Source organism: Leiobunum rupestre, chromosome 2 (assembly GCF_980474605.1).
Source record: "Leiobunum rupestre chromosome 2, qqLeiRupe1.1.hap1, whole genome shotgun sequence".
Classification (NCBI taxonomy): domain Eukaryota; kingdom Metazoa; phylum Arthropoda; class Arachnida; order Opiliones; family Sclerosomatidae; genus Leiobunum; species Leiobunum rupestre.
Genome location: NC_143385.1, coordinates 48,391,213 through 48,463,301, shown reverse-complemented (window position 1 = coordinate 48,463,301; position 72,089 = coordinate 48,391,213). Strand labels below are relative to the sequence as shown.

Here is a 72,089-nt window from a genome sequence, read left to right as displayed (position 1 = left end):
TCTGAGCTCGATATATCTGTAGCTCTATGCAATAAAATCACACACCAGGCCTTTGAAATGTCTTCGCGCGCCTGGGATGATTTATACGGCCACTGGGAACAAATAAATGATCCCCAACGGTTGCCCTTTCGATCACCGTTCCCGCTATCTGATGCGCTAGTGACCGCCGCCATGTCTGACCAAAAAGAATTAACCTTGCAAAGTACGATATCCGAAGCGTCGGTCGTAATCAAAGCGCCGGAAACTCGAGAATTGGACAGACTCAAATATTTCATTAATTCGCACATTCAACTCCTTAAAGTGAACCAAAAACTCTTTGAATTAATGGGTTACGTTATAACCGATAATTATCGTAAAATTTACGAAATATTGTATAAAGAACCATGTGCACCCAACAATTTATTTCTATCGGATGAACATGAAAGGTATGATACCGTTGTCCGCTACGCGTCCAATTACGTAACAGCATTTAAAATTATTGACGATTTTAAAGAAACAGTGGCCAACCAAAATATGTTTTGTGTATTTAACTTTTACAATTTGTTTAATATGGTATCTACCAACCACAAATATATTAAAAATAAATTGTTTTATCTTTAAACGTTTTCATCCGCTTAATGTACTGTAACTTTGAATGTATAAATAAAACCTTATAATTTGTATACACTCTGCTCTTTTTTTTCCAAAACACTTTTACCGATGACCGCCCGCTATTTTACGCTACCCTTAGGGGCCCGAAAGTGTTTGTCGGCGAAAACCAACCAACTCGAAAGACAGGGGGGTGACATTCACTATGACGGGTAGGCTGTTTGCATAACATCGTGTAACCGCCATAGGGGGGCAGATAACCTATTGACCTATAATGGGTTAGCACCTGGGTTTTATGGGTTATAACCATAGACATAATAAAGAAATAGACACCTTACGCGGAGTTTGATTTGCCAAAAATATAGGGGAGCGATAACTAGCAGACAACCGGTATTTGTTCCGTATTCCTGTGGTACCACGTTTAAGCGACGCCTGCCGATTAGGCGAGAAAATACAAAATCATCACGTGACACGTCACACATGTTCGTGTTTGTAATCTTTTAGGTACTCTGACGTGATTCGCGAATTTTTTGGCTGTGAGAATTTAAAATAAGGTAAATTTTTATTATAATTTTTAAATAAGTCAATTAATTCTTTCAAAACCCAAATAAAAAGCAGCAGATGATCTTATAATTGAAGGATTTTGAAATAACGTTTTAGCGCGCGACACTACAGCTACATGTCTTGGGCACACAGCCTTCTGTGCGTGCTTTTTTGACCATAACATGTAGAGGTATTTTCACGAGCAAAATTAATTTTAAAAGCCGTCAATTAAAAACAAAAAATTCTATTTGCGAAATGATATTTTGTCAAAGGCTTAAGTAACTATCCGGTTTGTTGTGGTTATGGCTTGTTATGGGAATATTCTGAGATTCTAAATTGTAAACAAAAGTAAATGGAATTTTGATGAAAAGGATGATTCTACCTTGGATTAATAATGATTCTACTAAAGGTATGTAGCTATTGTCCTTGAAATAAAATTAGCTTTGACAATTTAAGTCTGATGGCTTGACCCTTCATTTCTAGATTTTTGTCCTTCGCTAATTTGTGGAGTTTGAGCTTGCAATATAAATTAATAACTTTCTTAATGATGATGTTCGATTCAAACTTCAGGATCAAACATGTTCGTGGTGATCTGGTAAGAGGTCCATGCCAACAATATTTCGTAATACAGCAAGTTCTAACAAGACTACATTTCTTTTATAGAGAGAGGAATATCTCTTCATAACAACTAAACAAAATTGGCTAAAAACCAAGGAGATCTTACTCAAATTATAATAACATAATTAAACCTACACGAAATGATCCTTGGTCAAAATTTAAAGGTGAGAAGTTAGCATCACCGGTTTTTTCTATTTCACTTTCAACTGGATGTAATTTCTTTAAATTAAATAAAAAAATTATTTAGACTTTTGTTACTTGTTTTAATTCTATGGAAACCAAACCAGAGTTGGAATGGCTTTTGGTGTGACCCACCTTTTGCCATTTACAATTTGTATATCCCGTTCTAAAAAGTGATCATTACAAATTAAATCATGATTGAATGTGTCGCGATTTACAGCAATTGTCCATTGAGAAAGTCTTGTAGGTTTCGTTATAAAAAGATTTTAAATAAGAATGAATATTCATCGAAATAATATGATAATTTAATCCTACTTATGGAATGAAACCTTTTCCGGTATTGTTTTACTTGTTATTGCAATGCGTAAAAACACTAAAATTAACCTTTTTTTACCAAATATAAACAAGATTTTTAGTAGAAAACACTTTTTCTATAACTTTTTAATAAAAAAAATCACCAAAACGAATTATGAAACATGTTAGCTAACATAAAAGTACTACCCGTTTATCAAATTCACCCCTAAAGTTTTTGCGTCTGATTTTAAACCGGATAAATATTCCTAAGCGTTAGGTACTACATGGCCTAGGCCAAGCGCTCACTACTCCTCGTAACGTCTCTGTCCTGGCTCCCACAAGCCTTTGCTTCGTAACGGAGACAATGCCTTGTGGAAGGCAGGACGGATACGAAACAGAGAGCCAGTGGGCGGGTAGTCCAAAGCGCCACTTAAGTTTAGTGGCGCTTTATAAGTAGGATTGAACTATCATATTATTTCAATGAATATTCATTCTTATTTAAAATCTTTTTATAACTATAGGTTTCCCTTATCTAAACCTACAATACTTTCTCAATGGACAATTGCTGTAAATCGCGACACATTCAAATCATGATTTAATTTGTAATGATCACTTTTTAGAACGGGATATACAAATTGTAAATGGCAAAAGGTGGGTCACACCAAAAGCCATTCCAACTCTGGTTTGGTTTCCATAGAATTAAAACAAGTAAAAATAGTCAAAATAATTTTTTTATTTAATTTAAAGAAATTACATCCAGTTGAAAGTGAAATAGAAAAAACCGGTGATGCTAACTTCTCACCTTTAAATTTTGACCAAGGATCATTTCGTGTAGGTTTAATTATGTTATTATAATTTGAGTAAGATCTCCTTGGTTTTTAGCCAATTTTGTTTAGTTGTTATGAAGAGATATTCCTCTCTCTATAAAAGAAATGTAGTCTTGTTAGAACTTGCTGTATTACGAAATATTGTTGGCATGGACATCTTACCAGATCACCACGAACATGTTTGATCCTGAAGTTTGAATCGAACATCATCATTAAGAAAGTTATTAATTTATATTGCAAGCTCAAACTCCACAAATTAGCGAAGGACAAAAATCTAGAAATGAAGGGTCAAGCCATCAGACTTAAATTGTCAAAGCTAATTTTATTTCAAGGACAATAGCTACATACCTTTAGTAGAATCATTATTAATCCAAGGTAGAATCATCCTTTTCATCAAAATTCCATTTACTTTTGTTTACAATTTAGAATCTCAGAATATTCCCATAACAAGCCATAACCACAACAAACCGGATAGTTACTTAAGCCTTTGACAAAATATCATTTCGCAAATAGAATTTTTTGTTTTTAATTATAAGATCATCTGCTGCTTTTTATTTGGGTTTTGAAAGAATTAATTGACTTATTTAAAAATTATAATAAAAATTTACCTTATTTTAAATTCTCACAGCCAAAAAATTCGCGAACACGTCAGAGTACCTAAAAGATTACAAACACGAACATGTGTGACGTGTCACGTGATGATTTTGTATTTTCTCGCCTAATCGACAGGCGTCGCTTAAACGTGGTACCACAGGAATACGGAACAAATACCGGTTGTCTGCTAGTTATCGCTCCCGTATTTACCCCCGTAGAATCTTGGGTCTATTTCTTTATTATGTCTATGGTTATAACCCGGGTTTTATGGGTTATAACATCGTAAATCATCTAACCTTTTGACCTAAATTGGGTTACCACCTAGGGTAACATCGTAAATCAACCTCGTAAAACAGCTAACCTTTTGACCCGCCGAAAATGTACGCAAAATGGGGGCCCCTACAGGGGCCCGTTCCACCCTATTTAACGGTTTATAGCTGTTTGCATAACATCGTTGTCCATACCGGCATAGGGGCAGATAACCTATTGACCCACAATGGGGGGTTACCACCTAGGTTTTATGAGGTGGTATAACATCGTAAATCATCTAACCTATTGATCTAACCTTTTGACCCGCCGAAAATGTACGCAAAATGGGGGCCCCTACAGGGGCCCGTTTCACCCCCGTTTCCCCCGCCCGCAGGTGCCCCCTTATCGGTAGACACACTCACTTATCTCTGATTTATATATCTCGATGTGGAACTAAAAAGTAAGTAACTAATGGTACAGTGCATTTTAAGTCGGGATGACGTGGTTTCCGAGTCGGTTCTCAGGTCGACTAAATGGCGGTAAAGAGTCGACGGTTCGTAGTCGGCCGACCCTTTTAACCCTGGTACATTTCAACCCACAATCCAAAGGTCGGCCGACCTTAGTGTTTATTACCTTTTGCCGACGTCGGCCCGACTCTAATTTGCTACAGGGGCTGATGTTTGGCGGTCTCGTTCCTCTGGAGATCTGCCCTGTATTGTACGGTGCCTCCCTGTGCGCTCTAAAGAAAAAGGACAGCGGCGTTCGGCCAATCACAGTTGGTCATACTATTCGTCGTATGGTCGCTAAAATGGCCTGCTCGCATATTGCTCCCACGCCTGGTCCTTCTCTACGTCCAACTCGTTAACCACCCACATCTCAATTCTACAGTTTTACTGAAAATCGATTTCCTCAACGCTTTAATATGATACGTCGTGATCGTCTTATCGGCTGCGTCCTAAAGGAAATTCCCGATCTCTATCCATTTTTGCGGCAATGTTATAAGGATCTGTCTTATCTCGCGTATGACGAATCTTTAATCTCTTTGGAACGTGGTGTTCAGCAAGGCTACCCGTTGGGTCCGGCACTATTAGGCCTTCTCGTCCACAAATGAATGTGTGAGGATTAAAGAGCATATGAATTGTGTAAAAGAGGGCAATAGGGAGAACGGGATAGCCGAACACATGTGGAGTTCTGGCGACGGACACACCATCAAGTGGGAAGAAGCGAGAGTGTTGGAAAAAGAAAAAAATTGGTTCAGAACTTCAGACGGACCTTCAAAGAAAGCATTTTTATTGCTGACAGAGGGAGTATGAACCTTGACGGAGGAAAGGTGAAAGTGAGTAATTGGGGCAGTTTTAAAAGGTTTTTAGGCCATAAAAAGGGAAGAGCTCGTTCAACAAAAATAACTGTACGCTGATTTTGCTATCTGTTTGTGTATTGGGATTTTTCGCCATTTCTATCTGGGTTGAAAAGGAGCGAGTGGGCTCGAAAAGCTTCCCCAATATTCTTTTTTAATAAAAGTTTATTTTAAACCATGAAGTATCTGTCTCTATAGTATATTACTTACTATTTACTAGTTTAAATTAACCATGGTTAAATTTTGCGTTTATGATTGACCTTTTTTTGTTTAGTGTTATCATGCATGTATTCATTTCAACCATGAATATCGAACTATATCATTAATTCATGACCCTTTCTACCATCTGGGGCTGAGATGGGCGGTGCCTTTCTGCGTTTTATATAATCACTGGAGCCAATCAGGAGACAGACATTTGTCGTTGACTCGACCCACAAAACGCTTCCGGGATTACGCTTTTGAAAGTTATTGCAAAAAATATCTCTTAAAATCTAAAGACGTATCTGTACCTTCCTAAGTCCCAACTCCCCCCTCCCAATAAATTACCTTTAAACTGCTTTGATAAAAGCATTTTTAATTAATTTTTAAATATAAGTGACATGTTTTTTAACTCATTTGAGACTTTAAATATCTCCATTACTTAAGTGGACTTTCACGAACTGTATGGTTATCTACCAATCCTGTTAAGAATAGTATGAAATATTCCGTTAACCATTGATACATTTATATGTGAAAAGGTGCTACATGTATGATATTTAAAAAAAAATACAAATGGTATAACGGCAAGGATTCTGGACCAAAAATCGATTAACCAACATTTTATTCATAATGTATTCTTTATATTACTGTACACTTACAAAAATATAAATTTGTTTAAAATTAAACTAACCAGGCTAATATGAAATAATTTCAAATTGAATACAAAATGTCGCATAATTTACTCAAAAATTCAAGTCGTTATTCAGAACGAAAATAAAAACCACATTTGCATAGTAAAAATGAAATAACATTTATTAAAATGCTAGTCACGACTAGTTTCGCTACCGTTCGGTAGCATCATCAGGTGTGTGAATGAGAGCGAAACCCGGTTACAATTTCCAAACGAAATAAACTTTATTAAAGCGGTAGGGAAAGATAGACGGTACAACGAAACTTTAATAAACCGTACTCTATCCAAAGTTAAAAGTAGACACTTAATAAATATAAATACCAACATCCCGTATAATAAAAATAAAACAACCTACACTGTTATCCCTTTCATAAAAAATGTTTCGGAAAAATTAGGCAATATATTAAGTAACCAAAAAATCAAACCAGTCTTTAAACCATGCAATAAAATAAGCAACACACTAGCCCCCAAAAAAGATAAGATCCCAATTACCGAAAATTATGGTGTTTATAAAATTTGCTGTTCCTGTGAAGGCTTATATATTGGCCAAACTAAACGCAATTTTAAATTCAGGCTTAATGAACATAAAAACGATGTAAAAAATAATAAAACCTATTCTTCTGCCCTCGCCGAACACATAAAAAATAACCCTAATCATTCCATATTATTTGATGAAAGTAAAATATTATGTAAAATTGACAATTACGTTAAACTTAATCTCAGAGAATCCTTGGAAATTTTAGACCATAAAAAAACAAATGTAATCTTTAACCGTGACGAAGGTCCAAATAATTTTTTGGCAACCATTTGGAAATTGTAACCGGGTTTCGCTCTCATTCACACACCTGATGATGCTACCAAACGGTAGCGAAACTAGTCGTGACTAGCATTTTAATAAATGTTATTTCATTTTTACTATGCAAATGTGGTTTTTATTTTCGTTCTGTATTTTAATGCATAGGGTTAGCTATACCTTCTCAATTCAATGTATATATTTAATTAGTCTTAGATTACAATTTTTATTGCATTCGCTTAGAGGAAATTAAAAAAGAATGAGAGATTATTTTCCAATAAAACATTCTCTGAATCACATATATTTCAATAAATTCGTTCTGGAGTTTAAATTTGAATTTCAAACGAACTCAAGATTTTGTAAAATCAATAAATGAAAATTCGAAGTCTCTGCCTTCTCCCACTTTAGGCCCAAGTCATCGAGCGACTTTTAATGCCTTTAAGCAGGTGGTCGGCTCGCAATGCGTAGGAGGGTGGTGGCCAGTCCTTCATGCCACGTGAGCCAACAGCTTCCTACACTCACTATTACCGTCAGCCTCAACAAGTTTTTATAGAAAGGGGAAACCAAGAAACTATGTAGAAAACCATTCTAACCAGTGGGGAGATAACTTCCAAACTCCACTCGGAAGAAGTGGTTCCGAGTTTTCACACTGCAAATTTTTAATTCACTCTCAGATCACATTCGAACATTAAAAGATCGTTTACGGTGTACCAAGAGTGATCTTAAAGTGATATTAATGTGATCTTAAATAGTTCATAGGCGATCTCCAAATTTTCTCGAGTGATCTATATTCAAAGTAAAGCGTTCTTATATAGTCTTAGCAGGAATGAGATCGCTAGACGTTTACAGATCACTTTTCCTTTTTCATCTAGACAGTTTTTTTACATATGGAGATCACTTAAATTTCAATTTTATTTCGGTACACTTTAAAAGATAAAATTTCAATTACTTTATAGGTTATTTCTATTTTTACTACTATTCTTGAATACCTGCGTCCCAAACATTTCTGTGATTCTACTTTCCCATTGTAAATTTTTTCAATAATATTTTTCAATCAAAATTTGACATTTCTAATTAAGTAGTTCAGAATGCGACATTGCATTATTGAAATCATTTAAAATTAATTGTTATTGTATTTTACTATGATCGTTTTTCTATTTTGAATATAAACATTTCAATTAAAATAATGTTAAATAATGTTACTATATTTTTCACTTTGTTCTTGGGAATAATATTTTAGTATCTCACCTTCAGATTAGAACAATAACATCGTAACTTTTATTTTGTATCGATATTCAATTTCAATTTTACAGTAAGAAACTGTATACTAAATAGTAAAACCAGGAAACTATAGAGGTATACACTTGGAATTCAGCGCATCCATAGGTGTCGACACTCAACGTTAAATCGTGCAGCTGAACGCGCGTCTACTTTACCTCTCCATAACAAAGAATATACTCCTATTATATACCACGGCCAACTTTGATCACGCGCTGTTCGCGCTACTACGGCCAACACATTCGTCGAAATTCCGCGAGCAAGGATTTTCCCCCTATAAACTGTACTATAATGTGTAGGAGTTCAGCGCCACGCTCGGTGGTTATATTGTCCCCAATGTAAAAACTATACTAAAAATAATAATCCACTAGGGGCGCTGACGTCATACACATCTTTTGCTCATAGGTTAACACAGGAACGTCAACGAATGAGATGGCCGCTGTAGCGCGAGAGATCAAAGTTGGCCGTGTATATACTTTATATTCTTTGTCCAGAAGTAATTTATTTGTCCATGGTTTAGTTGGTCCATTGAATGCGTTAACAGTTTTTTGGCTCAATTTTGTTCATCGTAGACTCGTAGTTACTATACTTTTTATTCTCACAATGGCAGTTTCAAAAAGTTGGTATTTGTTATATATGAGTCTGTAATTTACGTGGATGTTTGAAGTATTAGACAGTATTGAGTATACTTAGTTTATCTTTAATAATTCTGGGCTAGGCTTTTTATGTACCACGGCGAGCTAGCCCTAACCCGGCCAACCTAATTTCTGTTGCTATAGTTTTGACTAGTATCTGGTACGTTTTAATAAGAGTAATGTTTAGTTAGTAAATAGCTTGGCTTTTTCCTTTTGTTTTAAAATGACTGAGAATAATCAAAAATATTCTTGTGAAATGTGCAATTTTACAACGAAATTCATCCATACATTAAACGAACATGTTATCAAACTTCATAAGAACGAAAGCTTGTTTAGCATTTCTTGTAGAGTGTGCCCTTATTTAGAGTGTGCCCTTATAAAACTAACAGCTACGATGCATTTAAGGTACATTGTCGTGGCCATCAGCCAGGCTGCTTACGTAATGTAGACAATCTAGAAAATGAAATGCCTGAAAATGAAGAAATGGAAGTTAATGGAAATATTTTTAGTGATGGTTCTGTAGACAGTCCCCCTAATAGCCCTAATCCAATCCCACTGATTGATGATGATTTAAATTGTGATCTCAAGAAAAAAAATAAGAATGTGGAGCTCATTACGTAAGAGATCCCAAAGTTTGCAATCGAAATGTTTGCGCGCAGATTGGTATGGAAATGACAGCAAAATATCCCTGTCTGCAAGCACCAGGAAAAAAAACATGGGTAATTTTTTATTACATTTCTTCCCCCTTTTTCAATATTCCGTAAAAAGGCTCAATTGGTTTTAGACTCAGTTTATCTCTGCCTTAAGTTTGAGTATAAGAAAGGAACGAAACAAAGCATTTGGTGAAAAGACATCTAAAGACCCTAAAGGCTTGCTAAAGGCTTTTTAAAAATAGCGAGTGTTGCTGTAAGTGACAATTTATCACAGCCTGGTACATCTACTGGACCACATTCTCAAAAGAGGGATGTAAAAAACAGGTGAGTGAAATGGTCCTAATCGTAGAAATTGTTTAGTTTAGAAAGTTATCATTTTGAAAAAGATTAGGGATGCGCAAATACCATTTTGGGGTACCAAATTGAATATCAAGATACCCTACACATTGGGTAATTACCTGACTTGCATCAAAATTTAGGTGGGAAAGCTATGCAGGGTTCGGACATGGCCTGTAAAACCTGGAAATGTCAGGGAAAATGAAAATGGGTCAAAAAGTCCAGGAATTTAAAACTAAGCCCTAAAAGTCAGGTTTTCAATTTGGCAGATTCTATGAAACTTCAATATACATTGCATATGAGTCCTAGTTGTGGCTTGGAACTAACTAATTCCGTATGCTTGTAGCAATATTCTAGATTTTGTGTATGTAACGTAAAATTCAGAGTACAAAATGCCTACACTCTTAAAACAGGTCAAAATTGACAAAAAAGGATTATTTTTGTAACCCAACGCTGGGTCATTATTTAGGGTTGTTTTAATTTCAACCCAGAAATGGGTAAAACTTACAACCCCAAGTTGGGTTATAGAAAAACTGAAATTTTGTTGTTATTCGTAACCCAAAACTGTGTTAATACCCAAAACAACACATTTTGGGTTACAATAATAACTAAATTTGGGCTTTTTTATTTAACACAAACAACCCATTTTTGGTTACAATAATTACTCAATTTGGGATCTTTTTAAATTTTAAAATGTAATATCCCAAACAATAAGTCCAATCAATTTTGGTTGCCTTACAAAACAAAATTCTGAAGAAATTCATTGTTCAAATTCCTATTATTTTATATTAGACTAATTTCTCTAACCTGAGATGTGTACACTGTACAGAGACTGATAGTTATTTTTAATTATATTTAATGGCAATATCTCATCCATTTGCATATCAGCTGCATAATGTCACTTGTTTCGTGAACAATTAATATTCGTATATTGACAATTTAAATTTTTTTATACTGTTCCTTAATTACATTCCACTGTTTTAAAGAAGCCTTACTTTTCACAGAGTGGCTAACAACTTTTAAATAATTAAGAAAACAACTCCTGAAAATTATATTTTTTTTTAAATCTTAAGAAGTCAGGTGGAAGCTCAAATTTACAGTATTTGATATTCTAATAATTGAATTTTCTTTAACTTATTTTAAAATTTACACCAAAATGTAATATTCAAGAATGGTTTTCTTAGGACATTTTTTAATAGCTTAGCCACTTTGAGAAGAGAAAATGTTTTTTTTTATATAAATATTCGACCTTGATTACATATCTCACTATTATAAGAAACATTTGCTCTTCTCAAAGTAGCTAAGATCTATTAAAAAAATGCCCTAAGAAAACCATTCTTGAATATTACATTTTGGTGTAAATTTTAAAAAGTCAGTTAAGAAATTTTCAATTAGTACAATATCAAATACTGTAAATTTGAACTTCCAATTTAATTTTTTTACTTGACAAATATTAAATATCTTCACGAAACAAGTGGCATTACCCTTACCAAAAAATAAGTTGGCTAAAAACCACTTAGGACAACTTGTATTTCAACTTGGTTTTCAGTTTGTATTTGGGACAAATGCCTACTTAAAAATAACTTAAATCCTCTTTATTAATAAACTTATTTCCAACTAAACCAGAATCAACATTTACATTTAACTACTTAAAACCAACTAAAATCCTACTAGGGAAACATCTAAAAACCAACTTAAAAATATTATGTAATTTCCTGACTACTAAAAACCAACTTATTATAAACTTAGCAAAAGCAGCATTTTCCTACCAACTGAAAAACAACTTATTACCCCTTTAATAGAAACTTGAAATATGCTGACAACTTGAGCCTCCTTAATACCAACTCAATATCAACTAATAATGTGTATACAAACTAAATACAAACTGAAATCCAACTTATTTTTTGGTAAGAGTATGCAGCTGATAGGCAATTGGAGGAGATAATAATAATAATAATATGGTTTTATTAAGGGATATCACCTTCAGCAAAGCTGATTTTCAAGGGGCTCCCGGTTAAAATATACAAAAACTGTAGATAATAAGACATAATTAAAAACAATAAATTAGTAAAGTCCTATATTATATGCAGATTAAAAATCAGATAACGTATTATTATTTATGACAAATAAGGGATTTTACTATGGAATAAAATTATTATTTGAAAATGTGCACGCAGTTTTAGGCGGTTTTAAAGTGCAAGATTATTTTAAATTAATCCATAATTCCATAGTAGTTTTTCATGTGTGACACGATAGCACTGGACATAAGCTAAATGATTAAGAGAAATCCATCGGGAAAATGCCTTCCATTTTTGAGGCTCGGTTAATAACTTTCGTTCATTTACTTCTAACTATATTTAATGGCAACTTCTTATCAATTTGCATATCAGCTGCATAATGTAACTTGTTCCATGAAGACATTTAATATTTGTATAATTGACAAATCAAAATTTGTAATAATCAATCTTGATTAAATCCCACTGTCATGCAGAAGCTTTACTGTGATATCTATTAAAAAATGGCCTAAGAAAAAAATTAATGAATATTATATTTAGGTGTATATTTTAAAAAGTCAGTTAAAAATTTAAATTTGGAAGCTCAAATTTTTAGTATTTGATATTTTTAAAAGTTTTTATCTGAGTTTTTAAAATTTACACCAAAATGTAATATTTAGGATTGATTTTCTTAGGAAATTTATAAATTGTACAAAGATTAACAATAAATATCTTCACGAAACAAGTTACATTAAGCAGCTGATATGCAAATTGATGAGAAGTTGCCATTACAATGTTTAAAATCAGTCTGTACACCTGGAAAAAATTACCATGCAAGATAAATTAGTACAATATCTAATAATGGGAATTTGAGCTTCCTTTTTTAAATTTTTGACCATACTTGAAATTTTTTAATAATTTTCCATGGTAATTTAGTCAGTCTGTGAAGAAGAGTAAGGATTCTTTATAACAGAGGAATGTAATGAACGTAGAATATTACAAAATTAAATTGTCAATGTACGAAAATTAAATATCTTCACGAAATAAGTGACACTATGCAGCTGATATGCTAATGGATGGAAAGTGGCCATGAAATATAGTCTAAAATATCTCAATCAGTCTGTGTACACCTCTAAAACATTATCGTGTTAGATGTCATTTTTTGAAAGATCTTAGACACTTTGCTAAGAACAGTAAGGTTTCTTTAACAGTGGAATGCCTTACTTTTCTTCATAAAATTCAGGTCAAAATAAAATAAAATTGGAAGCTAAAATTATTATTAATTGATATTGTACTAATTTATCTAGTATAATGATGTTTCAGAGATTTACTCAAACTCATTGAGCTATTTTTAACTATTTACTTGCAACTTCTCATCCATTTGCATATTAGCTGCATAGTGTCACTTGTTTCGTGAAGGTATTTAAAATTCGTATATTGACAATTTATTTTTTTAATATTCTTCCTTGAGTACATTCCACTGTTATAAAGAAGGCTTACTCTTCGTCATGGAGTGGCTAAGATGCAGTTAAAAAATAACATGGAAAAATTATTTTCTAAATATTACATTTTGGTGTAAATTTGTACAGAAATGTATAATTGAATGCTCAAATTCCCATTATTAGGTATTGTACTATTTTATCTCACATGATATTTTTTGTGAGGCATACAGGTTGAGTTTTTTTACGCTCTATGTAATGGAAACTTCTCATCCATTTGCATATCAGCTGCATAATGTAACTTGTTTCATGAAGACATTTTTTAATATGCTACCTTGATTACATTCCACTGTTATTAAGAAGATTTACTCTTCTCAGAGTGACTTAAATCTATTAAAAATGTCCTAAGAAAACCAATCCTGAATATTACCATAAGTGGATCATTCTCTCTAAGTATACAAATTCCGGGTCTCGGTCAGGTATCTTACTTGTTAGTCTGAGAGAATGATCCACTTATGATATTACATATTGGTGTAAATTTTAAAAAGTCACAAAAGCTTTTAAAATACTATAATATCAAATAGTAAAAATTTTAAGTTTCCAATTTTTAATTGTATGAGAGTGGAATATAATCAAGGTTGAATATTATAAATTTTTGGTTGTCAATGTATGAATATTTATTGTCTTGAAAAGATCTTTTATTTTTATATTGATGGTGGGTTTGACTATGTCAGCTTGGGAAAAGTCAAGAAAATATTTTGTAACCCAGTTTTGGGTTGAAAGAACAGGTAACCAAAAATTCGTTTATAACAACCCAGAATGGGTTTAAAACATTAACCAAATTTTGTGTTGGATTTTTTGACCCAGTGTTTTTACCCATAAAAAAATGTAAAAAAAAACTAACCCAAAACAGTCACTTTTAACCATTTTTTGGTTAAAACAAATAACGCAAAAAATTTGGCCCAAGTAGTTTTAAGAGTGTATACTATACAACTTAAGATAATGTTATAGAATTTAATTTTTTTTAGTCTATCGAATTTTGTATTATAAAATTAAATAACTCAAGATAGGTCTGTTTGAAGTTAGTTTATTTTTATATTAATCATAATTATTTCTAATTTAGCTATTCAAGAGAAAATTTCAATGGAGATATTTTAACTATTGAAAAATACGAAGAAGCAATTAGTGACTTAAAAAAAGAGTACCAAAAACCCAGAGTTGATTGGGGTTCAATTCGAGCTACGACAAACATTTCAGAATCGCTCTGCATTCTTATAAAAAATTAAACACCTTGATATGGTTGAACTTTTGAAACATTATCCTTGCTTTGAACATTCAAAAGCTGTATGCGCTCACATTAAATTATGGTTTGTTTATTCCTACATTTAAGATAAATCTCTAAATAAAATAACTTTTTTGCATACTTAGCTTATATAGTGATTGAACTTCAGTTAACCTTGGGATTTCCATTTATACCACACATTATTGGCTAATTTGGACAGGTTTGTTCATGTGATAGTTGATTTATCAAAATCGGACCCCACTTCAAAGGTATGTTTTATATGGTATAATTGTAATATAATAATTATTGCGGTTATGACAATTAAATATCATCTCATATATATTTAGCTGCAGCGAAAACGCTTTGAAGCTTGGCGTGTGTTTGAAAAGAAAATTCAAGTTACCAATACTAAAGGAGTAAAGTCTGAAACTATAATAAAAGAAGTATCGGTAAGTTAGTTTTGTAATCTTTCTCACTGAACAACAATCAAATAATGCATGGTTGCTTTTTACCTAAATATTCTATACGATATCTTAAAACTATTTCACAATTTGCCGCGAAGCGTTAATTGATCTTCCTATATAATGTTTTTCACACGCATGTTGAAGTATTTTAATTAAATTACAAAAATAATTAGGGTTCATTAAAAATAAATTCCAAAAATTATTAAGTTGTAGTATTATTATTAATTACACTGCTAAGTTAAATTTAATCTTACTGGAAATAAATAGAACTATTATTTTTTTGACAAATAATAGTTTCATGTGTGTTTGTTTAAAAAGTGTTATGCCAAATATTAATTATTGCAATATATAATACAACCAGAATTTTTCGAAGATACCTTGGAAAAATTAAAACCAGGTCATGTTATGACTAGAATATCTTTCCGTGACTGCTCACCTGAAAATGCTACCATCCTTGGGTTAGGAAGTGTTGTTCCACTTGGAGAACAAAATATAGATTTGGTGAACATATTAATCGCCTATTATTATTCGTTTGAAATTGATTACCCCAAGCAGTATGTACAGGCGATGGGTATTTTAGTGAAATTTGTTCTTGGACACTAATTTTATAAATAAGGCACTAAAGCTGTTAAAATGTCAATGGAAATCAATAAAATTTGGAAATAAACTTTTATAACTTTGCTCCATTAAAGTTTCTTTAAATGCATGCTTTTCTATACAGCTGAGGAGAATACATACGTCTAGTGTACTCTTTGCGTTCTTATGTGATCCCCACTTCCTAATGTATTGTGTACCATTTGCGTTCTTTTGTGTACTAGCGATCTAAAATTGAGACAAATATGATCTCTTAGTGCACGTACAGATCACTTAACATTGATCACATAAGAATCGTAAATGTTCACATAGGGATCGTAAACGATCATTTTCTGAACACATGGGAACGTTATTGGATCACTTTGGATACATGTGATCTTAGAGTGTAATAGTGATCTAAAATTGGGACAGATATTGGTGATCTACAAGTGATTTATTGTGATCTTGATGTGAATTTAGAATTTGCAGTGCACCCAGTGCCACAAGCTGGGATCGAACCCGGCTCGTCTGGCACTAAATATAAATAAATGCATTGTTGATTAAACCTAGGAGCAACAAACACAGTTCCTTACACAAGGAGAACGCAACCCGTCAAAAGTCGTGCATTTTCTTGTGTACAGTTTTCATTGGTTAAACGCTTTAGCCCCTGCTGTCGTCGGAATTGGAAAATTCGGAAATTGTCTTCCCCTTTCCGTAAAACGTTCAGCGTAAAGACTCGCCCAATGAAATTTGTACATAACAACGCGTTAGCGTGTTTAAAAGCTAGCTAAGTTCTCCTTGTAAGGGGTGCTATGTTTGTTTGAATTGTTTCTCCTAGTAACCTCAAATCATCGTAAACGTCCATCGCCATTAAATTTTTTAATAATCAGAAAACAGTGACGGCGATCCCGAGGGGGATCTGGGGCTCGAGGCCCACAGGGAAAAACAAATGAGGGCAGAGCCCCCAGAGAAATAAAATTGAGGAAAAATAGCAATCAGGGAAAAAATTATAATCTCACTGCCTTTATTTGCGCCCAAATTCAGACTTTTAACAGAAGCTATTTTGAAATTGCAGATGCGAGTAGCTTTAAGGTGATATAACTGTAAAATTGATTTCGATAGATTCGTCCAAACAGAAAATCGCCCCGTCGTGTACCCTGTTTTACCTAAAATAACTTCGTAAAGTATGTGGCCAAGAAAGGCTTAATGATCTAGCCATGCAGACAGATATTTTTCTAAAGATTTCGACTTAACTTTTATTATCAATATAGTCCATGACGGATGAGATATTAGAAAGAACACTTTTAAAAGAAAATATAAATTTAGAGCTTTACATTTTCTTGCTTAAGTTTTAAGTATATGCATTTTCTGATAAAAAAAATAATGGTCCAAGCCCCACAGAAATGTTTTCCGATCGCCGCCGCTGTCTGAAAAGCCTAAGAGATCAATCTTAATTCAAACATATTTAAATGAACTTGGAGTCTGGGTGCAGTTCCAACTGGTCGTGGAGCCCTCACGGGAAGACCGCCGTTCACTATGACGCATAAGTTTTCGTCGGAAGTCGGGATCAAATTGAAGTATGAATCTGGTAGGATATGTTTGATGAAGATCTGAGTAGGGGCGTTGGTAAAAGGTTGAAAGGTTGCCTGCGAAAATATTTTCTTTCTTCTTATCTTGACAGTTAGGACGTGGTCTGATTCCACTGATCGTATGACTATACCATTCGCATGATTCTCAATACGAAATGTTTGCGATTTCAAATACGTTACAACGTTTACGACCGCATCCCCGTGGTCATTTTCTAAATACATTCCAGTATCAAAGTTGTATATCAGATATAAATCTTCGTTGGGGTCGTTACCCCTCGACAGAGAAACGTCTTTTGCACTTTGAAATGGATTGAGAGGACCCTTAAATGAAATAATTTGCCGGTAGTCCCCTTGAGTGCAAACGGATCCTTGTACTTCTCGAGTTGGTTCGTCGTATTCCAAACAGTGGCCGTCATAAGTCACCACGGTGTATGGTCCAAGAGGCGATGGTGGGTTTGACAAATTTGACGTGGAGTCTAAGGTATCCGCATCCAATTTCAAAGTGACGTGGCTTCTGACCACATTGTCAGCAACCAGCAACGACAAAGACAGAATCAACTGAAAAAAGAAAGGCACAACTTGAGCTCTATGCAACTGAAAATATTTCCGAAGGTTGAGTTACTGGTTTCAGATAGCGTTACGGAATGGAAACGGAAAGTAACTAGACCATAGAGCTAGACACACTCTATAACGAGAAAACGAACACTCATTCTGTGTTTCATGCTTCATAAACCCACACGACGTGTAGGATAGGAATGGATTCCCGAACACTGAGTTACTGTTGCTTATTCATTTTCATTTTTCCTTTTTGGACCAAACTTATTTCGTTACCGCATTATTTTTATAGCAACGATAGAAAAGCACTAATAATTATACCTCAATGATATGCTAAAAGCTTAATGATCTTTTACGCTTTCTAATTGCAAAAACAGCAAAGGACAATTGTTTTCAGTGGTTCTTGACTATTTTGTTTTCGCCGGCTTCAACTAAGTAAGTGAAACCAGAAAACTATGTATACTACTTGGAATGACTAAGGAAGATTCAGTATTCTACTAAGAATCATATATGGACGCCCTTATGATTCTCATGGTTTGGAGTAATTAAAGCAACAGCTAGACGGCTCTACCATTGCGACCTGTATTAAGATAAGGCCCTTGTTATTAGAGATGGCAATGAATCTATCCGTTTTTTCAAAGAAACGACTTAACTGGAGAGCGTGGTGCCATCTATTAATGGCAAATGAAGCTAAAATTCAAAGTATCGTTCGATAACGTCGTCAGAGAGCCATTGTACAGTATTATATTTAGACAACTTATACTCTACTTAGTGGACATTAACCTAAATTTTATATCCCATATAACATATATTGTAAACAATTCCTATAATTTAAATTATTTACAAACGCGAGGGATTCTTTTAAGTCCCGCCTTTTGGGTCAAAATGTGGCTTAATCATCTTATTTTGATTTCGACGCTAGCGACATCTGTTGAAAAAAGAGCTACTTCACGTCGAGTCGACACTTGCTTTAATATAGGAACGTTTCTGGCTACTGAATTTCTTTAGAAATCGCGAAAACTCTTTTCAGCGGCGTAGGAAGGTTCTAGAAGTTGGAGGGGGCAAAGAGAAACCAAAAAGGGTCTGGATAATGGTTTTGAATTTTTAATGGAGTGTAGCTTCTCCGAATGCACGTGTACATTTTACTACTATGTAAATTGGCGGGAAAAAACTGAAATTTAAACACAGTTGAGGGTCTATAAGTTTTTTATGCTTTTAAAATTAGAATTTGAGCCCTTTGAAGATTTCAATTCACCAAAAAGTTGGAGGGGCAATAACATTTGTTGCCGCTCCCAGCAAAATTCTAGGGAGGGGCATTGCCCTCCTTGCCCCCCTGGCTCCTACGCCCCTGACTCTTTTACTACCCCTCTAACGACAGAAATTGACGTAACAGCGACTGCGCAATTGTAAAAGAATCACAAGTAGTACATGCTCAAGGTTCGTAGAGAATATGTACAATATTGTACATGCTAACCCTGTTTTTACCTCTCCGAGGGTACTTTGTACCCTGGAGGGGTATTACAATCACCGTGTCTGTTTGTGGGTCTGTCCGGGCTGCGAATGCGTTCGCATTTTCGGGGCAAAGGGTTATCACTGCGTACCCAGTTTCTTAGAATCAGGGAAAAGGTTTTTCCAAAAACGCCCTCTTTTTCTCATTGGGTGTAGTATAATTTTTTAACCAGCAGGGAATCGAACCCGAGGCCTCTTGCACGACAGGTGAGCGTTCTACCGCAGAACCACGGAAACAGTTACGCTTCACTGAACTCTTCCGAGCAGAGGTATATTTTGGCTTGCCAACTTGTTTAGTCAAGTAATGAATGGGAAGAAGTGTGTTATACGTTTTAAAGACCGAGAAAAGAGCTAATTTTATCCCCTCTCATCTTGTACTTATTTTTGTTTTTTTTTTGACGAGTGACAACTTATTTGACAGCTCTGACATATTGATATTCTATTCAAAAACAGTCCACGCTTTCACTCCTCAAGAAATTGACAATTTCAGTTTTTCGGGGGTCAAAATTCACGGACGAGAAAATCTCTCTTCTCGACCTTTAAGGGAGCTGAAACGAATTGTAATCGGTATCTTCCTATTGGGCCGAATCCCATTCGACCGAATTCCCATTAGACCGAATTCCGCCAATGTTTTTGATGAAATTATCCCAAAGGCGGTTTTTTTATTTTTAAAATTTAGTGGAAATAGTTAGGCTTAGCAAAGGAAATGTGGTGGTAGTGGGCAAATGAGTTGACCATTTAAAAAATTGCCTGGTTAGGTTAGGTAACACTGCATGTTGTTCTGACAGAGGCTGAAACGGATAAAACCGAAACCTAAACCCGGAGAAGTGCGGGTTTTTCAGTCGAATGGGACAATCCCATTAGACCGAATCCTAAATCCCAAAAGTTCGACTTTTCGGTCGAATGGGATTGGGTCTACATAAGAGATTGTCGTAATGTAAACTCCACGCTGACTGGTCAATTAATCCCTATTTACAGCCAATATTCGGTGAGTTTTCGCAAAGACAAGACAAAATGTTTGAAATTCGTAGAAACAAACAGTTTTAGAAAACGAATTATATTTACGAGAAAAGAGTGGAGCGTCTCCATTGTTGACTCTAGCTTCAGCTGCGACGAGTTATTTTAGAAAATATTTGAGAGTTGCTTTCGTCTGCAAAGGTCTTGTGAATACTACTCATTGACCGACTTTTATACTTTTTGAAAAATGCGTATCTACTTTGGGAAGAGGTAATCTAATATAGTTTTGATTTTCTTTAATTTACCGATATCAAACCCTTCTACTTACAAAAAGTCATCTGCTTTGATTATATTTCAATTTGTCTTTGCCATTTCTGAGAATTGTTTTGGAAATTATCAATATCATAGGATATGTTTATGTCTCCTTTTTTAATTTTTATCGTTTTTTTTAATGTATAACTTTTCTGTGAAAATAACAAAGCAGGCCAATGTCTTACTTAAATCTTTGATAAAAACATACAGCCATGGAATCGAATTTTAACTGTTAATTCTTAGAAACTCCGGTTTTAATTAACGCCAAACCATCTGACGACTTTTAAGAGGAATTCTGCTCTGATAATACTTAAATTCAATTTAGTATATTATCTATTTTATTTCTTAGTACCAAGCATGTTTTTGGCTAATAGATTTTGACATTCTCACTTATATAAAAAATTTATTTAATACAATATTAAAAAAACACAGATTTTTGGTATATTTATGCTTAACCATTTGAGTATTAATTTGAGTATTAATATATTTTGAGTTGAACGTCATAATGAACAACTTAAAATTTAAATTGCTTCAATCGAAAATGGACTGTTTGAGGTCATGAAAAAACTAACTGGTACTTTTAAAAATTCAGAAATTCGTATTGTAATTATATATCTAAGGAAACTCTTTAATTTGTAAATTTCAATACTGGTCATGTTTTCGCAGTTTTTAAATAAGTATTTTATCACGTGCTGTAGGGCGTACTGAAAAATGTAGAAATTGAGTTGCTTCGATTGAAAATGGCCTATTTTTCAAAACTTAAAAATTTGTTAAATTTTGTTGAAATTTGTTAAATTTTGTTGAAATTTGTTAAATTTTGTTGAAATTTGTTAAATTTTGTTGAAATTTACATATTCCTTTACCAATAATTATTTTATATTTAATTTGTTTTAAAAACATGGTCTGCTCGTGCAATTTAAGACACCATGTATGCCACTTCTTATGTTTCAGCATTCATCAACATTTTTTTAAAATAAATTCAAAGGTTCAGAAACTAGAGGTGTATAAATACCATTTTTTGAGGATCGAATCGAATATCAAATATTTTTTCCGAGGCACGTCAAATACGAAATCGAATATTTATAACGTCAAATAATTTGGTCGAATATTTTGGGGCCAAAATTTAAGCGAGTTTTGATCGATTAAATACCAAATAGTATTTGGAATATGAAATAATTGAACGTATTTGGTTTACAAATAACCAAATAGTTTGCATAATTGTCAAAAAATAATTGGAATCACGGCAGTATTTGTAAATATGTCCAAAAAAAGTTTAAAAAATAATTGAAATCATGGGTCGTTTTACTTGCAAATAGCAAAATAAGAAAATAATTTAATTTGGCCCTTTGGCTAAAAAATATGGACTTCTTAACCGTAATGTACAGTAATATAGTATTGTTTTTAGTCTTATCAGAAGTTTATAATAAACCCCTTCGGGGGAAGTATTCAACTTCCCATTGAGCCCATGTTATTTTAATGATACATCATTCCGCGACAGTTCAAAAGCCACGCGTCACTTCGGTCGCTATTCATTCGTTCTTAAAATCATGACGTTTTTTAAAATAAAAGTAGTACCAGAGGTCGACATTGGAGGATTTTTTTCCTAAAAATAAAATGGCGGGAATCTACCGAGTTGGCAGTGGTGTTAATAAGGAAACACGATGTAATTTTTATATAAAAGATAATTTAAATAAGTCATTTCAGACTCGTGAATCAACAATTAGGAAATCAGTTAGTGGCAAGCGAACTAAAAAATAGAAGAACCTATACATCAACCAAAAGGGATTAATTATTGTCAGAGCCAATTAAGACCTAAACACAATCATGATTTACTAAACACTAACATAAGCCAGCCACTCTTAGCAACTTTACAGGTAAGAATAAATTATAATAGGGAATCTTATACATTACTTCATTGGGTGTATTCTAATGCTTGGTTTATTTATAGTTCCTTATTTGCTGGTAGTGTATGCACTGGGTTTTAACTAATGAGTCAGTAATGATGACATGGTGAATTGGTTCATTGTATCAAAGATCTTTAACTATCAACCAGCGTTTATACCAATTCATCTACTGAAAAAAACCTTTCATCAGGTAGACTAGGAGTTGCGATAAAAGATGTATTGCAATCGTCAAGTTTATTTGGCATGCATCAAGAGCTTACCGAGCCAATTTGATGTAGTACCGTAAGTGTTTTTCAGTTAACTTTACACGCTTATATCATTTTCTACCATTTATACCTTGACTAGGCTACGTTAATGCCAGAAAATTAGGTAGAACAACAACTTATATCAAAAAGCAGGACCATTGTTTTACGTGTGGTCAATATATTTAGCTATAAATTGTTTTAGACAATTACCAATTTTTGTACACTCGTGAAATTGCTGTTTTCTTATTTATTTATTTTATAACTATATTTATTTTAATTGCTGTCAGCTAAGTTTTGAAATAAATATTTTCCCAAAAACCATATATGGCTCATTTTCTAACAGAGAATTCTTTTCGGAAAATGTTGGCTTATAATTGTAATTCATCTTATTTTCATTCGTTATTTTATTGGTATACAAAACATATTATAAAAATATATTTTTAAAATAACAAAACAATTAATCTGAGTAATGAATGCAATAATAAGAGTAAGAAAATTATATAATCAGAAGAAACTAATTTTAATGCACTATTTTATGGCTTTAAAAAAGATTTTGGATAACCTCTCATTCTTCAGAAACTGATTTGCTTTCCCATCGTGGCTATATTATATAAATATATTTTAATATATTAACGGATTTAACTATAAAAATTATAAAACCTAATAATATAATTAGAGTAAGGAAATTATTAATTAGAAGAGCCAGGATTTCATCGTCAAAATGCAAGCCAACCATAACCACGTGATAGTTTTTTGCGTCAAAAATGGAGCTCTCCCATTGGTCCGTGACTTGGGTAAAAAATTCGTAAAAATAACAGCGTCGCCGATTAACAGGAATCGCTAAAACGTCTCTGCACCGCGATTTCGATTGCGAGGATCGCAAAATAAACAGCTCGCTAAAATTAACAGGAATCGCGAAACGTTTCTGCACCGGGCCCTTTAAAGCTTTTTATTTTTTATGCAATTCCAGAATAGTAGTTCCTTGAACATCAATATTAAACATGAACGTTTGGCTTTTACAGATAAATCATCTAAACATTCCATAAAGTTCTCTATATTTTTTGGTTCCTCCATAATCTTGAATAAAAAAAATATCTCATTTAGTATTAAAAAAATTCTACAAAATCGCAATAACATACCTTAAAAAGTTACTGCAACCAAAAAACCCCGCCAACCCTCACTGTACTTCCTTACTAACGAGGAGAAGACCCGAGGTGGTTCTCACCGATTTGGTTCAAAGTTGGATGATTGTTAGACCTAGATGTAACATGAAACCCGTTAAAGGGAAAAGTTACGCTGGGCTTCCGTTTTGCCATGGCAACCAAAAATGTTTTTGACAACATAAAATGAGAAAAAGTCTATGAAAAATAACATGCGAAAATTACAAATTCTAAAAACTCCAATAATTAAAAACAAAATATTTAAAAAAAAATTGGAAATTTTACATTTTTGGATTACTTTGGACAAATAGGGGGGAATAAAAACCATTTAGGGTGATCTCGAGCTAATTTGAATAAATAGGTCGAAATTTTAAATATAATACAAAATATTTGTAAAACCTATGCCGTGATAACTGCCATATATTTTCGCCGATAAATCTTAAAATTTCTTAATTACATTATCTGAACGATGTAAACAGATTTTTAGATTTCGATAGAAAAACGACGCCATTTTATAAAATGGCGGATACAAATATAAATCATGGTGCAATAAGTTAGGTAATTTATATCCGATTAACTTAAGATTTTACGTTACATTATCTGCCCGAATGAATTTGTACTATAGATTTTTATAGTAATCCGACACCATTTTGGAAAATGGCGGATATCAATAAAACTCATCGTGCTATAAGTTCCGTAAATATTCGTCGATTAATAAGAAATTTTCTACGTTTCATTATCTGCCCGAGTTAATTAGACCTATGGGTTTTTCAATAATAATCTGACGCCATTTTACAAAATGGCAGATATCAATATCTCATAATGCGATAACTGCCGAAATTATTTGTCCAATTACTTGAAATTTTCTACTTTACATTACCTCTTAAAGATAATCCTATTAATTTTAATAAAATTCGAGGCCATTTTGGAAAATGGCGGATGTCATATAAGTTCCGTAATTATTCGACGATAAATCAGAATTTTTCTGTTTCATTAAATGATCGAATAAAAAAGTCCTTTCTATTTTGAAAGAATTCCGAAGCCATTTTGCAAAATGGCGCATGTCTGAGAAGTTCCGTAATTATTCGTCAACTATTCTGAAATTTTCTATTTCTGACCGAGTAAATTAGTCCTATTTCTTTTGAGAGAAATAGTCCGTTTTTCAAAATAACGCACATCAATGTAACCCTTGGTGCGATAAATTCTGTATTGTTATTGTTAAAAAAATTATAGGAAACTTCATATAAAATGGGTAAATTTTAATACATTTCGGCAAAATCCAATAATATTGGGTAAGTTCTTATATCATTGGATTAATAGAAAATAATTATGGTTAAATATATCATTTAGGCATAATTTGGGTAAATTGAAATATTATTAAATTAGTTCAATTGGCATTGTAGAATTATTGGTAATTCGGGAAATTATTGGTAAAGCAGAAAATGGTTGTAATTCCGGAAATTTTGGGTAATTTGGAAAATTATTAATAATTTGGGAAATAATTTGTAATTTGGAAAATTATTAGTTATTTGGGAAATAATTGGTAATTTGGGAAATATTTTGTTATTCTGGAAATTATTGGTAATTCTTGAAACTAATAGTAATTCTTGAAACTAATGGTAATTCTGGAAATTATTGGTAACTCGGGAAATTATTGGTAACTCGGGAAATTATTGGTAACTCGGGAAATTATTGGTAACTCGGGAAATTATTGGTAACTCGGGAAATTATTGGTAACTCGGGAAATTATTGGTAACTCGGGAAATTATTATCGCATTATGAGATATTGGTATCTGCCATTTTGTAAAATGGCGTCATATTTCTATCACAGTGTAAGGGGCTTATTTATTCGATCAGATAATGTAATGTAGAAAATTTCACGTAAATCAACATATAATTTCGGCAGTTATCGCATCATAAGGAATATTTATATCCACCATATTTCAAAATGGCTTCGGATTATTATTGGAAAACCCATAGGTCTAATTAACTCGGGCAGATAATGAAACGTAGAAAATTTCTGATTAATCGACGAATATTTACGGAACTTATCGCACGATGAGTTTTATTGATATCCGCCATTTTCCAAAATGGTGTCGGATTTCTATAAAAATCTATAGTACGAATTCATTCGGGCAGATAATGTAACGTAGAAAATCTTATTTTAATTGAATACAAATTACCTAACTTATTGCACCATGATTTATATTTGTATCCGCCATTTTATAAAATGGCGTCGTTTTTTATCGAAATCTAAAAATCTGTATACATCGTTCAAATAATGTAATGTAGCAATTTTAAGATTTATCGGCGAAAATATATGGCAGTTATCATGGCATAAGTTTTACAAATATTTTGTATTATACCTAAAATTTCGACCTATTTATTCAAATTAGCTCGAGCTCACCCTAAATGGTTTTTATTCCCCCCTATTTGTCCAAAGTAATCCAAAAATGTAAAATTTACAATTTTAGAATTTGTAATTTTCGCATGTTATTTTTCATAGACTTTTTCTCATTTTATGTTGTCAAAAACATTTTTGGTTGCCATGGCAAAACGGAAGCCCAGCGTAACTTTTCCCTTTAACGGGTTTCATGTTACATCTAGGTCTAACAATCCTCCAACTTTGAACCAAATCGGTGAGAACCACCTCGGGTCTTCTCCTCGTAAGTCTAGTTTATTAAAGCGGACGAGGGAATGGATAACGGCGGCAAACGCTATTTGCGTAGGATTATAACCAACCGCGAGTAGGCTCTGTTTGTATTCCGCCACGTGTAAGCAAAACCCCTGAAGTGCCGCGGAATGATGTATCACAAATAAAGTGAAGTTGAATACTTCCCCCGAAGGGGTTTATTATAAACTTCTGGTTTTATTTTTTTATGCAAAAAAATTCCAAAACCGAAAACAGTGCCGGCCAATATTCTAGCCAATAGGTGCTAGAATAAACGATTTGGGTACATTTGTTCGAAATTCATTCGTCCGAACGGTGGTACAAATGTCCGAATGATCATTTGTCCGAATGCCGGAAAACAGGATCGTATGTCCGAAAACGTATTTCATTTGCCAGAAAAATTTATCACAACTTTTGTTGGTGATTTAGTCGTTCAATTTATGTTAACTTTACTGGCGAATTTCATTGGTTCGAATAATTGTTTGTCCGTTTTTTCGAACATTAGGAATTGGTTGGGTTTTTTTTTAAATATTGTTAATATAAGAAAATAGTAACATTATCGTGAACCTAACCTAACCTAAAATATCCACAACATTCAACGCAATTCCAACTTACTATATCGACCAAAGGAAAAATGAACATAATATACAATATATAGATATAGCAGCAATTAAGAAAAAAAAACTTGAACAAACAACGATATTTACAATGTAGTTTTTTATTTTTTAATCTTGCACCAAAAAAATCCGGACCAAAAAAAAACAGCCTTAAGAAATACTTATTTAGCGACCGAATTCGGACAAGTGATGCTACCGATTTGGACGAATGAAACAAACAAGTTGTCCAATTCGAACAATTGAAACATTTGTTATTTCGGCGGTTCGGACGAATGAATGTCATAAATAAGGCCTAGTTCTCAATTTTCGTTACTTTCTCATTGATGGCCTTGAAACTCAACAAATTATAAAAAGACCCTCGGCTATTCGACCAGTCTCAAACTATTTGAAAATACCAAATTCTTTTTCCTTCCCTTTTCGAATATTCGACTATTTGATCGAAAAAAAAACAATATTCACAAACATTTCCAAGCGCTATTTGGTTTGGTATTCGATCAAATTATTTAATCTCACCAAATATTTGTTTAAGTAATCCCTTTTCTAGGAGTTTAAGACGTTAAGCGTACACACTAAATACCAACAGACGTGATAAAGAAAGAATTAAATTTTTGTTAAAGCTGCAAAGGGACCGATATCAACAGAAAATCTGGTAGCCCTGTTAAAAATATTATAAAACGTTGGCGGCGTGCCGAGAAAGCATCGGCGGCCAAAAACGATCGGCGTCGGGATCTATGTCGTAACCCAGTCTTCCTGCAATTTGGCGTAATAAGTATTTCACTTTTAATGCGTTTTAAAAACATAAATATCATGGGTTTATTATGTTTTAATTTAAAATTGTGTATAATCAAAGCGTTAAGGAGTTTGAAACGTTTAATGCATATGAATTTTCATAAAAGAACTATTACGTCGCGCCTGAATTTCTGAAGTTATATTTTTTGTAAGTTTAAAATAAACTTAATTTTTCCTATATTTATTTTTAACCTTTCGAAACTAAATAATTATACATTTTTAATTTACAACTTATGTTCAGACGATGAACTACTTAATTATTCAATTAGCTTATGTTAATAGTTTCTCTAAATGTAAATATTCGCGAAGGGAGAAAAAACCCTTTTCAAATCAGTTTGTTTATTTTTTGTGTATAATCTTTAACGTTTTACTATGTTTTTTAAACTGATTACCATTGATTCATTTTCGGCGATACGCTTTTTACGTTGAAATCGAATGTTTTTTAGTCTACACAGAGTTAACTTCGTGTATGAAAAATAAATTATTAATCAGAGTTCATCTGTTTTCGGATACTTGCCACCTGAATTAATGGCATTGAAAGTTGCTAGCTGACTTAGGCCTTTGGTGGTGCCACGGGTTTTAGCCTAGCTGATTATTAATAAAACGTCCGCACCCCAGCCAACTACACCTGAATATAATATTCTAATTCATGTCAACGGGAGGAAGAAAACAATTTAGTAAAACATAACTGTAGGTTTTTACTTTTCAAATTAAACCTACCTGAGTATTTAATATTTTTAACTTCCTCTAACTTAAGGTAGCTGTCGTGACACAAGATATGTCTTTAGAATGATCGATAATTACAATTTCAATATAATATTCATTGTTAGTGTCCTATTTGAGAAACAAACTAAGTTTTAATTGTATTAGGAGTAAATAGTCTTTCTTCTATAGCTTTATAGACGACATTAATCCCTCGTACAGGTAATGTCATAACGCGAGGGTATCGTTGGCAAAAGACGACCTCGATTGCAACTATTTTTTTAGGTATAAGGAAGCTACAAAATGTGAAGCTTCAGCTGTTTAAACAGGGACAATAATGAATAATTGGTATACAAAAATAGACTTGGTACTTCTGATTATAAACATTTAATATTCTAAATATTCTGAATGGCTAAGTAGAAATAGAGCAAAATGTTTATTCCAGCAAATCACAAAAATCCTTTTTTAACTAAAAGTTATGATAATTATACTTAATATTATTAGCGGAATTATCTTCAAATTAATTGATATCGGAGTAAAACACTTTTTCGAAATCAAATATAAATTTAAATATTATCACAGCAGAGTCCCTCCTATAAAGTCGGAAGGTTGTTTGGTGTAATATAAATCGACAGTTAATATCAACTTACAGGATCCAAAAAGATCGAATGCATTTCTCAGACACTGATACCTTTTTATTATTTGAACATTTTAGAAACCCTTTACATTATTTCCAATCCTAAATTAGAAAAAATACCCTTATGATAATTTTGTATGAAAAGGGAAATTATAAAAAGTTACATCGATGTACAGAAACAATTTCTTTGAAGTTGATAATTTCCAAAAGATAAATTTAAATATTATCAAAGAAGATTTCTTTCGAAAAATGTATGGGCTCATTACTGTCAAATGAATCTGTAGTTTTCTTAGAAACGACATATTATACTAGATTATAGTATCAGAGTAGATATTGCGTCGATGGCATTTCTTGCAAGCATAAAAGCTGGTCTATGAATGGCACATGAGACAAACTCTCAAATATTTTATGGCGTAACGCGTCGGAGCTCAAACTAGAAACAACAATGAGGAAGCTCAACTCTTGCTTCGTAAGTACAATGCGCTTTATATCATATTTTTTTTTTGGAATTTGAAACATATGTAAAGTACTTCAGATAATTAAATCGGGAATGGGCAATTTTAACTTTGCTTTCTTGATTTAGGGAATATATGGGAAACGGGATATATGTTTGGAAATGTATGTTTTAGTAAACATTTAGCTCGGGAATGTTCAGAAAATTAAATAATTGACTATCTAAGTGTTTAATTTTAAAGAGTTCGGTGGCCACGAATGATAGGCAGTATTTATACCGGCCACCTGAATTAATGGCTTTAAAAGTAGCTTGATGACTTAGGCCTAAGGTGGTGCCTTGGGTATTTGCCTAGCTGATTATTATTATTATTTTTATTATTATTGAAATGGAATTAAAATTTATTGGAAGACGTGGTTTAATAGTTTTCATTAATTGGTAATAGCGATTTAGTTTACAAAAGTTATATTTTTCAATGCTTCTTCGACAATTTTTAGGTATTTATATCTTTGTCGTTGCTGGTGGCTGAGAATGTGGTGAGGAGCCATGTCGTGTTGAAATTGGTGGCGGATGACTCGGAGTCCACATTAGCACATTCAAAATCGGTATCGCTTGATGGTTCATATAATGCGGTTACATTTGACGGACACTGTTTGCAATACGACGAATCGACTCGCAAAGTGCAAGGAGGCAATTGCACCGCAGGGGACCTAAGGCAACAGTTTTCATTTAAGCCTTTCAATCAACTTCAAAGAGCCAAAGACGTTTCGCTGTCTACTAGCCAAACCGGCGACAACCAATTATATTGGTTTTCCAACGCTCGGAACCAAATGCTTTTAGATAGCGCTGGCGATAAAGCTACCATGAACTATCCATTTAATGTCAGATCACACATGTTTTATGTTGACAACTACCCGGAAGGATTCGTCATACGATCAGCCGTTTCAAACAACGTTCTAACGATTCATGGAACCGACTCTGGAGAACTTGTACAGGCCACGTTTGTGCCTTTTACTAAAGCTTCAACTCAGTTCTTCACTAAAGATCTTCTACTGAGGGAAGATTTTCAATTAATCCCGACCCTCTATCAAAAATTATGCCTAGTAATGAATGAAGGTGCTACCCGTTTTGCTATAGTTGGAACAGCTCCCACAGACAATCATCGTTGCATTCCGTTTCGACAAAAACCTGTGCCATTAAATTAAAGTCTTAGCTTTTATTAACCAATTTCCATATTTAGTAGCGATTGGGATTGTAATCTACGATGATTAAAGATTAAAATTTAAATGTTATTAAATTATCCAAAATGTACGATTTACTTTATAAATAAAAAGTAAATACTATTTATTTAATTGCATTTTTCATTTTAATTAATTTATTAATTTTATATAATAGGTCGTTTGAAAGAAAAATTTAAACTCTAGAACGACATTAATTAAAGATAATTTGAATAGCTTCGGTGAAATAATTATCGCCTATGTTTCGAGACGTCGGACTTGACAAATGTTTATTATTATTATTAACATAATATGTAATATAATCACTCATAAGTACGCTTTAAAAGCATTAACTTTAATGAGACCTTGTTCGCGGGATATACCGTTAATGACGTCACTTACAACGCCGTGACGAAAAACGCGTCATCAACTTTACTGATTGGAAACGGATGTTAGTGAAGAATTCTTCGGGCGCTACTAACTTGAACAATCTATTGTTTAGCTCGTGCCTCGAGCTCAAGTCATTTCGTTCCCATGGTAACCTTTCCATAGCGCAAGGATTATAAGCATTTTTGAATTTTTGGGTCCCCTTATTATATGTTCTTTGTAAAACAAGAACTCATTGCAATATTTTATGTGGCAACGTTATACATAGACATTCTTATGAGTGATTATGTAATGTTAACGCGAATAAGCGGCGAATAATAATAATAATTATTAGTTTTCTTTTCTGTCTTTTGTAAACCTGGTATCGAGAAAGACGTTTTTCTGGTTGAATGAAATTGTCAGTTAGGACATCGTAAGAGCCGATTACCGTTGATCCTCAGTAACTGACGACTCTCATCTTTTCAATTACCGCGCGCTTATCTCTAATCTCAATTCTGTAGTTGAAACCTTTAACTAAAATTTTTTTGAATTGATTTAACTATTACCAGCAGAAATCCATACCTCTACTTGGAATGCTTATCCTGGTGTATCGCGTATGGTAAGATCAGTCAGACGGCTTTGGCCCCGCCTACGAGAGAAAAAATCCCCTATTAATAAATCAAAAAAATTCAAATAAAATTAAAAAATAAAATTAAAATAAATGTTCAAATTCAAATTCAAATATTTTTTATTCACTTTTGGTGTCATATTCGGATATTCGAGGACCAAGTCTTCGTGCAACTTATAGCCCTCATTTATAAAAAAATATATACAAGAGAGAAACTCCAGTTAAAGGGGAATAAAATAAAAAAAAAACAAAGTTAAGATTAATACAATTAAAAACAAAGAAAAAAATTAAAAAGAAAGAAAAAAATTATAAAGAAGTCTAAAGATTATGAAATAATTAAAATAAAATTTTTTAACAGAAAAAGTTGCAATTAAATGTCATTACTAATATAAGCAAAGACAATTTCAATTATGATCGAAAATCAGCATTTTTTATATATTTTTTTAAATGCCGTATAAGTATGAAGGTTTTTTAGGCTATCAAACATAATATTATAGCATTTTACCCTGAAGTAAAACAATGAGTTTATCTTTTTAGAACTTATCGGACGTTGTTTGATATTTTAACGGTTTTTTATTCCGACGATTATTGACCAGATAAGAAATGTTGTTTTTTAAATAAATATAAATCATTAATTGAATTAATAAGTGTTCGTTTGAATTTGTTAACAGTTTCACGTAATAAACTCTCATTTTAAATTACATCTCGTCTCTGTCTTATTAATGGTCTTAAGTGGTTCTGAACCAGTATGCATTTACTATCAACCTTTTAAATCGGTCCGTCGAGTTTTTGTCTAACCAACCATCAGCAAGTTGGTCCTCAACAGACGTTCTAACGACAACTGAACTTAAAAAAACTGAATGATCCGTGGAACATATACAACTATAATTGAACCACTAGAAATTACGCAAAGAAATGTAATATATTTCAATAAAAACAGTTACAATTTTTACAATGAAACAATTATATATACATCTAAGCTAAAAACGGCACATTTGCCTGATTTTATGCTGGGAGAACGATTATTGAGTGCAATAATCTTTCTACCAGCATAAACACAATATTTTTTACTTAAGCGATAATAGTTTAGTTTTAATTCATCCATTGCTAGAATCATCCTCACTAATTAATAGGAGTAAGAGATTTCTTCGAAATCGAAAAGATAAATTTAAATATTATCACAGCAGAGTTCTTTTAAAATAAAAAAAACTGTTTTGAAGTATCGACTATTAATATGAGATTACATGTCTAGCTTAGATACTGTGTATCGAGTACATTTCTAATAAGTGAACTAAACATTTTAGAGGTCCTATACATGGTTTCCACCCCAACCCTAATAACTTAAAAGTGATATAATTAAAATATATGATAAGCACTAAAAAAGAAACATCGACATTCTAAGAAATTGGTAATTCCCAAAACACTGCTTAGAATTCACCAAGATTAAATTTTAATATAATTAAAGCAGATTTATTTTTGTAAATCTGAAGAGTTGTTTACTTTAAATTTAAAATTAATTTGCTAGGAAACCAATGATATTATTTTACTTTATCAAAGTAAATACCGCGTGCATTACTTTAAAGTATAAAAACTTGTGAAGGAATTCCAATATGAAAAGTTTTTTCTAGTTAATCATTAGCTATTTCCCGAAAACTTTATCTTGATATTTTTGTAGCCAGTCAGGATAAGATTAAAAAGGTGTTATAATAAATTAATAAAAGAAATAGTAAATTAGGCCGCAGAATTTTAGCTTAAAATTTTTTAATAGTCTTAAAGTCACAACAGTTACGTTAACAAGTATGCTCTACAACTTTCTTCCTGAAAATTTTCGTATATCGCCTACCGGTAAAAACATACATTTTTGAAAAACATGCAAATCTTTTTAATTTTTTTGAATTTTAGAAAATTGATTGTACCTGACTTTATACGTATAGCCTAATAATTTCCAAACTCTACCTTTAATACTTTTTTCTAAAAACATTCTTTCTGGACAAAAAAGGTCCTTATTTGTAAGAATTTCTTGGGATTAAATTTTAACTCAAAAACAAAATTCAAGTATAAAATTTTCAGATATTTTTTTATTTAAATATACAATTTTCTTTTAGAGAGTGCAATAACAATTGAGATTAATCTTTTTAAAAGAAATTGAAGAATTATGATTTGAAAGAAAATTTTAACTCAAAAACTAAATTATACAAATAATTAAGATAATTTTCTATAAGCGAATCAATTGAGTTTTATTTATCAAAAATTAAATCAAGATTCATGAATTTTGTAAATTCTAATGCTTTTGGATAAAAAAAGCTAAATCTTTTAGATAAAGACGTTTTCTCCATATAAATTTACAAAAACTATTTGCTTCGATTATCGGTGCACCACCTCGCCAGAATATATTTTAACTAAAAGTGACAATAATCATATTTAATATGAACTATCCATTCGCATAACCTCCACGTTCACTTGATACTACTTCAATAAAACCCTTCTTCGAAATAAAACCGATAAATTTAAATGTTATCACTTGAGCTTTCCTCTTAAAAGTCGGAATATTGTTCGGTATAAATTAAAACTAGCGTTTCTACGAAAAAGACGGTTAATATTAGATTACATGACCAATTGACCTACCGTATCGAATGCATTTCTCAGAAGTATTGGTGATACAATTGAATCTTTTTTCATAAATATGATATTTTAGAATAATATTCTTTCTAACCCTAGAGTATGAAACTGATAATTGCCAAAACCTTTCTTAGAATTCACAAAGATTGATATGAAAATTGTCGAAGCAGATTTCGTTTCTCAAAATCGTAAGGGTTACTGTAAAATAAATCTGTATTTTCCAAGAAACAACAAATCATACTAGATTACAGTATCAGATATACAGAGTAGATACAGAATCGTATAAAAGCTGGTTAACAAACTGCATAATGGTAAAAAGACGTTTGCAGACGAAACCTGCCCAGATAATACCTCGTCAGAGCTCAAACTAGAACCAACTATGAAGAACCTCAACTCGTTTTTGGTAAATATTATGCTTTTTTACGATATTGTTTTGAGAAATTGTAACATTTTGTCGGGTAATTTAGACTTAAAGATTTTTTCTCTAGTGTTTAACTTTTGCAGGTTTTTATGTATCAATAAAAAATGCAATAACCGTATTAAAATCTAAACCTAAAAACTACCTATCAAATCAAAACCTCTTTTAATTTAAGCTAAGCTTCATTTATTTGAAACCTCTATTTTAAGTTAAATTTCAATACTTAAGTATTTGAAACCTCTATTTTAAGTTCAATTTCAATACTTTAGTATTTGAAACCTCTATTTTAAGTTCAATTTCAATTCTTTAGTATTTAAACCTCTAATTTAAGTAAAATTTCAATACTTTAGTATTTCAAACCTTTATTTTAAGTAAAATATCAATACTAGGGTATTTGAAACCTCTATTTCAAGTAAATATCAATGTTAGGCTATTTAAAACCTCTATTTTAAGTTAAATATCAAGGTTAGGGTATTTAAAACCTCTATTTTAAGTTCAACATCAATTCTAGAGTATTTGAAACCTCTATTTATTGTTAGCCTCAATACAGGAGTACTAATTTATAAACCAAAAAGCAGACCCGCACATGGTTAGTCATTTCGCTTTTCTGTTTATTCGAAGTCACAAAATCCACTCCAACGTTTCAGGTAGAACACGCAGTGTGGCGCCACTTAATAGAGACAGTGTATTGTCGGTAGACAATCTCTAGATTATTTGTAGCCATTCTGGAGACCTCAATTCTTAGGCGTGTCAGATTTATATTTCTTTGCCAAATCTTTTCTTTTACCATTAGTGCATAATATTGTTAAATAAGGGTGACACTTTGTATTCTTCACATGCAAACGTTTTACTGAGAGCTATTCACAAGACATTACGAGCTTCGTCACCGTTCTGCGTCCGCTTCCTCCCGCGTCACACGTAGCCTTTAACAGCGCCTCGCTAGGGGGATATTTTCTTCTTGTTATGACGTCATTCCGTTACTAGCTCTCCGTAAAATAATCCCCAAAGTGACACACTTATGAACACTTTTATAGACTTATGTTTTTACTCAATGAAGTTGATTAAATAATTTCAAAGTTTAGTAGTGTTTGAGATTCATGTTAATATAACAAATTAAAATGATAAAAGTAATTTAGGGGTCACAAGTCAAAAGATTCAATGGTCGTGCCTTGATTTATTTCAGATGATTCTGTCTCTATCGTTGCTTGTTGCTGAGAAGGTGGTGAGGAGCCATGTCGTGTTGAAATTGGCGGCGGAAGAGTCCACAGTATGTTTGACAAAATCACCATCACTTGATGGACCATATAACGTGGTTAATTTCGACGGTTCCTGTTTGGAGTACAACGAAATAGGTCGAGAAGTACACGGAGCCGTTTGCACTCCGGGGGACCTAAGGCAACAGTTTTCATTGAAGCGTCTTCCTTTACCTCCACCTCCACCTCCACCTCCAACTCCAACTCCAACTCCAACTCCAACTCCAATTCCAACACCAACAATCATTCCAATCCACGAGAGTTTAAATTATATTTTTAACGTTGGTACCCAAATGTTCTTAGACAATGTCGACGGGAGGCCCGTGATAAATGTTCCCACTGGTGCAGATTCTCAGAAGTTTGTAGTGGATTCTTATGAGAAGGGTTTAGTCATACGGTCATACGTTTCGGACTTTGTTTTATCCGCCAATGGAAGCGCGGAGGAAGAATTTACAACAGCTTCTTTTGAGCCTTTCAACTCTGATTCTTCCCAGTTTTTCGAAAAACACGTAATCCCAAATGGAAATTTCAACTTAATCCCGACTTTCAACGAACAATTATACTTGACAGTGAAGGGAAATGAAGTCGTCGCCTTAGCTCCAGTTGGAACTGCTTCCAAACTAGTTCCTCACTTCAATCAGTTTCAAATTATACCTGTCCCAGTAGTATAGGCCTTGTAATATTTAGTTCATTTATTATTTGTAAGAGTTTCTTTGAAATGAAAAACGAAACTCAAATATACCTCATTAATATAATTTTGAATTTCAATGGCAAATAATCACACGGTTTTTCATTTTGTTAGATTTAAGTTTCTTGAGTCTAATTGAAGATTTGTAAAAATTTACTTTTAATTTTGAGTAACACGCGACATATTTTAGATTCAATTTCTACAAATTGTTTAATTTAAAAGAAATTTAATTTTTAGTAAAGATTACATAACAAAGACAATAATAGGTTTGTAAATTTAATTGGTCGTGCTGAAAATAAATATTTATGGAAATTAATAAAATGGTAATTTTTGTTAAAAATAAAGATTTTTATTCTAAATGATCATATTTAAAAAACCGTTGTTGTTCTAAATAGTCAGATTTATTGATAAATTAGATTAATAATCACATAACAATATTGCATTCGAAATGATAAATTGTATTAATAATCTCATAACAATATTGCCTTCGAATTGATCTATTGTATTAATAATCACATAACAATATTGCATTCGAATTGATAAATTGTATTAATAATCATATAACAATATTACATTCGAATTGATAAATTGTATTAATAATCACATAACAATATTACATTCGAATTGATAAATTGTATTAATAATCACATAACAATATTGCATTCGAAACCTTTAACAGTTCCTGGCAACATATTCATTTTTTCACTTAGTTCGACTTTATATAGGACTTTATTCGAATAAAATATCAGTTATATAACTAGGTAATAATTAAATAATTAAACAAATAATTAAATAATTAAACAAATAATTAAATAATTAAACAAATAATTAAATAATTAAACAAATAATTAAATAATTAAACAAATAATTAAATAATTAAACAAATAATTAAATAATTAAACAAATAATTAAATAATTAAACAAATAATTAAATAATTAAACAAATAATTAAATAATTAAACAAATAATTAAATAATTAAACAAATAATTAAATAATTAAACAAATAATTAAATAATTAAACAAATAATTAAATAATTAAACAAATAATTAAATAATTAAACAAATAATTAAATAATTAAACAAATAATTAAATAATTAAACAAATAATTAAATAATTAAACAAATAATTAAATAATTAAACAAATAATTAAATAATTAAACAAATAATTAAATAATTAAACAAATAATTAAATAATTAAACAAATAATTAAATAATTAAACAAATAATTAAATAATTAAACAAATAATTAAATAATTAAACAAATAATTAAATAATTAAACAAATAATTAAATAATTAAACAAATAATTAAATAATTAAACAAATAATTAAATAATTAAACAAATAATTAAATAATTAAACAAATAATTAAATAATTAAACAAATAATTAAATAATTAAACAAATAATTAAATAATTATTTCTCAAAAGTAGGGTAGCATATGTTTTTGTGAAATAGGAAATGTTTTATGGTAAGCATAACTCGTAAATACTCTTTTTTCAAAATATTTTTCAAATAATATCTGATAAATATTTTTTAATACGTTTTGTGCATTGAATCGTTAATAAATTCGGTTGGTTAGTCACCAGATTAGCCTGCCTAGTTTAAGAAGGCCACTGCAATCCGTACTCCAGCCAAACCAAGTCAACTATGATCGACGTTCCCTCTGTAGAGGTACATGTAACTTATTTCGTTATAGCTGCCTGTCATATTTCAAAAAGGCAAAAACTGGGAGTCGGCGCAAAAATATTCCGTTATTCCTTAAGCTTAGTTTCCATCTAAAAGCAACAAACACAAGGAAAACGCAGCTAGCCTTTAAACACGCTAACGCAGAGTTGTGTAGAAATTTCATCCTGAAGAACCTTTACGCTGCACTTTTTACGGAAAGGGGGAAGACAATTTCCGAATTTCCCCCTTCCGACGGCAGCAGACGCTGAAGCGTCTAACCAATGAAAAATGTACACAAGAAAATGCACGACTTTTGACGGGTTGCCTTCTTCTTGTGTGGGCAGTGCTGTGTTTGTTGCTCCTAGGTTTATCCATTAGCACGCCTAATAATGTATTTTTCTTTACGCGCATAAAAATCTTTGAAATTGAAATTCTCGCCATTAATAATGCTGGTGAAATGGTGAATTACTTGGGATAACGATTTACTTAATTTAATGTTAACCGGAAAATATTAATAAAAATAATTGATATTACGTGCTATTAATAAGTACAAAGTAGATTTTCACCATTTATCATTTATGGCTAAGTTGACCTTTTTTTGTTTAGTGTTATCATGCATGTATTCATTTCAACCATGAATATCGAACTATATCATTAATTCATTACCCTTTCTACCATCTGGGGCTGAGATGGGCGGTGCCTTTCTGCGTTTTATATAATCACTGGAGCCAATCAGGAGACAGACATTTGTCGTTGACTCGACCCACAAAACGCTTCCGGGATTACGCGATTTAACCGGTGAAGAAAATGACTCCTGATGCTTAGAAAAATACCTCTACTACTACAAAATCAATCGATAACCATAAATAAAGGAATTTGTTATTCATATTCTTACCTATTTTCGTTCAATCAAAAAGATGTGTATTAAAATTTTAGAAACTAAATTTAACGCTAAGCCTCGGCACAGAAAGTTAGTCAAGTTTCAAAACGTTGCCCTTCGATACCATTTTTGAGCGGCGGCGCGTGACCGACGTCATGAAAGCTAGACCCCTCCCATCCTAGCGACTGAGATCAGACTACCTAATGCAGTTCGATATTCATGGTTGAAATGAATACATTCATGGTGTTATTCAATTATTTTACCAATGACCCTTTGACCTTTAACATTCTACCCTCGTAGGTAATGCCTTGTTGAACAAGTCTGATTCGTCATTTGCTACATTTGACGTTGTAGATTTTGAGTTACACGTACTTAACAAATGCCACCCATTTTCCAAGATGGTGGACAATCTTACCAGTTGTGGCTCCTTTCTGGAATATTTTAATATTGATCATTTGAAAGCTGCCTATAAGCAACATCCGTTACATAAAATTTTTGATGAGTGGGGATAATATTGAAATGTTATAATTTTTCTTCAAACTTGATGATCAGAACCTAGGTTCGTAAACTCGCTTTATGTAAATATATTTTTATTATAAAAAAAATTTAGTCATGAAGTATCCTGTCATTTTTAGCATACAATTTAATAAAAATTAACTTATATAGCCATGACTTTAAAAAATTATTATTTTAAAAGAAATGATTATTACAAGTGTTTAATATGGGCATTTGCATTTTTTAAAAGGAAAAAGGGAAATAATTGAGACGTGCCCCCTTCAAACCACGACACTGAACTTATTTAAAGGGATAAAATTAAATGAAAAGAAACTAAAAACGGTTTTAAAATTCACAATTTATTTATTTAAAAAATCCTACGTTTCGGGGGAACTGTTCCTCCTTCTTCAGGGATAAAATTAAATTAAATTAAATTAAATTAAATTTTTTTAGTGTCATATTTTTTAAATAAAACGCTAATAATTATATTTCATATTATCGATTGCTATATGCATCTTCGTGTAGCTTGATATTGGAATTAAACATTTCTTCGAAATAACAAAGATAAATTTAATTAGTATCTCAAAGGTATAAAAGTTTGGCAAGGCCTTCTATATCTCTCACGGACCGGATAGTGCTCAAAATTGTGATCTTTTGAAGCCTATTCTACATCTGATTTTGATACCTGCTTTTAAATCTTAATTTCGATATCTGATAAGAAATTAGATCTGATCTGATCCACTAGCTTTTAAATATCCGTTAGTTATAACTGATAGACATTGGAAGCTGTTTTTTTTTGTGAGAAAACAAGTAAGGCGAGGAAGCTGTTTTCCAAAAGATAACTGAACAGACAACTGTTTTAATACATTTTTTATAAAAGTGGTTTTTAACTACGACAAGTGTTTTTTTTTGTGAGAACAAACTCATGGTGTCGGCAACTACGGCAGGTGTAAAAAAATAATACCAGGTTTATAAGTGGTCGATAAATTGCCGAAAAATGTAGAGGTCAAGGTCGATTGACTGAACCCTATTACAACCATATTCAAGAACTCACCTGATAGTGCCACAGATACTCGGATAGCAAATCTGATTAATAAAAAAAAAATTATAACAGATTCTACTTTCAAATTGAATAGGAAATCTGATCTGCGCAGATAATGGCGTCAAAACTCCGAATACGATATCTGAACTAAAAGTCGTTTGATGGCTTAGGCCTAAGGTGGTGCCTTGGGTATTAGCCTAGCTGATTATTAAATCAGATATACGATTTCGGTTTAAAGCACTACTCACGGAACGTAAGCAGGCGAAAGGCACCCTCAATATTACTCGTCGGAGATCAAACTAGAGTCAACAATGAAGAAGCTTAACACAATTTTGTAAATATAAGGTTCTTTATTTTTCGACATCACAAATTATTTATTGCATTTAAAAACTAATTTTAAAAATGTAATTTACAAACAACTCAAAGCGGAAAGAAGAGAATCGACGTGTGTTCGAAAAATGCAAAAATAAAATTTTTAAAAGTTGGACCACCTGACGTTATGCGCACTAGTTTGGGAACCATCGGACAATTTTAAATGCTTCATTAATCCGATCAAAGCAGTATTCTGAGCGCACCAACGGATTCCTCAATTACTTTCAATATAATTACATGGAAATCGGCCTAGAACTCCGATTTTTTACCGGGGTTCTTGGGGGTCCATGTGGTATACATCAAAATGTTACGTGTAGCAAAATTTTAACATTTAAACCAAATTAATGCGTATTTCATTTTTTTAAACACAGAAAAAAGTGCTCAAAATTTAATTACATGTAGGATCCGCTGAGCCATGGTGGCGTGACAGGTCAAGCGTATCAACAGCCTACTACAACGGTAGTCTCACAGAATGCCCTACGCCTGCGTCCAGAAACCCGGACAGGTGACAAATCCAGCATGGGTAGGGTAGTAGTATCCTACCACTGATGGTCTCACCCTCGACGCAAGCCATTCATCCCGACAAAAGGTGCAACAATGGGGCGACCACTTCGCGCACAGCTGTGGGATAGAGAGTGGATGCTATAGCAACTCCAGCCGACACCCTACCTACGTAGGTAGAGAGCCATACCCTTCAGAAAGAGCTCCTAAAGGGGGACGACGGGCACACAGCGGTCCACATAACCCGGCACAGCTGGCACCGGAGATCCCGGTGTGCTTCAAAAGGCCGTGGAACAGGACCACCGTGCCCTCATCCAGAGACCCGCCGCTCCACAGCAGCCTACCCAATCTTCCTAGGTGGCCAGTTTGCCCGATCCGAAGCTCAGTTACCAGCCCACACCTGACTGAAGTCGGAGGTGGAGATAGGACGATTTGATCAGAGCTATCATCTCCTAGTGAGCCACCGCCCTTATGGGTTACAAGAGCCAGACCCCGACTCCCCAGTAAAGCCACCAGTTATTGCACACTCCGACGCATTAAGGGCCAATCCATATGGTCAGTTGAGAACAGTAAAGCGTGTGAGCAAACGCTTTCAAATATTCATGAAAGGCGTTCTTAAATTTTTCAATTTGTTTCGGCTTTCGGATCAAAGCCCAAAATTACTGTTCTAATAATACCAAATTTGATTCCCAAACACGGGCTGAAAAGGAATAATGCAATTTTGTTTATCTAGTCGTTCATCCTACAAATCTCAGCGGGTTACTCATTTATTTGACGTTCCTCAATTTTTATTTTATTCTATCTGGGATAAAAGTATTTATTAGCAAAGGTTTGTTTGAAGTTTCTCGAATGGTACTTTGTATTTCTACCTCAGAGACTAGTTACGGAAAAAATAAATATTTGATTTGTAATATTGAAAAGTGTCAAAGACATTTTCTTGATACGGCAATATTTAATTAGTTTTACCTACCTGGCAAATATACTTTAACTGCCAACTGGCTCTTGCATTTCAAAGACTTCCGAGCGATATTAAAGAATTTAAATGTGGTTATAAAATAAATAAATAAATGATCAGCAAGGCTAATACCCAAAGGCACCACCCTAGGCCCAAGTCATCTAGCGACTTTTATTGCCTTTTAACGTGTAATAATTACACTGCTAAAACAATTCGTTCAGAAGACGTTCAACATAGAACAATCTGTTCAAAAATGAACGATAGCGTTCTAAAGGTATGTAACCGAGAACGGTGTGTTCAAGATATTTTATTTCGTTCAAATAAGAACGAATGCTCTTTCGCCCTCTAGAGGAAGGCTTGTAAACTACACAATAGAATAGATTCGTTCCAATAGCTAGGAGATCGTTCCCCTTAGAACAGGTTTTACACACAATCCTATGTGGATTTCTTTGTATTGGTTTGTTGTCCATGTACTAACATATAAGAGTGACACTTTCAACGTATGACCAAAAGTAACAAATAAGTGTGACACTATTTTGCGGAAAACTTCGTATGGCCAAAAGTAACAAACAAGATTAACATCCATAAAGTAATAAATGAGTGGTTTAGAGTGCGCTTTGTTATAGGTAGTTTTTTCGTACATAATTATGTTGTTTTAAGTTAGTGTACTGGTTGATTAAACTATTACTCGTAGTAATTTATTTACAGGGTGAGTTGGAACATGTTGTTATGAAGTTGTTTTTGTAGTTGTATATACAGTGTGTTTGGAAATTTACAGAAGATTAAATTTCATTGTTCTTCACTAGCGACTCAAATGGCGTTAGGTCTGTAACGCTGCTTTTCAGAAACTACTCCACCAATTGAAAATAAACTTCACACTAATAACGATATAAATAACCTCCGTGTCCTAACGAATGGGAAAACGAAAAAGGGTCGTGAAAGGTCCGAATTTATAGGACACGCACCGTTTTTTTTAAGTATATTTTTATTTGATTGGCAAGGTAGACGAAATACGTTCGGAAATGTAATTGCCCAAGTTCCAGAATTAAAATTTACAGAAAATATTTCGTATTATGCGGCAATTTGGTTCGACGTTTTCAGCAATAAATTATAAAATCTTATGTTATCAGTTCTCGGCCTCTCGGCTGAGAATAGAATGTAATATCTTTTGCGCTATGAAAAGGTTTATTTGTTTTAAAAAGAGCAAAGTGCTACATCCTTTCAAATGACAAAATTGTTACAATTAACTAAAAGAAAAAATATACATTTCATTGAGGTTTAACTTTTCAATGGTCATGCCTAACTTTTTCTTTGTCGTGGCTGCTGGCTGATAATAAGGTGAGGGAACATGTCACCTTGAAATTGGTGGTGGAAAACGTAGACTCTACATAAAATTCTACAAAATCCAACTCTTTTGAAGGACCACATAATGGTGTTACTTTTAATGGGGCCTGTTTGCCATACGACCAAACAGCTAGTCAAGTACTGCAAGAAACCGTTTTCAATCCAGGAGACCACAGGCAACAAATTTCATTTATAATTTATCCATTTCAACGTCGAAAGGTTCTTCTATGTCAAGGAAAAATACCCGCGATGAGCAGTTTTGTAATTGTTACAACGTTGACAGGGCCGGCGGATAATGTGGGTATGGTGGGTAAAAGTACCCACCAGTGAAATTCCGGGTGGGTATTTTATATTTTTAATAACAATTTAAGTTTTGCGAAAATATTTTAAAACTTTGATTCAATTTCAACCTAATTCCTAGTAGCTTACTTAATTAACTTTAATTACTTTTTTAATTGAGCCTTCCATACGCACGCGGACTCCATTAACAAATTATTGTGTTGCCCAATGAGCCAAAGGGATTCATTTAAAACAAATATATAATTTTGGTACAATTACATAAAAAAGACAGTAAGTATTGCATGTTTATTAACAATCATTATATAAACATTTAATAATTACGCATATGTCATCTAATTATTATTGACATCGGTATTTTTTTAAATACCCCTGTAGCACATGAAGTCGTTTTAGGGTCGGGGTACGATCTAAAAGTCGCTTTATATTCGACGACCAAATGCCGACCTAAAAACGTCCGAACGTTTTTCGACACTAAAACCGTAAATCCTTTTTTGGGACTATTTATGGTCGGTATGCCGACCATTATCCAACATAAAATAGACCTTACATTTAATTATTAGCCCTGTAGCACAAAGAGTCGATTTAAGGTCGCGCTTTGCCAATTAATCGCTCAAAACTGTGAAACTTTGACGATTTAATAAAACAAATTGAAATATTTAAAAAAAACTTCCTTTCTGTATTATATTTTTTCGAAAAAGATTTTATATTCAATCTGAGAATGTTTCCTTATTAAAAATCTCTCAGCTCAAGTAGGTTGCATTCGTATAGCTAAATATGTTAGGCTAAGATATTATTAATGAAGATTTATTCGTTACTTTTACTAAGCCCCAAGAAACTTTAGAACTCTGTACTCTAGATTCAAGTGCTTTCCGATTGACGGAAATAAACTCATTTTTTAACTCCCGTTCATGGGACTTGAACAACTGCATACATGTATATAGCTATATTTACGGTTTTATGTGGTCATTTTCAGTCACTTATAATATCAAAAAGTAAGTCGTTTCGACGTAATAATACAGTACATGCTAAATCGGTCTATTAAAAGGCGGTAAAGAGTCGACGTTTTGTAGGCGGCCGACGGTCGGCCGACCCTTTTACCCCTAGGACATTTCGACCCTCAATTCAAAGTGTTTAGTACCTTTTGCCGACGTCGGCCCGACTCTAATTTGCCACAGGGGTAAATTTATACAAAAAATTAAATTTTAATTCATGTTTAAAAATAGGAGCTTTCGAGCTCGTGGCTCCTGTTTTTAAACATTAATTAAATCTATATTTTAGTTTGAAAAATTTTTACTTCCTGTATAATTATTTTATTTAAAAAAATACCTTAACCGTCTTATACATATTAAACCATGGACTACAATATCTTTTATATTTATTATTGAAATACCTAATTTTACCAACACAGCTACCAACACGAACTTGAAAGTCGATTGCATTGAGGACTAAATCTCGCAATCATTAGTTTAGATTTTGAAGATCCGATTTCTAATTATTTTTGCCAGAAGCTCTTTAAAATGTTAAATGTTTGATTGAGGTAAGTAATACAAAAATATATAGCGTTTTAAGACAAACCCCATTATTATTTTGTTAATTGAATATAATAATAATAATAATAATAATCAGCTCTCTAATACCCAAGGCACCACCCTTTGGAATGTTTAAGTACTTCAGAGAAAGACATATATTTTGGTAAATCCACTTTTATTTTTCTGGTTCTTGGAACTAGAAATCTCCCGAGCTTAAAAGAAACTTTGTACTTTTTCAAATTAAATTGATATAAAGGTTTTTTCACGCTCGGTTTTCCTGAAGTTATTTTTAGGCACAGAGCTTTCATCTTCAATACTTGTGGCTTGGGAAATGACAAAATACTTCGCTTGCAGCAACTATTCTGACCTTCAACGCACTCTGACCGATAATTTCTTAGAATGCCACTAGTCGTAAAATTCGTATTTTCAGACACATTGCTATTTATAATCCACTTTTGTTAGCTCATGGTTTATAAGCAAATGATATAAATAAGCGTATTAAACAACAACAGCATTAACCTTTATGTTGCAATCCGGAGTCAATGTAAGCGTACGTGGTGGCACTGAAATATCCAATGGCCAGTAAGATCTAGCTTGCCTCTTTTATCAACAAAAGCCACTAATCAAAAATTAAACGAAATAGAGGACATTTTGAAACATGATCCCTCTAACAGATTTGAGACACCAAGGGAACTTAAAATAACTTTGAGGTTATTTCCTACTCTAAGGTTAGAAATGAGGTAATGCACTTCGGATACATTTAATTAGGAAAAAGATAAAGATATTTGTGTCTCACTTATACTCTTGAGGAATAGAATTCGATTCAGTATCTATACTTTGAGCATATAATCTAATATTAACAGTCAATTCTGTTGTGATAATATTTACATTTATCTTTGTAATTTCGAAGAAGGGTTTATTGTCCATATAAATTTATTTAAAGATGATTCAGGAAATCGATAATTTTAAATAACTGTTGTCGTATTTAGAAAAAAAAAGTATTTTCTACCATTCTGAAACAAGAATTATGCAACCAAATAATTATAGTAATTTTACTTTAAAAAATCCTTTGATCTTTTTCTGTCAACACATTGGAAATATTATAATAACCAGTTAGAATATTATGTACTAAGCTAAAAACGGCACTTGTACATAATAAAAAACAATGTCATTCCGGAAACTATGACATTTATTAAATCTGGAGGAGCTGCGACAATGTTTACATTGGTCGAACAAAACGAAACCTAAACTTTTTAATTAACATTACCTGTCCAGAATTCAAAGACCGTAGCTCCTGCTCTTGTCAACACATTGAAGAAACAGAACACCCACCTAACTTTGGAAAAAAATTGTATTCTGTATCCAACTGATAATTTTTTAATTAAAATCCTTAAAAACAGAAAGCCTTAATTAGAGATGGCGAACCTTTATTTCAAGTTTTACTCCAAAATTAAACTGAAATACTACTCTTTCAAATATTCGTTGCTCGTTGTTGTAGTAACGCGTATATTTCACTTGGTTATTTCGCGGGATCGTGTGTCGTTTTTCCTCGTGATCTGTGACGTGGAATTTATGTCATGGCGGCCGTTTCAAGGCGGGGCTTAGTTATGACCAGGGTTCGCACAATTTTGCCAAGGGTGGAAAAACCGGGTCTTAAATCTAGATTTTTCGGCGGTTTTTTCCACCTATTGTTTTCCTGTTAAAAACCCCTTGGAAAATCGTACTTCCATGGTTTTTTCCAAAATTCAATAAAAAATAAATAATAAAAGCAGTATATTCTTCTATTCTATTCACTCTTCTTCTGGCCTTTTTTTCATCTCTCCTATTTGCAATGACCAAATTAGTCACTTAATAGATATATCAATGATTAATTTAGCATGAAAAGAGTTTTTCCGGTTTTTACCAGTTTTCCCCAACCAACCCTGGTTATGACGTTTGCCTACCCGACAGTGTTTCTCATTGCGAATCACTCTCGTATGAATGATGACGTCACACGTCTCTGAGTGGGAGTTGAGAACAGTTTCGGAACAGTCCAAAGAAAAACGACCAAAATCCTAAAGCTGGATCCGCTACACTATTGATACCACAAAAACTCATTTTTCGTTATGGTTTTTAGAAAAAGTAATACCATAAATAACATAACAAGAATAAATATGACACTGCCTATGGTTTTAATGCTAGTTTCCTGGCCGAACCTTTTGTCGACACTGATACTATAGCCCACCTCCAACTTGGACTTGCACTTGAACTGATAAATATAACCAGATCACGTGGAATATTGGCATTATAAAACGCTAGCTGACTTGGGCCTTAGGTGGTGCCTTGTTTATTAGATATAGAATGATAGTGGAAAAACTAGCAGACGACTCTGCTATGAGGTATTATCACACCTTCAATAGGTGGATACTTTTCGCTTGTTCCGGAACAGAAGGTGTACGCCTTTTACGGGAAATTAAACTATTCACTAGTTCTGGTGGATATATTTACTCTACACTATTTCGTCCAGGTCAGAGTATTGAAGCTACACTCTTTACTCCTCCTCCTCACGGGAGTAAAGAGGGAGTAAACTGATGAAATCGTCTGCTTATTTAATATTTATCCGGTAAAATGCACACTCAACCATTTTGGGAAAACATTTTTATGACGACCCAAACTATTCGCCACCAAAGAATCGCACTAAAAATGACGTCATAGAGCCCAGAACAAGCGAAATGTAATATTTGGTAATGCTTTCTTAAAAGATTTTTCACAAAATATAGACATATACAGGGTGTTACGGATAAGAGTACCGAAACTTTCTTTATGCATTCTATGGGGGTCTATGAGTAAAAAATGTCTAATAAACATGGGTCCTAAAGTGCTTCATTTCAGAAATATGAGCTCCCAAAAAAATACCCCAAAAACCGGACACAGCCTTAAATCTGGCAAACAATATTCTTCCTTGAACCAAATTGTTTTCATTAAACTATCAATTGTTTTTTATCCGTGAGGCGAGAAACTTTAATAATGAAAACAATTTAACAGACCATTCTATAAAGTACTACTTATGTGGTTATTTACTTTTGTGTATAGCGAGGCAGGTGGTTTGGCCCGATTTTCATGAACCAGGGAGACTCAAAAAATGGATTCTGTGGCAAACTGCCAACCTATAGTTGTCTAGATCAAAATCATACTCATATAACGGTTATAGTTTTACACAAACTGTTATAAATAGTTAATTAACTATCTTTTATTGATTTTGTAAATAGTTTAGTTATGGACTTACTATATTTTGAAATAAGCTATCTTCACGTAGGCTACCTTAGCTATATTTTGAAAATGGACGTCATTAACAATGAAATAGGAATGAGTATAAGCAAAATTTTTAAAACTAAAGAATAAATTATATTGCAAGTCCTACGGAAGTAGAATTATGTAGTCTTTGTGAAAGTGTTTGACCTGTATAGTTGGGAATTTATAGAAAGGTCTATAAATAAATTAACTAAATGAAATTTTTTGTCGAATGCCGTGGATTTAATCTTTGACAAAGATTACGCTGTGTAAACCTAATCCCTCAAAAAATCAGATATGAACAGTAGCAAATATATTTTGCATATTAACCTTATTATCTAGTAACTATTATTATTTATTTTTTTAAGTCTACCTGTAAACAGGTAAACGTTTATTCACAAAGAATAACGTACATAAAAACTACATACATAAATAGATAACCGTCCGGTAAGTAAAATTTCTTAATTAAAGCGTATATTTTGGATATTTCAGTAAAGGGAATTACTCGATCAAACCTGAAAACTCGTACCTCTGTCAACGTTCACCACGTCGCAATCTAAATATTTTAATTGTATATTATCAGAAAAGTCTAAAATATTGGCGTATGAAATAAAACCATTTGGGAAATCGCAATTCCTAAATCATTTTCCGAATGCCATTGCTTGGAAAACACCAATCCCTAAAACATTTCCCAAATGCCACAGTTTGGGAAATCGCAATTCCTAAATCATTTTCCGAATGCCATTGCTTGGAAGAGAAAAATCCCTAAAACATTTCCCAAATGCCACAGTTTGGGAAATCGCAATTCCTAAATCATTTTCCGAATGCCATTGCTTGGAAGAGACCAATCCCTAAACATTTCCCAAAGGCCACAGTTTGAGAAATCGCAATTCCTAAATCATTTTCCGAATGCCATTGCTTGGAAGAGACCAATCCCTAAACATTTCCCAAAGGCCACAGTTTGGGAAATCGCAATTCCTAAATCATTTTCCGAATGCCATTGCTTGGAAGAGACCAATCCCTAAACATTTCCCAAAGGCCACAGTTTGGGAAATCGCTATTCCTAAATCATTTTCCGAATGCCATTGCTTGGAAGACACCAATCCCTAAAACATTTCCCAAATGCCACAGTTTGGGAAATCGCAATTCCTAAATCATTTTCCGAATGCCATTGCTTGGAAGAGACCAATCCCTAAACATTTCCCAAAGGCCACAGTTTGGGAAATCGCAATTCCTAAATCATTTTCCGAATGCCATTGCTTGGAAGAGACCAATCCCTAAACATTTCCCAAATGCCACAGTTTGGGAAATCGCAATTCCTAAATCATTTCCGAATGCCATTGCTTGGAAGAGACCAATCCCTAAACATTTCCCAAAGGCCACAGTTTGGGAAATCGCAATTCCTAAATCATTTTCCGAATGCCATTGCTTGGAAGAGACCAATCCCTAAACATTTCCCAAATGCCACAGTTTGGGAAATCGCAATTCCTAAATCATTTTCCGAATGCCATTGCTTGGAAGAGACCAATCCCTAAAACATTTCCCAAATGCCACAGTTTGGGAAATCGCAATTCCTACATCATTTTCCGAATGCCATTGCTTGGAAGACACCAATCCCTAAAACATTTCCCAAATGCCACAGTTTGGGAAATCGCAATTCCTAAATCATTTTCCGAATGCCATTGCTTGGAAGAGACCAATCCCTAAAACATTTCCCAAATGCCACAGTTTGGGAAATCGCAATTCCTAAATCATTTTCCGAATGCCATTGCTTGGAAGAGACCAATCCCTAAACATTTCCCAAAGGCCACAGTTTGGGAAATCGCAATTCCTAAATCATTTTCCGAATGCCATTGCTTGGAAGAGACCAATCCCTAAACATTTCCCAAATGCCACAGTTTGGGAAATCGCAATTCCTAAATCATTTTCCGAATGCCATTGCTTGGAAGAGACCAATCCCTAAAACATTTCCCAAATGCCACAGTTTGGGAAATCGCAATTCCTAAATCATTTTCCGAATGCCATTGCTTGGAAAACACCAATCCCTAAAACATTTCCCAAATGCCACAGTTTGGGAAATCGCAATTCCTAAATCATTTTCCGAATGCCATTGCTTGGAAGAGACCAATCCCTAAAACATTTCCCAAATGCCACAGTTTGGGAAATCGCAATTCCTAAATCATTTTCCGAATGCCATTGCTTGGAAGACACCAATCCCTAAAACATTTCCCAAATGCCACAGTTTGGGAAATCGCAATTCCTAAATCATTTTCCGAATGCCATTGCTTGGAAGAGACCAATCCCTAAAACATTTCCCAAATGCCACAGTTTGGGAAATCGCAATTCCTAAATCATTTTCCGAATGCCATTGCTTGGAAGAGACCAATCCCTAAACATTTCCCAAAGGCCACAGTTTGGGAAATCGCAATTCCTAAATCATTTTCCGAATGCCATTGCTTGGAAGAGACCAATCCCTAAACATTTCCCAAAGGCCACAGTTTGGGAAATCGCAATTCCTAAATCATTTTCCGAATGCCATTGCTTGGAAGAGACCAATCCCTAAACATTTCCCAAATGCCACAGTTTGAGAAATCGCAATTCCTAAATCATTTTCCGAATGCCATTGCTTGGAAGAGACCAATCCCTAAAACATTTCCCAAATGCCACAGTTTGGGAAATCGCAATTCCTAAATCATTTTCCGAATGCCATTGCTTGGAAGACACCAATCCCTAAAACATTTCCCAAATGCCACAGTTTGGGAAATCGCAATTCCTAAATCATTTTCCGAATGCCATTGCTTGGAAGAGACCAATCCCTAAAATATTTCCCAAATGCCACAGTTTGGGAAATCGCAATTCCTAAATCATTTTCCGAATGCCATTGCTTGGAAGAGACCAGTCCCTAAACATTTCCCAAATGCCACAGTTTGGGAAATCGCAATTCCTAAATCATTTTCCGAATGCCATTGCTTGGAAGACACCAATCCCTAAAACATTTCCCAAATGCCACAGTTTGGGAAATCGCAATTCCTAAATCATTTTCCGAATGCCATTGCTTGGAAGAGACCAATCCCTAAAACATTTCCCAAATGCCACAGTTTGGGAAATCGCAATTCCTAAATCATTTTCCGAATGCCATTGCTTGGAAGACACCAATCCCTAAAACATTTCCCAAATGCCACAGTTTGGGAAATCGCAATTCCTAAATCATTTTCCGAATGCCATTGCTTGGAAGACACCAATCCTTAAAACATTTTGCAAATGCCACAGTTTGGGAAATCGCAATTCCTAAATCATTTTCCGAATGCCATTGCTTGGAAGAGACCAATCCCTAAAACATTTCCCAAATGCCACAGTTTGGGAAATCGCAATTCCTAAATCATTTTCCGAATGCCATTGCTTGGAAGAGACCAATCCCTAAAACATTTCCCAAATGCCACAGTTTGGGAAATCGCAATTCCTAAATCATTTTCCGAATGCCATTGCTTGGAAGACACCAATCCCTAAAACATTTCCCAAAGGCCACAGTTTGGGAAATCGCAATTCCTAAATCATTTTCCGAATGCCATTGCTTGGAAGAGACCAATCCCTAAACATTTCCCAAATGCCACAGTTTGGGAAATCGCAATTCCTAAATCATTTTCCGAATGCCATTGCTTGGAAGAGACCAATCCCTAAAACATTTCCCAAATGCCACAGTTTGGGAAATCGCAATTCCTAAATCATTTTCCGAATGCCATTGCTTGGAAAACACCAATCCCTAAAACATTTCCCAAATGCCACAGTTTGGGAAATCGCAATTCCTAAATCATTTTCCGAATGCCATTGCTTGGAAGAGACCAATCCCTAAAACATTTCCCAAATGCCACAGTTTGGGAAATCGCAATTCCTAAATCATTTTCCGAATGCCATTGCTTGGAAGACACCAATCCCTAAAACATTTCCCAAATGCCACAGTTTGGGAAATCGCAATTCCTAAATCATTTTCCGAATGCCATTGCTTGGAAGAGACCAATCCCTAAAACATTTCCCAAATGCCACAGTTTGGGAAATCGCAATTCCTAAATCATTTTCCGAATGCCATTGCTTGGAAGAGACCAATCCCTAAACATTTCCCAAAGGCCACAGTTTGGGAAATCGCAATTCCTAAATCATTTTCCGAATGCCATTGCTTGGAAGAGACCAATCCCTAAACATTTCCCAAAGGCCACAGTTTGGGAAATCGCAATTCCTAAATCATTTTCCGAATGCCATTGCTTGGAAGAGACCAATCCCTAAACATTTCCCAAATGCCACAGTTTGAGAAATCGCAATTCCTAAATCATTTTCCGAATGCCATTGCTTGGAAGAGACCAATCCCTAAAACATTTCCCAAATGCCACAGTTTGGGAAATCGCAATTCCTAAATCATTTTCCGAATGCCATTGCTTGGAAGACACCAATCCCTAAAACATTTCCCAAATGCCACAGTTTGGGAAATCGCAATTCCTAAATCATTTTCCGAATGCCATTGCTTGGAAGAGACCAATCCCTAAAATATTTCCCAAATGCCACAGTTTGGGAAATCGCAATTCCTAAATCATTTTCCGAATGCCATTGCTTGGAAGAGACCAGTCCCTAAACATTTCCCAAATGCCACAGTTTGGGAAATCGCAATTCCTAAATCATTTTCCGAATGCCATTGCTTGGAAGACACCAATCCCTAAAACATTTCCCAAATGCCACAGTTTGGGAAATCGCAATTCCTAAATCATTTTCCGAATGCCATTGCTTGGAAGAGACCAATCCCTAAAACATTTCCCAAATGCCACAGTTTGGGAAATCGCAATTCCTAAATCATTTTCCGAATGCCATTGCTTGGAAGACACCAATCCCTAAAACATTTCCCAAATGCCACAGTTTGGGAAATCGCAATTCCTAAATCATTTTCCGAATGCCATTGCTTGGAAGACACCAATCCTTAAAACATTTTGCAAATGCCACAGTTTGGGAAATCGCAATTCCTAAATCATTTTCCGAATGCCATTGCTTGGAAGAGACCAATCCCTAAAACATTTCCCAAATGCCACAGTTTGGGAAATCGCAATTCCTAAATCATTTTCCGAATGCCATTGCTTGGAAGACACCAATCCCTAAAACATTTCCCAAATGCCACAGTTTGGGAAATCGCAATTCCTAAATCATTTTCCGAATGCCATTGCTTGGAAGACACCAATCCCTAAAACATTTCCCAAAGGCCACAGTTTGGGAAATCGCAATTCCTAAATCATTTTCCGAATGCCATTGCTTGGAAGAGACCAATCCCTAAACATTTCCCAAATGCCACAGTTTGGGAAATCGCAATTCCTAAATCATTTTCCGAATGCCATTGCTTGGAAGAGACCAATCCCTAAAACATTTCCCAAATGCCACAGTTTGGGAAATCGCAATTCCTAAATCATTTTCCGAATGCCATTGCTTGGAAAACACCAATCCCTAAAACATTTCCCAAATGCCACAGTTTGGGAAATCGCAATTCCTAAATCATTTTCCGAATGCCATTGCTTGGAAGAGACCAATCCCTAAAACATTTCCCAAATGCCACAGTTTGGGAAATCGCAATTCCTAAATCATTTTCCGAATGCCATTGCTTGGAAGACACCAATCCCTAAAACATTTCCCAAATGCCACAGTTTGGGAAATCGCAATTCCTAAATCATTTTCCGAATGCCATTGCTTGGAAGAGACCAATCCCTAAAACATTTCCCAAATGCCACAGTTTGGGAAATCGCAATTCCTAAATCATTTTCCGAATGCCATTGCTTGGAAGAGACCAATCCCTAAACATTTCCCAAAGGCCACAGTTTGGGAAATCGCAATTCCTAAATCATTTTCCGAATGCCATTGCTTGGAAGAGACCAATCCCTAAACATTTCCCAAAGGCCACAGTTTGGGAAATCGCAATTCCTAAATCATTTTCCGAATGCCATTGCTTGGAAGAGACCAATCCCTAAACATTTCCCAAATGCCACAGTTTGAGAAATCGCAATTCCTAAATCATTTTCCGAATGCCATTGCTTGGAAGAGACCAATCCCTAAAACATTTCCCAAATGCCACAGTTTGGGAAATCGCAATTCCTAAATCATTTTCCGAATGCCATTGCTTGGAAGACACCAATCCCTAAAACATTTCCCAAATGCCACAGTTTGGGAAATCGCAATTCCTAAATCATTTTCCGAATGCCATTGCTTGGAAGAGACCAATCCCTAAAATATTTCCCAAATGCCACAGTTTGGGAAATCGCAATTCCTAAATCATTTTCCGAATGCCATTGCTTGGAAGAGACCAGTCCCTAAACATTTCCCAAATGCCACAGTTTGGGAAATCGCAATTCCTAAATCATTTTCCGAATGCCATTGCTTGGAAGACACCAATCCCTAAAACATTTCCCAAATGCCACAGTTTGGGAAATCGCAATTCCTAAATCATTTTCCGAATGCCATTGCTTGGAAGAGACCAATCCCTAAAACATTTCCCAAATGCCACAGTTTGGGAAATCGCAATTCCTAAATCATTTTCCGAATGCCATTGCTTGGAAGACACCAATCCCTAAAACATTTCCCAAATGCCACAGTTTGGGAAATCGCAATTCCTAAATCATTTTCCGAATGCCATTGCTTGGAAGACACCAATCCTTAAAACATTTTGCAAATGCCACAGTTTGGGAAATCGCAATTCCTAAATCATTTTCCGAATGCCATTGCTTGGAAGAGACCAATCCCTAAAACATTTCCCAAATGCCACAGTTTGGGAAATCGCAATTCCTAAATCATTTTCCGAATGCCATTGCTTGGAAGACACCAATCCCTAAAACATTTCCCAAATGCCACAGTTTGGGAAATCGCAATTCCTAAATCATTTTCCGAATGCCATTGCTTGGAAGACACCAATCCCTAAAACATTTCCCAAATGCCACAGTTTGGGAAATCGCAATTTCTAAATCATTTTCCGAATGCCATTGCTTGGAAGAGACCAATCCCTAAAACATTTCCCAAATGCCACAGTTTGGGAAATCTCAATTCCTAAATCATTTTCCGAATGCCATTGCTTGGAAGACACCAATCCCTAAAACTATTCCCAAGGGCCACAGTTTGGGAAATCGCAATTCCTAAATCATTTTCCGAATGCCATTGCTTGGAAGACACCAATCCCTAAAACATTTCCCAAATGCCACAGTTTGGGAAATCGCAATTCCTAAATCATTTTCCGAATGCCATTGCTTGGAAGACACCAATCCCTAAAACATTTCCCAAACGCCACAGTTCGGGAAATCGCAATTTCTAAATCATTTTCCGAATGCCATTGCTTGGAAGAGACCAATCCCTAAAACATTTCCCAAATGCCACAGTTTGGGAAATCGCAATTCCGAAATCATTTTCCGAATGCCATTGCTTGGAAGAGACCAATACCTAAACATTTCCCAAAGGCCACAGTTTGGGAAATCGCAATTCCTAAATCATTTTCCGAATGCCATTGCTTGGAAGAGACCAATCCCTAAACATTTCCCAAAGGCCACAGTTTGGGAAATCGCAATTCCTAAATCATTTTCCGAATGCCATTGCTTGGAAGAGACCAATCCCTAAACATTTCCCAAATGCCACAGTTTGAGAAATCGCAATTCCTAAATCATTTTCCGAATGCCATTGCTTGGAAGAGACCAATCCCTAAAACATTTCCCAAATGCCACAGTTTGGGAAATCGCAATTCCTAAATCATTTTCCGAATGCCATTGCTTGGAAGACACCAATCCCTAAAACATTTCTCAAATGCCACAGTTTGGGAAATCGCAATTCCTAAATCATTTTCCGAATGCCATTGCTTGGAAGAGACCAATCCCTAAAACATTTCCCAAATGCCACAGTTTGGGAAATCGCAATTAATAAATCATTTTCCGAATGCCATTGCTTGGAAGAGACCAATCCCTAAACATTTCCCAAATGCCACAGTTTGGGAAATCGCAATTCCTAAATCATTTTCCGAATGCCATTGCTTGGAAGACACCAATCCCTAAAACATTTCCCAAATGCCCCAGTTTGGGAAATCGCAATTCCTAAATCATTTTCCGAATGCCATTGCTTGGAAGAGACCAATCCCTAAAACATTTCCCAAATGCCACAGTTTGGGAAATCGCAATTCCTAAATCATTTTCCGAATCCCATTGCTTGGAAGACACCAATCCCTAAAACATTTTCCAAATGTCACAGTTTGGGAAATCGCAATTCCTAAATCATTTTCCGAATGCCATTGCTTGGAAGAGACCAATCCCTAAAACATTTCCCAAATGCCACAGTTTGGGAAATCGCAATTCCTAAATCATTTTCCGAATGCCATTGCTTGGAAGACACCAATCCCTAAAACATTTCCCAAAGGCCACAGTTTGGGAAATCGCAATTCCTAAATCATTTTCCGAATGCCATTGCTTGGAAGAGACCAATCCCTAAAACATTTCCCAAATGCCACAGTTTGGGAAATCGCAATTCCTAAATCATTTTCCGAATGCCATTGCTTGGAAGAGACCAATCCCTAAACATTTCCCAAATGCCACAGTTTGGGAAATCGCAATTCCTAAATCATTTTCCGAATGCCATTGCTTGGAAGAGACCAATCCCTAAAACATTTCCCAAATGCCACAGTTTGGGAAATCGCAATTCCTAAATCATTTTCCGAATGCCATTGCTTGGAAGACACCAATCCCTAAAACATTTCCCAAATGCCACAGTTTGGGAAATCGCAATTCCTAAATCATTTTCCGAATGCCATTGATTGGAAGAGACCAATCCCTAAAACATTTCCCATATGCCACAGTTTGGGAAATCGCAATTCCTAAATCATTTTCCGAATGCCATTGCTTGGAAGACACCAATCCTTAAAACATTTTGCAAATGCCACAGTTTGGGAAATCGCAATTCCTAAATCATTTTCCGAATGCCATTGCTTGGAAGAGACCAATCCCTAAAACATTTCCCAAATGCCACAGTTTGGGAAATCGCAATTCCTAAATCATTTTCCGAATGCCATTGCTTGGAAGACACCAATCCCTAAAACATTTCCCAAATGCCACAGTTTGGGAAATCGCAATTCCTAAATCATTTTCCGAATGCCATTGCTTGGAAGACACCAATCCCTAAAACATTTCCCAAATGCCACAGTTTGGGAAATCGCAATTTCTAAATCATTTTCCGAATGCCATTGCTTGGAAGAGACCAATCCCTAAAACATTTCCCAAATGCCACAGTTTGGGAAATCTCAATTCCTAAATCATTTTCCGAATGCCATTGCTTGGAAGACACCAATCCCTAAAACTATTCCCAAGGGCCACAGTTTGGGAAATCGCAATTCCTAAATCATTTTCCGAATGCCATTGCTTGGAAGACACCAATCCCTAAAACATTTCCCAAATGCCACAGTTTGGGAAATCGCAATTCCTAAATCATTTTCCGAATGCCATTGCTTGGAAGACACCAATCCCTAAAACATTTCCCAAACGCCACAGTTCGGGAAATCGCAATTTCTAAATCATTTTCCGAATGCCATTGCTTGGAAGAGACCAATCCCTAAAACATTTCCCAAATGCCACAGTTTGGGAAATCGCAATTCCGAAATCATTTTCCGAATGCCATTGCTTGGAAGAGACCAATACCTAAACATTTCCCAAAGGCCACAGTTTGGGAAATCGCAATTCCTAAATCATTTTCCGAATGCCATTGCTTGGAAGAGACCAATCCCTAAACATTTCCCAAAGGCCACAGTTTGGGAAATCGCAATTCCTAAATCATTTTCCGAATGCCATTGCTTGGAAGAGACCAATCCCTAAACATTTCCCAAATGCCACAGTTTGAGAAATCGCAATTCCTAAATCATTTTCCGAATGCCATTGCTTGGAAGAGACCAATCCCTAAAACATTTCCCAAATGCCACAGTTTGGGAAATCGCAATTCCTAAATCATTTTCCGAATGCCATTGCTTGGAAGACACCAATCCCTAAAACATTTCTCAAATGCCACAGTTTGGGAAATCGCAATTCCTAAATCATTTTCCGAATGCCATTGCTTGGAAGAGACCAATCCCTAAAACATTTCCCAAATGCCACAGTTTGGGAAATCGCAATTAATAAATCATTTTCCGAATGCCATTGCTTGGAAGAGACCAATCCCTAAACATTTCCCAAATGCCACAGTTTGGGAAATCGCAATTCCTAAATCATTTTCCGAATGCCATTGCTTGGAAGACACCAATCCCTAAAACATTTCCCAAATGCCCCAGTTTGGGAAATCGCAATTCCTAAATCATTTTCCGAATGCCATTGCTTGGAAGAGACCAATCCCTAAAACATTTCCCAAATGCCACAGTTTGGGAAATCGCAATTCCTAAATCATTTTCCGAATCCCATTGCTTGGAAGACACCAATCCCTAAAACATTTTCCAAATGTCACAGTTTGGGAAATCGCAATTCCTAAATCATTTTCCGAATGCCATTGCTTGGAAGAGACCAATCCCTAAAACATTTCCCAAATGCCACAGTTTGGGAAATCGCAATTCCTAAATCATTTTCCGAATGCCATTGCTTGGAAGACACCAATCCCTAAAACATTTCCCAAAGGCCACAGTTTGGGAAATCGCAATTCCTAAATCATTTTCCGAATGCCATTGCTTGGAAGAGACCAATCCCTAAAACATTTCCCAAATGCCACAGTTTGGGAAATCGCAATTCCTAAATCATTTTCCGAATGCCATTGCTTGGAAGAGACCAATCCCTAAACATTTCCCAAATGCCACAGTTTGGGAAATCGCAATTCCTAAATCATTTTCCGAATGCCATTGCTTGGAAGAGACCAATCCCTAAAACATTTCCCAAATGCCACAGTTTGGGAAATCGCAATTCCTAAATCATTTTCCGAATGCCATTGCTTGGAAGACACCAATCCCTAAAACATTTCCCAAATGCCACAGTTTGGGAAATCGCAATTCCTAAATCATTTTCCGAATGCCATTGATTGGAAGAGACCAATCCCTAAAACATTTCCCATATGCCACAGTTTGGGAAATCGCAATTCCTAAATCATTTTCCGAATGCCATTGCTTGGAAGAGACCAATCCCTAAAACATTTCCCAAATGCCACAGTTTGGAAAATCGCAATTCCTAAATCATTTTCCGAATGCCATTGCTTGGAAGAGACCATTCCCTAAAACATTTCCCAAATGCCACAGTTTGGGAAATCGCAATTACTAAATCATTTTCCGAATGCCATTGCTTGGAAGACACCAATCCCTAAAACATTTCCCAAATGCCACAGTTTGGGAAATCGCAATTCCTAAATCATTTTCCGAATCCCATTGCTTGGAAGAGACCAATCCCTAAAACATTTCCCAAATGCCACAGTTTGGGAAATCGCAATTCCTAAATCATTTTCCGAATGCCATTGCTTGGAAGAGAACAATCCCTAAACATTTCCCAAATGCCACAGTTTGGGAAATCGCAATTCCTTAATCATTTTCCGAATGCCATTGCTTGGAAGAGTGCAATCCCTAAACATTTCCCAAATGCCACAGTTTGGGAAATCGCAATTCCTAAATCATTTTCCGAATGCCATTGCTTGGAAGACACCAATCCCTAAAACATTTCCCAAATTCCACAGTTTCGGAAATCGCAATTCCTAAATCATTTTCCGAATGCCATTGCTTGGAAGACACCAATTCCTAAAACATATCCCAAATGCCACAGTTTGGGAAATCGCAATTTCTAAATCATTTTCCGAATGCCATTGCTTGGAAGAGACCAATCCCTAAAACATTTCCCAAATGCCACAGTTTGGGAAATCGCAATTCCTAAATCATTTTCCGAATGCTATTGCTTGGAAGACACCAATCCCTAAAACATTTCCCAAATGCCACAGTTTGGGAAATCGCTTTTCCTAAATCATTTTCCGAATGCCATTGCTTGGAAGACACCAATCCCTAAAACATTTCCCAAATGCCACAGTTTGGGAAATCGCAATTCCTAAATCATTTTCCGAAAGCCATTGCTTGGAAGACACCAAGCCCTAAAACATTTCCCAAATGCCACAGTTTGGGAAATCGCAATTCCTAAATCATTTTCCGAATGCCATTGCTTGGAAGAGATCAATCCCTAAAACATTTCCCAAATGCCACAGTTTGGAAAATCGCAATTCCTAAATCATTTTCCGAATGCCATTGCTTGGAAGAGACCAATCCCTAAAACATTTCCCAAATGCCACAGTTTGGAAAATCGCAATTCCTAAATCATTTTCCCAATGCCATTGCTTGGAAGAGACCAATCCCTAAAACATTTCCCAAATGCCACAGTTTGGGAAATCGCAATTCCTAAATCATTTTACGAATGCCATTGCTTGGAAGACACCAATACTTAAAACATTTTGCAAATGCCACAGTTTGGGAAATCGCAATTCCTAAATCATTTTCCGAATGACATTGCTTGGAAGAGACCAACCCCTAAAACATTTCCCAAATGCCACAGTTTGGGAAATCGCAATTCCTAAATCATTTTCCGAATGCCATTGCTTGGACGAGACCAATCCCTAAAACATTTCCCAAATGCCACAGTTTGGGAAATCGCAATTCCTAAATCATTTTCCGAATGCCATTGCTTGGAAGACACCAATCCCTAAAACATTTCCCAAACGCCACAGTTTGGGAAATCGCAATTCCTAAATCATTTTCCGAATGCCATTGCTTGGAAGAGACCAATCCCTAAACATTTCCCAAATGCCACAGTTTGGGAAATCGCAATTCCTAAATCATTTTCCGAATGCCATTGCTTGGAAGAGACCAATCCCTAAAACATTTCCCAAATGCCACAGTTTGGGAAATCGCAATTAATAAATCATTTTCCGAATGCCATTGCTTGGAAGACACCAATCCCTAAAACATTTCCCAAATGCCACAGTTTGGGAAATCGCAATTCCTAAATCATTTTCCGAATGCCATTGCTTGGAAGAGACCAATCCCTAAAACATTTCCCATATGCCACAGTTTGGGAAATCGCAATTCCTAAATCATTTTCCGAATGCCATTGCTTGGAAGACACCAATCCCTAAAACATTTCCCAAAGGCCACAGTTTGGGAAATCGCAATTCCTAAATCATTTTCCGAATGCCATTGCTTGGAAGAGACCAATCCCTAAAACATTTCCCAAATGCCACAGTTTGGGAAATCGCAATTCCTAAATCATTTTCCGAATGCCATTGCTTGAAAGACACCAATCCCTAAAACATTTCCCAAATGCCACAGTTTGGGAAATCGCAATTCCTAAATCATTTTCCGAATGCCATTGCTTGGAAGACACCAATCCCTAAAACATTTCCCAAAGACCACAGTTTGGGAAATCGCAATTCCTAAATCATTTTCCGAATCCCATTGCTTGGAAGAGACCAATCCCTAAAACATTTCCCAAATGCCACAGTTTGGGAAATCGCAATTCCTAAATCATTTTCCGAATGCCATTGCTTGGAAGAGAACAATCCCTAAACATTTCCCAAATGCCACAGTTTGGGAAATCGCAATTCCTTAATCATTTTCCGAATGCCATTGCTTGGAAGAGTCCAATCCCTAAACATTTCCCAAATGCCACAGTTTGGGAAATCGCAATTCCTAAATCATTTTCCGAATGCCATTGCTTGGAAGACACCAATCCCTAAAACATTTCCCAAATGCCACAGTTTCGGAAATCGCAATTCCTAAATCATTTTCCGAATGCCATTGCTTGGAAGACACCAATTCCTAAAACATTTCCCAAATGCCACAGTTTGGGAAATCGCAATTTCTAAATCATTTTCCGAATGCCATTGCTTGGAAGAGACCAATCCCTAAAACATTTCCCAAATGCCACAGTTTGGGAAATCGCAATTCCTAAATCATTTTCCGAATGCCATTGCTTGGAAGACACCAATCCCTAAAACATTTCCCAAATGCCACAGTTTGGGAAATCGCTTTTCCTAAATCATTTTCCGAATGCCATTGCTTGGAAGACACCAATCCCTAAAACATTTCCCAAATGCCACAGTTTGGGAAATCGCAATTCCTAAATCATTTTCCGAATGCCATTGCTTGGAAGACACCAAGCCCTAAAACATTTCCCAAATGCCACAGTTTGGGAAATCGCAATTCCTAAATCATTTTCCGAATGCCATTGCTTGGAAGAGACCAATCCCTAAAACATTTCCCAAATGCCACAGTTTGGAAAATCGCAATTCCTAAATCATTTTCCGAATGCCATTGCTTGGAAGAGACCAATCCCTAAACATTTCCCAAATGCCACAGTTTGGGAAATCGCAATTCCTAAATCATTTTCCGAATGCCATTGCTTGGAAGACACCAATCCTTAAAACATTTTGCAAATGCCACAGTTTGGGAAATCGCAATTCCTAAATCATTTTCCGAATGCCATTGCTTGGAAGACACCAATCCCTAAAACATTTCCCAAATGCCACAGTTTGGGAAATCGCAATTCCTAAATCATTTTCCGAATGCCATTGCTTGGAAGAGACCATTCCCTAAAACATTTCCCAAATGCCACAGTTTGGGAAATCGCAATTACTAAATCATTTTCCGAATGCCATTGCTTGGAAGACACCAATCCCTAAAACATTTCCCAAATGCCACAGTTTGGGAAATCGCAATTCCTAAATCATTTTCCGAATGCCATTGCTTGGAAGACACCAATCCCTAAAACATTTCCCAAAGACCACAGTTTGGGAAATCGCAATTCCTAAATCATTTTCCGAATCCCATTGCTTGGAAGAGACCAATCCCTAAAACATTTCCCAAATGCCACAGTTTGGGAAATCGCAATTCCTAAATCATTTTCCGAATGCCATTGCTTGGAAGAGAACAATCCCTAAACATTTCCCAAATGCCACAGTTTGGGAAATCGCAATTCCTTAATCATTTTCCGAATGCCATTGCTTGGAAGAGTCCAATCCCTAAACATTTCCCAAATGCCACAGTTTGGGAAATCGCAATTCCTAAATCATTTTCCGAATGCCATTGCTTGGAAGACACCAATCCCTAAAACATTTCCCAAATGCCATAGTTTCGGAAATCGCAATTCCTAAATCATTTTCCGAATGCCATTGCTTGGAAGACACCAATTCCTAAAACATTTCCCAAATGCCACAGTTTGGGAAATCGCAATTTCTAAATCATTTTCCGAATGCCATTGCTTGGAAGAGACCAATCCCTAAAACATTTCCCAAATGCCACAGTTTGGGAAATCGCAATTCCTAAATCATTTTCCGAATGCCATTGCTTGGAAGACACCAATCCCTAAAACATTTCCCAAATGCCACAGTTTGGGAAATCGCTTTTCCTAAATCATTTTCCGAATGCCATTGCTTGGAAGACACCAATCCCTAAAACATTTCCCAAATGCCACAGTTTGGGAAATCGCAATTCCTAAATCATTTTCCGAATGCCATTGCTTGGAAGACACCAAGCCCTAAAACATTTCCCAAATGCCACAGTTTGGGAAATCGCAATTCCTAAATCATTTTCCGAATGCCATTGCTTGGAAGAGACCAATCCCTAAAACATTTCCCAAATGCCACAGTTTGGAAAATCGCAATTCCTAAATCATTTTCCGAATGCCATTGCTTGGAAGAGACCAATCCCTAAAACATTTCCCAAATGCCACAGTTTGGGAAATCGCAATTCCTAAATCATTTTCCGAATGCCATTGCTTGGAAGACACCAATCCTTAAAACATTTTGCAAATGCCACAGTTTGGGAAATCGCAATTCCTAAATCATTTTCCGAATGCCATTGCTTGGACGAGACCAATCCCTAAAACATTTCCCAAATGCCACAGTTTGGGAAATCGCAATTCCTAAATCATTTTCCGAATGCCATTGCTTGGAAGAGACCAATCCCTAAACATTTCCCAAATGCCACAGTTTGGGAAATCGCAATTCCTAAATAATTTTCCGAATGCCATTGCTTGGAAGAGACCAATCCCCAAAACATTTCCCAAAGGCCACAGTTTGGGAAATCGCAATTCCTAAATCATTTTCCGAATGCCATTGCTTGGAAGAGACCAATCCCTAAACATTTCCCAAAGGCCACAGTTTGGGAAATCGCAATTCCTAAATCATTTTCCGAATGCCATTGCTTGGAACAGACCAATCCCTAAAACATTTCCCAAATGCCACAGTTTGGAAAAATCGCAATTCCTAAATCATTTTCCGAATGCCATTGCTTGGAAGACACCAATCCCTAAAACATTTCCCAAATGCCACAGTTTGGGAAATCGCAATTCCTAAATCATTTTCCGAATGCCATTGCTTGGAAGAGACCACTCCCTAAAACATTTCCCAAATGCCACAGTTTGGAAAATCGCAATTCCTAAATCATTTTCCGAATGCCATTGCTTGGAAGAGACCAATCCCTAAACATTTCCCAAATGCCACAGTTTGGGAAATCGCAATTCCTAACTCATTTTCCGAATGCCATTGCTTGGAAGACACCAATCCCTAAAACATTTCCCAAATGCCACAGTTTGGGAAATCGCAATTCCTAAATCATTTTCCGAATGCCATTGCTTGGAAGACACCAATCCCTAAAACATTTCCCAAATGCCACAGTTTGGGAAATCGCAATTTCTAAATCATTTTTCGAATGCCATTGCTTGGAAGAGACCAATCCCTAAAACATTTCCCAAACGCCACAGTTTGGGAAATCGCAATTTCTAAATCATTTTCCGAATGCCATTGCTTGGAAGACACCAATCCCTAAAACATTTCCCAAATGCCACAGTTTGGTAAATCGCAATTTCTAAATCATTTTCCGAATGCCATTGCTTGGAAGAGACCAATCCGAAAACATTTCCCAAATGCCACAGTTTGGGAAATCTCAATTCCTAAATCATTTTCCGAATGCCATTGCTTGGAAGACACCAATCCCTAAAACGTTTCCCAAATGCCACAGTTTGGGAAATCGCAATTCCTAAATCATTTTCCGAATGCCATTACTTGGAAGACACCAATCCCTAAAACATTTCCCAAATGCCACAGTTTGGGAAATCGCAATTTCTAAATCATTTTCCGAATGCCATTGCTTGGAAGAGACCAATCCCTAAAACATTTCCCAAATGCCACAGTTTGGGAAATCTCAATTCCTAAATCATTTTCCGAATGCCATTGCTTGGAAGACACCAATCCCTAAAACATTTCCCAAATGCCACAGTTTGGGAAATCGCAATTCCTAAATCATTTTCCGAATGCCATTGCTTGGAAGACACCAATCCCTAAAACATTTCCCAAATGCCACAGTTTGGGAAATCGCAATTCCTAAATCATTTTCCGAATGCCATTGCTTGGAAGAGACCAATCCCTAAAACATTTCCCAAAGGCCACAGTTTGGGAAATCGCAATTCCTAAATCATTTTCCGAATGCCATTGCTTGGAAGAGACCAATCCCTAAAACATTTCCCAAATGCCACAGTTTGGGAAATCGCAATTCCTAAATAATTTTCCGAATGCCATTGCTTTAAAGAGACCAATCCCTAAAACATTTCCCAAATGCCACAGTTTGGGAAATCGCAATTCCTAAATCATTTTCCGAATGCCTTTGCTTGGAAGACACCAATCCCTAAAACATTTCCCAAATGCCACAGTTTGGGAAATCGCAATTTCTAAATCATTTTCCGAATGCCATTGCTTGGAAGAGACCAATCCCTAAAACATTTCCCAAATTCCACAGTTTGGGAAATCGCAATTCCTAAATCATTTTCCGAATGCCATTGCTTGGAAGACACCAATCCCTAAAACATTTCCCAAAGGCCACAAGTTGGGAAATCGCAATTCCTAAATCATTTTCCGAATGCCATTCCTTGGAAGAGACCAATCCCTAAAACATTTCCCAAATGCCACAGTTTGGAAAATCGCAATTCCTAAATCATTTTCCGAATGCCATTGCTTGGAAGAGACCAATCACTAAACATTTCCCAAATGCCACAGTTTGGGAAATCGCAATTCCTAACTCATTTTCCGAATGCCATTGCTTGGAAGACACCAATCCCTAAAACATTTCCCAAATGCCACAGTTTGGGAAATCGCAATTCCTAAATCATTTTCCGAATGCCATTGCTTGGAAGACACCAATCCCTAAAACATTTCCCAAATGCCACAGTTTGGGAAATCGCAATTTCTAAATCATTTTCCGAATGCCATTGCTTGGAAGAGACCAATCCCTAAAACATTTCCGAAACGCCACAGTTTGGGAAATCGCAATTTCTAAATCATTTTCCGAATGCCATTGCTTGGAAGACACCAATCCCTAAAACATTTCCCAAATGCCACAGTTTGGGAAATCGCAATTTCTTAATCATTTTCCGAATGCCATTGCTTTTAAGAGACCAATCCCTAAAACATTTCCCAAATGCCACAGTTTGGGAAATCTCAATTCCTAAATCATTTTCCGAATGCCATTGCTTGGAAGACACCAATCCCTAAAACATTTCCCAAATGCCACAGTTTGGGAAATCGCAATTCCTAAATCATTTTCCGAATGCCATTGCTTGGAAGACACCAATCCCTAAAACATTTCCCAAATGCCACAGTTTGGGAAATCGCAATTTCTAAATCATTTTCCGAATGCCATTGCTTGGAAGAGACCAATCCCTAAAACATTTCCCAAATGCCACAGTTTGGGAAATCTCAATTCCTAAATCATTTTCCGAATGCCATTGCTTGGAAGACACCAATCCCTAAAACATTTCCCAAACGCCACAGTTTGGGAAATCGCAATTCCTAAATCATTTTCCGAATGCCATTGCTTGGAAGACACCAATTCCTAAAACATTTCCCAAATGCCACAGTTTGGGAAATCGCAATTCCTAAATCATTTTCCGAATGCCATTGCTTGGAAGACACCAATCCCTAAAACATTTCCCAAACGCCACAGTTTGGGAAATCGCAATTTCTAAATCATTTTCCGAATGCCATTGCTTGGAAGACACCAATCCCTAAAACATTTCCCAAATGCCACAGTTTGGGAAATCGCAATTCCTAAATCATTTTCCGAATGCCATTGCTTGGAAGACACCAATCCCTAAAACATTTCCCAAATGCCACAGTTTGGGTAATCGCAATTCCTAAATCATTTTCCGAATGCCATTGCTTGGAAGAGACCAATCCCTAAAACATTTCCCATATGCCACAGTTTGGGAAATCGCAATTCCTAAATCATTTTCCGAATGCCATTGCTTGGAAGACACCAATCCCTAAAACATTTCCCAAAGGCCACAGTTTGGGAAATCGCAATTCCTAAATCATTTTCCGAATGCCATTGCTTGGAAGAGACCAATCCCTAAAACATTTCCCAAATGCCACAGTTTGGGAAATCGCAATTCCTAAATCATTTTCCGAATGCCATTGCATGGAAGAGACCAATCCCTAAACATTTCCCAAATGCCACAGTTTGGGAAATCGCAATTCCTAAATCATTTTCCGAATGCCATTGCTTGGAAGACACCAATCCCTAAAACATTTCCCAAATGCCACAGTTTGGGAAATCGCAATTCCTAAATCATTTTCCGAATGCCATTGCTTGGAAGAGACCATTCCCTAAAACATTTCCCAAATGCCACAGTTTGGGAAATCGCAATTACTAAATCATTTTCCGAATGCCATTGCTTGGAAGACACCAATCCCTAAAACATTTCCCAAATGCCACAGTTTGGGAAATCGCAATTTCTAAATCATTTTCCGAATGCCATTGCTTGGAAGAGACCAATCCCTAAAACATTTCCGAAACGCCACAGTTTGGGAAATCGCAATTTCTAAATCATTTTCCGAATGCCATTGCTTGGAAGACACCAATCCCTAATACATTTCCCAAATGCCACAGTTTGGGAAATCGCAATTTCTTAATCATTTTCCGAATGCCATTGCTTGGAAGAGACCAATCCCTAAAACATTTCCCAAATGCCACAGTTTGGGAAATCTCAATTCCTAAATCATTTTCCGAATGCCATTGCTTGGAAGACACCAATCCCTAAAACATTTCCCAAATGCCACAGTTTGGGAAATCGCAATTCCTAAATCATTTTCCGAATGCCATTGCTTGGAAGACACCAATCCCTAAAACATTTCCCAAATGCCACAGTTTGGGAAATCGCAATTTCTAAATCATTTTCCGAATGCCATTGCTTGGAAGAGACCAATCCCTAAAACATTTCCCAAATGCCACAGTTTGGGAAATCTCAATTCCTAAATCATTTTCCGAATGCCATTGCTTGGAAGACACCAATCCCTAAAACATTTCCCAAACGCCACAGTTTGGGAAATCGCAATTCCTAAATCATTTTCCGAATGCCATTGCTTGGAAGACACCAATTCCTAAAACATTTCCCAAATGCCACAGTTTGGGAAATCGCAATTCCTAAATCATTTTCCGAATAACATTGCTTGGAAGACACCAATCCCTAAAACATTTCCCAAACGCCACAGTTTGGGAAATCGCAATTTCTAAATCATTTTCCGAATGCCATTGCTTGGAAGACACCAATCCCTAAAACATTTCCCAAATGCCACAGTTTGGGAAATCGCAATTCCTAAATCATTTTCCGAATGCCATTGCTTGGGAGACACCAATCCCTAAAACATTTCCCAAATGCCACAGTTTGGGAAATCGCAATTCCTAAATCATTTTCCGAATGCCATTACTTGGAAGACACCAATCCCTAAAACATTTCCCAATTGCCACAGTTTGGGAAATCGCAATTCCTAAATCATTTTCCGAATGCCATTGCTTGGAAGACACCAATCCCTAAAACATTTCCCAAATGCCACAGTTTGGGAAATCTCAATTCCTAAATCATTTTCCGAATGCCATTGCTTGGAAGACACCAATCCCTAAAACATTTCCCAAATGCCACAGTTTGGGAAATCGCAATTCCTAAATCATTTTCCGAATGCCATTGCTTGGAAGACACCAATCCCTAAAACATTTCCCAAATGCCACAGTTTGGGAAATCGCAATTCCTAAATCATTTTCCGAATGCCATTGCTTGGAAGAGACCAATCCCTAAAACATTTCCCAAATGCCACAGTTTGGGAAATCGCAATTCCTAAATCATTTTCCGAATGCCATTGCTTGGAAGAGACCAATCCCTAAACATTTCACAAATGCCACAGTTTGGGAAATCGCAATTCCTAAATCATTTTCCGAATGCCATTGCTTGGAAGAGACCAATCCCTAAAACATTTCCCAAATGCCACAGTTTGGGAAATCGCAATTCCTAAATCATTTTCCGAATGCCATTGCTTGGAAGACACCAATCCCTAAAACATTTCCCAAATGCCACAGTTTTGGAAATCGCAATTCCTTAATCATTTTCCGAATGCCATTGCTTGGAAGAGACCAATCCCTAAAACATTTCCCATATGCCACAGTTTGGGAAATCGCAATTCCTAAATAATTTTCCGAATGCCATTGCTTGGAAGACACCAATCCCTAAAACATTTCCCAAAGGCCACAGTTTGGGAAATCGCAATTCCTAAATCATTTTCCGAATGCCATTGCTTGGAAGAGACCAATCCCTAAAACATTTCCCAAATGCCACAGTTTGGGAAATCGCAATTCCTAAATCATTTTCCGAATGCCATTGCATGGAAGAGACCAATCCCTAAACATTTCCCAAATGCCACAGTTTGGGAAATCGCAATTTCTTAATCATTTTCCGAATGCCATTGCTTGGAAGACACCAATCCCTAAAACATTTCCCAAACGCCACAGTTTGGGAAATCGCAATTTCTAAATCATTTTCCGAATGCCATTGCTTGGAAGACACCAATCCCTAAAACATTTCCCAAATGCCACAGTTTGGGAAATCGCAATTCCTAAATCATTTTCCGAATGCCATTGCTTGGAAGACACCAATCCCTAAAACATTTCCCAAATGCCACAGTTTGGGTAATCGCAATTCCTAAATCATTTTCCGAATGCCATTGCTTGGAAGAGACCAATCCCTAAAACATTTCCCATATGCCACAGTTTGGGAAATCGCAATTCCTAAATCATTTTCCGAATGCCATTGCTTGGAAGACACCAATCCCTAAAACATTTCCCAAAGGCCACAGTTTGGGAAATCGCAATTCCTAAATCATTTTCCGAATGCCATTGCTTGGAAGAGACCAATCCCTAAAACATTTCCCAAATGCCACAGTTTGGGAAATCGCAATTCCTAAATCATTTTCCGAATGCCATTGCATGGAAGAGACCAATCCCTAAACATTTCCCAAATGCCACAGTTTGGGAAATCGCAATTCCTAAATCATTTTCCGAATGCCATTGCTTGGAAGACACCAATCCCTAAAACATTTCCCAAATGCCACAGTTTGGGAAATCGCAATTCCTAAATCATTTTCCGAATGCCATTGCTTGGAAGAGACCATTCCCTAAAACATTTCCCAAATGCCACAGTTTGGGAAATCGCAATTACTAAATCATTTTCCGAATGCCATTGCTTGGAAGACACCAATCCCTAAAACAATTCTTAAATGCCACAGTTTGGGAAATCGCAATTCCTAAATCATTTTCCGAATGCCATTGCTTGGAAGACACCAATCCCTAAAACATTTCCCAAATGCCACAGTTTGGGAAATCGCAATTTCTAAATCATTTTCCGAATGCCATTGCTTGGAAGAGACCAATCCCTAAAACATTTCCGAAACGCCACAGTTTGGGAAATCGCAATTTCTAAATCATTTTCCGAATGCCATTGCTTGGAAGACACCAATCCCTAAAACATTTCCCAAATGCCACAGTTTGGGAAATCGCAATTT

At 35.2% G+C, this 72,089-nt stretch overlaps 3 protein-coding genes and 1 long non-coding RNA gene across 4 annotated transcripts; 3 read left to right on the top strand and 1 right to left on the bottom strand.

Moving 5' to 3' along the window:
* Positions 1 to 14,579: 14,579 nt before the first annotated feature.
* On the top strand, positions 14,580 to 14,980 carry LOC149957707 (uncharacterized). The gene is made up of 3 exons (XR_016478461.1): positions 14,580 to 14,634; positions 14,696 to 14,818; positions 14,897 to 14,980. It is a non-coding gene; the product is annotated as an uncharacterized LOC149957707 (long non-coding RNA).
* Positions 14,981 to 17,010: 2,030 nt separating this feature from the next.
* LOC149957706 (uncharacterized) lies at positions 17,011 to 20,391 on the bottom strand. The gene is made up of 2 exons (XM_090164883.1): positions 20,305 to 20,391; positions 17,011 to 17,733 (listed from the first exon to the last, which is right to left on the bottom strand). The coding sequence occupies exons 1-2, from the start codon at positions 20,326 to 20,328 to the stop codon at positions 17,023 to 17,025; spliced, it is 735 nt and encodes a 244-aa protein (XP_090021009.1). The 5' UTR covers positions 20,329 to 20,391; the 3' UTR covers positions 17,011 to 17,022.
* Positions 20,392 to 29,641: 9,250 nt separating this feature from the next.
* LOC149957705 (uncharacterized) lies at positions 29,642 to 30,930 on the top strand. The gene is made up of 2 exons (XM_090164882.1): positions 29,642 to 29,702; positions 30,182 to 30,930. Exons 1-2 carry the CDS (start codon positions 29,679 to 29,681, stop codon positions 30,887 to 30,889), a joined length of 732 nt encoding a protein of 243 aa, XP_090021008.1. The 5' UTR covers positions 29,642 to 29,678; the 3' UTR covers positions 30,890 to 30,930.
* Positions 30,931 to 34,847: 3,917 nt separating this feature from the next.
* Positions 34,848 to 36,962, top strand: LOC149957704 (uncharacterized). The gene is made up of 2 exons (XM_090164881.1): positions 34,848 to 34,917; positions 36,116 to 36,962. Exons 1-2 carry the CDS (start codon positions 34,894 to 34,896, stop codon positions 36,854 to 36,856), a joined length of 765 nt encoding a protein of 254 aa, XP_090021007.1. The 5' UTR covers positions 34,848 to 34,893; the 3' UTR covers positions 36,857 to 36,962.
* The last annotated feature ends 35,127 nt before the right edge of the window (positions 36,963 to 72,089 follow it).

Excerpts from the sequence above, each read along its gene's own strand:
- LOC149957706 (XM_090164883.1), bottom strand. The coding sequence starts at position 20,328 with ATGGAGACGCTCCACTCTTTTCTC. Across the intron at positions 17,734-20,304 it reads AGACGCTCCACTCTTTTCTC|TTGATTCTGTCTTTGTCGTT; the intron begins GTAAATATAATT and ends TTCTTTTTTCAG.
- LOC149957705 (XM_090164882.1), top strand. The coding sequence starts at position 29,679 with ATGAGGAAGCTCAACTCTTGCTTC. Across the intron at positions 29,703-30,181 it reads GGAAGCTCAACTCTTGCTTC|GTATTTATATCTTTGTCGTT; the intron begins GTAAGTACAATG and ends GACAATTTTTAG.
- LOC149957704 (XM_090164881.1), top strand. The coding sequence starts at position 34,894 with ATGAAGAACCTCAACTCGTTTTTG. Across the intron at positions 34,918-36,115 it reads AGAACCTCAACTCGTTTTTG|ATGATTCTGTCTCTATCGTT; the intron begins GTAAATATTATG and ends GATTTATTTCAG.